The sequence below is a fragment of the Chrysemys picta genome, chromosome 20 (genome assembly GCF_011386835.1).
Source record: "Chrysemys picta bellii isolate R12L10 chromosome 20, ASM1138683v2, whole genome shotgun sequence".
NCBI lineage: Eukaryota > Metazoa > Chordata > Testudines > Emydidae > Chrysemys > Chrysemys picta.
The window spans coordinates 1,951,927-2,021,279 of NC_088810.1; the positions used below are offsets into that span (position 1 = coordinate 1,951,927).

Sequence of the window (69,353 nt, forward strand, 5' to 3'; positions counted from 1 at the left end):
GAACAGTAATAACTCACCAGGACCTGGTTTTATTCACCCAAGAGGTCTGAAGGAACTCAAATGTCAAATTGCGGATATACTACTAACTGTCATCTGTAACCTATCATTTAAATCAGCTTCTGTACCAGATGACAGGAGGATCGCTAATGTGATGCCAATTTTTAAAAAAGACCCGAGAGGTGATCCTGGTAATTACAGGCTGGTACGCCTGACTTCAGTACCGGGCAAATTGATTGAAACTATAATAATGAACAGAATGGTCAGACACATGAATTAACATGATTTGTTGGGGAGAAAGTAAATAAGGAAGTGCTATTTACTTTTCATAACACCAGAACTAGTATCCACCAAATAAAATTAACAGGCAGCAGGTTTAAAACAAACAAAAGGAAGAATTTTGTCCAATCCAAATTGCCATTGCTTCTTGTCTTGTCCTCAGAGATTAACGAGAACAATTTTTCATTCTCCTCCTTGTAATATAGAATCATAGAATCTCAGGGTTGGAAGGGACCTCAGGAGGTATCTAGTCCAACCCCCTACTCAAAGCAGAACCTAATCCCCAACTAAATCATCCCAGCCAGGGCTTTGTCAAGCCAGCCCTTAAAAACCTCTAAGGAAGGAGATTCCACCACCTCCCTAAGTAACCCATTCCAGTGCTTCACCACCCTCCTAGTGAAAAAGTTTTTCCTAATATCCAACCTAGATCTCCCCCACTGCAACTTGAGACCATTACTCCTTGTTCTGTCATCTGCTACCACTGAGAACAGTCTAGATCCAACGATGTTTTATGTACTTGAAAACTATTATCATGTCCCACCTTGGTCTTCTCTTCTCCACACTAAACAAACCCATTGTAATAGGTTTGGTCACAGAGATCCCCTTGGGACTGTCACCTGACGTGCTGAAATTACCTGTTTTCCCTGCCAGCTTGGGACTTCAGAAACCTGCCTTGTTGAGCCAGACACACTAGCCTGCTGCAACACATACCCAGGGTCTGAATCACATCCCCAGAGCTGAAGACTTAACTGAAAACAGCTCTGCAGGTTACCTGTGTCCAGCACCCAAACACCCAGCTCCCAATGGGATCCAAACCCCAAATAAATCCGTTTTACTCTGTATAAAGCTTATACAGGGTGTGGCAAAGCATATACAGGGTAAATTCATGAATTGTCTGCCCTCTATAACACTGATAGAGAGATACGCACAGCTGTTTGCTCCCCCAGGTATTAATCTCTTACTCTGGGTTTATTAATAAACAAAAGTGATTTTATTAAGCATAAAAAGTAGGATTTAAGTGGCTTCAAGTAATAACAGACAGAACAAAGTAAGTCACCAAGGAAAATAAAGCAAAAACACGCAAGTCTAAGCCTAATACATTAAGAAACTGATTACAGGTAATATCTCACCCTCAGGGATGTTCTAATAAGCTTCTTTCACAGACTAGACTCCTTCCTCGTTTGGACCTAATCCTTTCCCCTGGTACAGTCCTTGTTAGTTCCAGCAAACATCTCTGGTAGTAAGAAGGGGTTTTCTCATGACTGGAAGCCCCCTTTGTCCTGCTTCACTCCCTTTTAGAGCTTTGGCACAAGGCGGGAATCTTTTGTCTCTCTGGTCCCCACCCCTCCTTCTAAATGGAAAAGTACCAGGTTTAAGATGGATTTCAGTATCAGGTGACATGGTCACACCTCACTGTAAGACCTCTAGTCTCCATTCCCCATGGGCTGGCCCACACGTACACAGGAAGGCTTTTAAGTAGCTCGGGCCATTTACAACTGGTGCATCCTTAATGGTCTCCACTTAATATGTTTACATCAGTGATACACGTTTATATCTTATTCTCCCAACTCCAGATATAGAAATAATACATGAAAACAAATACGATGAACACACTTAGTAGATTACAAACTGTCTAATGACACCACACAAGGGGCATTTAGCATAAAGCATATTCCAGTTATATCATATTCATAAGCATACTTCCATAAAGCTTATGGAGTGCAACATCACACCCACGTTTTTTAATCTTACCTCATAGTTCATGTTTTCTAGACCTTTAATCATTTTTGTTGCTCTCCTCTGGACTTCCTCCAATTTGTCCACATCTTTCCTGAAATGTGGCACCCAGAACTGGATACAACATTCCAGTTGTGGCTTAATCGGCGAATACAGCCCAAAATGATGTTTGCTTTTTTTGGAACAGCGTTACACTGTTGACTCACACTTAGCTTGTGACCCACTATGACCCCCTGATCCCTTTCCGCAGTTCTCCTTCCTAGGCCGTCATTTCCCATTCTGTATGTGTGCAACTGATTGCTCCTTCCTAAGTGCAGTACTTTGCATTTATCCTTATTGAATTTCATCCTATTTCCTTCAGACCATTTCTCCAGTCTGTCCAGATCATTTTGGATTTTAATCCTATCCTCCAAAGCACTTGCCACCCCTCCCAGCTTGGTATCATCCACAAACTCTATCAGTGAACTCTCTATGCCATGATCTAAATCATTTATGAAGACAATGAACAGAGCCGGACCCAGAACTGATCCCTTCAGGACCCCACTCGTGATGCCCTTCCAGCCTGACTGTGAACCACTGATGACTACTTTCTGGGAACAATTTTCCAACCGGTTTTGCACCACTTTATAGTAGCTCCATCGAGGTTGTATTTTCCTAGTTTGTTTATGAAAAGGTCATGGGAGACAGTATCTAAAGCTTTACTAAAGTCAAGATTATACCACATCTACCGCATCCCTCCCTTCCACAAGGCTTGTTACCCTGTCAAGGAAAGCTATCGGGTTGCTTTGACATGATTTATTATTGACAAATCCATGTTGGCTGTTACTTAGCACCTTGTTATCTTCTAGGTGTTTGCAAACTGATTGCTTGATTATTTGTTCCGTTATCTTTCCGGTTACTGAAGTTAATTCGACTGGTCTGTAATTCCCCGGGCTGTCCTTATTTCACTTTTTATAGATGGGCGCTAGATTTGCCCTTTTCCAGTCTTCTGGAAGCTCTCCTGTCTTCCATGACTTTTCAAAGATAATTGCTAATGGCTCAGATATCTCCTCAGTCAGCTCCTGGAGTATTCTAGGATATATTTCATCAGGCCCTGCTGACTTGAAGACATTTAACTTGTCTATGCATTTTTTTAAGCTGTTCTTTCTCTATTTTAGCCTCTGATCCTGCCTCATTTTCACTGGTGTTCACTACATAAGATGTCTGATTGCTACTAAACTTTTGGTGAAAACTGAAACAATAAAATCATTTAGCACTTCTGCCATTTCCATTGTCCGTTATTGTCTTTCCCCCCTTCACTGAGTAATGCGCCTACCCTGTCCTTGGTTTTCACCTTCCTTCTAATGTATTTGTTAGAAAGTTTTCTTCTTACCCTTTCTGCCTCTAGCCAGTTTAATCTCGTTTTGTGCCTTGACCTTTCTAACTTTGTTCCGACATGCTTGTGTTGTGTGTTTATATTAATCCTTCATAATCTGACCTTCCACATTTTGTAGGACTCTTTTTTGAATTTCAGATCATTGAGGATCTCCTGGTTTGGACAGAGTGGTCTCTTGCCATCCTTCCTACGCAGTGGGATAGTTTGCTCCTGTGCCCTTAATAATGTCTCCTTGAAAAGCTGCCAACTGTCTTTAATACATGGATATAAATAATCCCCAGCTTTTCCACCACACTTTTCATCAGTGGATCTCCAACCACCCTCTTTCTTTAGATTCCTGGAGATCCTAACACCTGGATTCCATCTGAAAGCCCCTACCCACCTCAACAACCCCAGGGAGCAAAACTGGCCTGAAATACAACCAAGGCCGAAATGCTCTTCACTGCTCAGTTACTCTATAAATAAATTCCCCCAACTGGATGCGACGTCATGCGCTTGAGACCCATTTTGCTGCAATGCCCTTGACATGGGGCAAGGAAGAAAATGTGTCAGCATGAATGTTTACACAATTTAATGATAAGGAATTTAGTAACCTGTTCTGCGAATGGAAGGGGAGCTGTCCTAATGGAACCAACTCCATGGCCAACCTTAGTTCCCTTGGGATAGTTTCACTGGACCCCCCATTTGGTGTCAATCGGCCATTGCTCCATTATTGTCAATGGAACCAGTCCCCGGCTGCTATCAACTGGCCATTGTGTGATTTCCAGCACCCGATGAACTGGCTAAACCCCTCTAATGTGCAAACAGTCACACATCTACCCTTGTGACTAAACTGAATATCACCTCTTATCTCTGTTGCAGAACCAGCTGATTGTATGGAACAAGTTCTATAAAACACAAGCTGATAGGCTGAGAAAGGGTCAGTCTGAATTGTATTTAAAGACGTGAGGGTCGTGCAATATATTACATTTCAGGAAATCATTCACTGTTACTCCCTATGTATATATGAATCCGATTCTGTCTTTGGACTACATAGAGAGGAAGGGGCCGTGCTAGACAGGTTAGTGCATCTCTTCAATTTACAGAGAACTTGGAGGTGAACGGAAGGTAAGAGTTTTTAAGCTGTGTAAAATTATTGTTTGTAATCTTCCATGATCTGCTGCAAAGCTTGTAAAGGCTGGAGATATATTTCAAGTGCAAGCTCCCATTGTAAAACCCCACGATGATGCTAGAGCTGGGATAAAGAGGCTCAGTTTGTGCAAAGGAAAAGAAGCCTCACTCATGTGTGTGAGCGAAATAGGGAGATTTTCAAAGGCAAAACCAGCAGCTCGGGGTCCAGCGTCTGCTGAAACTCACTGGGAGTCGGGCCTCGAACTCCCTTCGGCTTCTTTGAACGTCCCAGGTTTAGGGAACAGAGAAGAACCAGTTGACATAATTAATTTGGACTGTCAAAAAGCCTTCGGCGAGCTCCCTCACCGTAGGGCAGTAACAGGGCTGGCCCACAACATTTTGGCATCTGAGGCGGGGAGCTCAAATGATGCCCCCATGTCCTGGATCATCTAGACTTAAGGAACTAAACTCAGCAGCAGCTGTTTCTTGTGCCTCCACCACACTCTTCTCTGATCTACACTTTTCTTCAGGGATGGGCATGGTTACATCCATTTGAGATGGAGATATGGATGCTGCAGTAGCTGCCAAGTCACCTGCCCTCTGACTAACTGGAAGATGAGGCATCTTCTCACCATTCACATCCTCACTGGGGCCGGAAGGCTCACCGTGAACATTTGTGTCTACGTATCTCAGGAGATATAGTCCCATGCAGGGCTCTACCCTGGAGTTCCACTCTGTGATTTCTAGGCATGAAAGAGCTGAGAGAAATGCCTGGTGTCAAGTATCGGGGGTAGCCGTGTATCCAGGAAAACAACAAGGAGTCCGGTGGCAGCTTAAAGACTAACAGATTCCGTGGGTAAAACGAAAGCTGTTGCCCAAATCAATCTGTTAGTCTTTAAGGTGCCACCGGACTCCTTGTAGTTTCTGAGAGAAATGTTTTCACCAAAACTTTTCTCCACCCAAAAACGCAGGTTTGGCGCAACTGAAACATTTCACGAATTTCTGTCAATTTCACCACATTGCTGCAGCAGCAAAAACAAATCCTAGAAAAAAAAATCCTGAAAAAATGGAAATATTTTCTCTTCACAATTCCAGAATTAAACGTTTTGATTTTTTCAACTCAATGTCATTTGAAAATTGACGGCAACATTTATCTTTAAACCATTTTAAGAATGTTTTTAAATGCCTGAAAATGAACCAAAACCATTTTTTGTTCGGCTTTTCAGTCGGATGAGAATTTTGGTTCAACCGAAAACGATTTTTATTTCCTGATCGTTTGGAACTGCCATTGAACCAAAAAATCGGTTATTTGTGCAGCTCTGATCCCTGGTGCTTTCCCCACCAAATCTCTGCTAGAATTCCCTTTCCATCCTCATTTTGGTCTTTACTGTCTCCTCCTCCCCCCTGGCAGAGCTCGCCGTGTCAGCCGTGAGAAGCTCCGTTCAGCTCCGAGCCCAGCCCCGTGAGCCTCCGAGCACCAGGATGGTTTCCTTCATCCTCTGCCTTCTCCCTGCTCTCCTAGCTACAACGAGTGCAGAAACTACCCCAGGTGAGTCATCCACTGCTGTGGCCATGTAACCCCCCCTGGACGGATCCCCAGTCAGGGGAACATCCAGGATGAGCAGGGATGGGGGATGAGCTCTGTGTGGGGTACAGGGCCCTGTCTACACTACGGCTGCTGTAGTAGCTTACCCGCAGCGCTGTAGCTGGGCCAGCAGAGACCTGTAGTGAAGACGCCGTCAGTCCCAATGGACGGGGTTTTTCCGTCCCTGTGGGAACTCCCCTCCCTGAGCCGGTAGCCAGGCCGAGGGAAGCATTCACCCATCGACCTGCATCTACTCCAGGGGTTAGATCGGCCGAGCTGCGGTGCTCCGGGTGTGGACTTTTCAACCCCCCTGAGCAGTGTATCTATATCACCCTAGTTAGTGTAGACCAGGCTGAGGGGCACCATTACCGGACACTGCCCTGAATTCTTATTTCCACAAGGCCCCGCGGCATTGCTTTGGCAGCACAAAGGGGACTGAATATAGGAGTAAATGACACTGCTAAGGGCCTGAGTGTAACCTGGAATCAGGGCTCTCCAACCGAGCAAACAGAGGCAGAATGAGATGCAATGGTTGGGAGTTGAATTTAGACCAATCCAAGGTGCAGCATGTGTGCAGGGCTTTGAAGGGCAGAGATTGTTCACATACAGGTCCCCAAGAGGTCTGTGCATGTCCATGTACTGTTAATGCCACTTGTATCAATGGTAATTTGGGGAACACGGGACAATGAACGTCCTTTTGTTTTTTGCCTGGCAATTTCCATCCTTCCCATCCCCCACAGACTGCGAACGGCTGGGCTGATCCAGAGGGATGGGTGCAAAGTTGGCTTTACCTTAAGCTCAAGGCCATGTAACCGGGATCTAAACCTGGAGGACCAGTCATCAGAGAGCCTTCCCAACGGGGAGCAATCCCCACAAGCCTAGGGGCCAAGACAGCTGGCTTCTGCACCCCAAACCCTTCTGTCACACCCTCTGCTGGCCGGCTGCAGGGCCGGCCCACAACATTTTTGTACCTGAGGTGGGGAGCTCAAATGACGCCTCCATGTCCCGTCGCTTGGGCCAAAACCTTGAAAGGTCTCAATTCTGCCTTCTTCCTGTTCTACTCCTTTCGTGGTACGGCTCTTCTACCTACGCCAATAAAGGAGAACTAACAACTTAAAATGCCTTGTTCAAAAATTTTAAGTAACACTTAACTTTCAAACGCCTGAACAGCAAATGTAACTTTTCTTGTCTGCATAGTAAACACTGGCATTTTTATCTGTTTGAATAATCAAAGTGGTGCTTTCCGTGCCTTCTTGGTTGCAAAGATTTGAACTGCTCCCTGCTGAAGGTCCACAGTCTGGGCCAGCTCGTGCTCTGTTGAGATGGTTGCAAGGCCGACCAGCCTCTCCTGTGTCATTGTGGAGCGCAGATGTGTTTTTATTAACTTCAGCTTGGAGAAGCTGCGTTCTCCACTGGCAACTGTTACAGGAAGTGTTAGAAGTATGTGCAGAGCAACAAAAGCATTTGGAAAGAGGGTGGTCATCTTATTTGTGCACTTATATTCCAGAACAGCCTTTGGAGTTGATCCTGCTGAAATGTATCTTGAAAGGGCTTTCAGTTCATCACCTAAATCACTCGCATCAATATTGCACATGTCATCATGTGTCAACACTGTCTCTGGGGCCCTGCATGAAACGTTCTTCAAATGACTGTATTGCACAATCCAACACCTGGTTAAAGAATTCAACTTTGAATTGTTGTTTGGGGTCTCTTATGGGTTTATCCCATGCCTCATAATCAAAATGTCTTCTTCGGTGACCCTTGAATTGGTGGGAAATAGCTTCAGTGTGACGTTCCTCTGTCAATTTCTGTGCATTCTTCAGAACATTTTGAAATCCCTCATCTAACCGGTAAGACTGTAGGTATGACTTTGCTTTGTCCAGTTGTTCCATTGCTCCAGATATATCAAGGTCAACATCTTGGAGTCTCTTGCTACAACATTTATTTCAAACAGTATGTCATGACACAACACTAAGCCACACAGAAGTTTGAAGTTATGTATGTTTGTGGTGATTCCATTTCCCTCTGCCACTGTTCTCCCATGAACAGTTCCTACCATAGCATTATCCTCCATAATGACAACTATGTCATCATCTATCTTCCCAATTTGGTGTTTGATCGGCTTTATCGCCTCCACCCGACTTTCCCATCGTGTGGCACTCAGTGGTTTCAGTGTCAGAGAGGATGTTCCCAGATGTTGCTTCAAAATTTGCCATGGATGAGTTGATGCCAAGAAAAATACATAGATGCTTTGAATTACATTAAAAGATTCAGCAGCCTCACTAGAAGCTGATGCTGCATCACTGACCACCAAGTTCAATGAATGAGACCTGCATGGGACAAAAAAACCTACAGGGTTTAACTCTCGGCTCCGTGTCTGCACTCCTCTGTTCTTTCCTCTCATGTTGGCACCATTATCGGAGGCCTGACCTCTCATGTTAGCTATCGCAATTCCGGTATCTTCCAGCTTTTTAAGTCATACTAGCTCCTGTAGTATCATCAATGTCAATAAATTCTAGAAAATGCTCTCTGACAGTCACCATTGCAAGGACATTTTTACTAGGTTCTGTTGTTGTTACGAAATGCACCATTAAAGTCATTTGTTCCTTATGGCTGATGTCAGGTGTGCAGTCCAGAATAGTATCTTGCTGACTTCAGATCTGCCACCATTTTCTGTTTGACTTTTGTTGCCAGTAACTGTCTGATCTCATTTTGAATTGTTTTTCCAAGGTAGTGGTGTGTGTACATTTCTTGGGTGATGACTCTCCTTAGATGCTCCTGGAGTACAGCATCAAACTCAGCCATCAGCTCCACAATTTTAAGGAAGTTTCCATTGTTTGGCACATACAGCTGATCTGAAGTGCCACGCAGTGCTAGGTTTTGGGTAGCAAGCATTCTCACAAGGGCACTGAGCCTTTTCAGAACATTTTGACAGTAAAGAGACTCTGATCCAATCTTCTCTTGATGCTGATCATCTATGGTGGCCTTTAACCTTAGTCTCATCTCAAGCTCTTTCCACCTATGGAATGCTCTCTGGTGATTTGCTGCCTTCTCATGAGCAGACAGAATACATATGTACCAGCAGCAGACACAATTTTCTACTCTCTGTGTCCTAGTGATGCGTCTGCCTCAGTTTGCCTCATTGTAAGGCTAGCCCTGGCCGGCTGGCAGCCCAGAGAGCCGGGCTGCACTCACATCAGTTTCTATGCAACCAAATAACTTTTGAACGCTGCGTTCCATTAACTCCAAAATGTCAGGGGATGTTCTAGACAGCACTGGGCAGAACCACATTGACTTTGGGGGAAATCAGAAAACAGGAAGAGGGAAATCGGGGACACACTGAACCCCTTGGCTTCTGGCCAGCCCAGCCACACTTCCAACCACCTCTGTAACTGTGTGTACGTCAAAGAACCGGTTGATGGGACCATTGACATCTTCCTGCCCATCAACCCCGCCCAGCCCAGCACTGCCCAGCGTCCCCATGGAGCGCAACATGTTACACCCTGAGCAGCTGATCTCCCAGACAGAAAGAAGGATGATGCTGTAGGGGGAGGGTGAATTGGGGGCACATAGAGCCCCTGACATGGAGGGAGAATGGGGGTCTTGGTATGGGGGATGGGGAAATGGGGGGCATGAGGTGGGGGGTGAAGGGGGTTGCACGGTATTCCTGAAATAGAAGGGGGTGGGAGGGGTACACAAGGAGTTTGGGAGGGCCATGGGGGGCTGCCAGGAGCCCCAGGCCATGCAATGGACTCAGCCAATACAGGCTGCAAAACGAGCGACTCTCCAGTACTGTGAATACCTGCACAACCGGAGCCACATTTGGGGTGGGCGGAGTTTATTTTGTGGGCAGACATTGGGAAAAGCATCATCCCCTTCACCCGTCCCCAGTCTGACCCCCGGATACCGTTGGCTCAGGAGCTGAAACTGTGCAATTGCTTAGTGTCCAGGAGGAAATCGGGTCCGTTAACCCCTCGGCTTGTTTGGAGCAGAGGGGGAAGACTGGGGCTAAGGGACGTGTCAGAGTGACACTGTCACACCCCAGTAAGAAGGAAACACTTGTTCTTCTTTCTCCAGGTCACACCCTGACATGTAACACGTGCTTTGGCCAAACGAAGAACTGCAGTTTCAATCCAGGAACCTGCCAAGCCAACAAGGCTACTGGTGGCTGCCTCTCCGTGGCAGAAGATAGTACACTGGGTAGGTGACATTGCCGTCAACCCAAGCACATCCTACCCTGCAGTCTGTCACCATCCACATCGCTAAGGCCAACCCCAAACAGTCCATCGACAAAGCACATTCACCCGGCACAGAACACTCAGTCTGGGCTCAACACGGCCTTTATTCAGGCAACGTTACGGTGTCTTACGTAGCGACTGGAAGACTCGGCGGTTCCAAATCCTGGCCCCATTGGAGTCAGTTGTAAATCTCCCATTGACTTCAGTGGGGTCAGGATTTCACCCTTTGAGCTTTTTCCCCGCAATGGACGGCTGCGCTGCGACAAGCGAAGCTGCTTTGGGTGGAAATGCCCGTTCTGAATCGTGTTAAAAAAGGAAATTGGTGCTGAGATCCCTTGGACACTGCCGGGCTCCCAATGTCCTGTCTGAAGCTGTTAGTCGCCTGCTCAGGGCTGGAGCTCTGCCTTACACGGTTCTTCCCTTGCTTGGGATGCAAATTCAAGATAGTTTCTGCCATTTGCCATTTGACTTAAAGAGATTCCAAACCGTCTCCATGTTCAACTCCCTGAGGTTCTCACGCCAGCGGATCTCGCTAGTTCCCTTCATTTCGCAACGTTTGGAATCGAAAATCTGAGTTACAGACCTGGCTTTGTTCATCCTCCCACTGAATTACAGAGAGTAAATGGCTCCTTCCATTCACCTTGTAAGAAGGATGCAAAGCACAACATCAGCTTTAACGTGGTCTGTCTTTATCTAATCTATCTATCTATCTATCTATCTATCCATCTATCCCCATCCACCTCATCTATCTATCTATCTATCTATCTATCTATCTATCTATCTATCTATCCCCATCCACCCCTTCCCCTATCTATCTATCTATCTATCTATCTATCTATCCCCATCTGCCCCATCTATCTATCTATCTATCTATCTATCTATCTATCTATCTATCTATCTATCTATCTATCTATCTATCCCCATACACCCCATCATCTATCCCCATACACCCCCTCTATCTATCTATCTATCTATCTATCTATCTATCTATCTATCTATCTATCTATCTATCTATCTATCTTTTCCCATATGTGCACACCTGCCCCTCACCACAGTTAGGAAATTTTCCCAGCACAGTCACAAAATGGTTTATTAAAGCTTCCACCCACTCAGGGTACGGCTTCACTGCAGAGTTCACGTGGGCTGTGACCCAAGGTTTAGCCCTAACCCGCCCCCTCACTGCTCCCTACTATCCACACACAAAACCCTTTAACCTCAGGCTGGCTGATGCAATTTGGGGTGTAGTTTAGATCCAGGTTCCTCTTTAATTTCTTGAATTGTGGGCCCCCTAACTAGATACAGGATCCCAGCAGCGTCGCCCCAGGGCCAAATATGGAGGGAAAATAACCTCCCTGCTGTTACTCGAGGTTCCCCTCCCAGCCTCTCATTTTCTTTTTCTGTCTTTAACAAAGATGGGACAAAGACAACGTACTTCTACAAACAGTGTCTGAGTAGCTATAAGAGTGACATCGAAGTCCCCATCTCCTTCACTGTTGGGAATGGCAAGTATGTGAGGATCAACACCACACGATGCAACACAGATAACTGTAACTCGGCTGTACCTGCAGGTAAGTTATGAGTGTGTTTTTACCGTCCCTCTTTAATGGCTTGTCGACATGAACAGTTCAGACGGCGCTGAGCTGGGCTGTGAATCCAGCTCTCCGTGTGCCCCCTGCCGATGCCCGTGACCCTTCGGGCGCTTTGGAAGGGCACTAGCTCAAAGCACATTAACAAACGGTTCACGCACGTCAGCAGGGTGCACGTGGCCAGCAGATCCTTACACCCCGGCCCCCTTGCCACAGTCGAATGGTTCATGTGGACAAGCCCCGGCACAAGTGTATTATTTCCCATTTCTCCCCTTTACTGCCCCCAACGTCCATTCACTCGAATGTCATTTCTGTCTCCACTGAAATGCCTGTCACTGGCGGGTCTCCAAACCAGGGGGTGGAACAGTCGGCCCATGTGAAATCAGACGGGCGAGGGCTGCATGCGAGAGAGGGGGCAGCAGCCAGGATGGGCTCAAATCTAAATCTCCCTGAACCTGTCAGGCTCCACCTTCAAACTCGCCGGGGTCTGGAACTAATCGGATGCGGCGTTCAAGGACAGTCGTGTCACAGACAGACAGAGAAATGCCATGGGGCTGGGGGTGGGGCCTTCACCTGCTCAGGCAATGCAGGGCACATCCACCAGATTGAACGAGGTTTAACCCACCCTGTGACCGTCTCTCTCTCTCTCGGTTCTCAGTGCCCACGGGGAGCACCACCGAGAACGGGCTGCAGTGCCCAACCTGCTTCGCTCTGAACTTCACTGTCTGCAACAGCGCAATCACCCCTTGTACCGGGGACGAGACCTATTGCATCGATTTCTCTGGGCTTCTATACCAAGGTAAATGCTGCCAGCTGGCCGCAGTGCGGGAGCTACCCCAGGAATCTCACACCCCAGGAACACCCCCGAGAGTGGTGAAAACTAGTCTGTGGTGGGCCCTTGGGCGGGTGGGGGCCACCAAGAGGGGTTTTTGGCCAGAGGGGAGAGAGGAACTTGGAAGTTTTCCCTTCCTCACCTCCTCCTTTCCTTTCCTTTCCTTTCCTTTCCTTTCCCCCCTCCTTCAGTGATGCCGCCCTGCTCCTGGAGTTATGACAGCACGGTCTCTTACCATGGGAAGGGATGTTATGTCGATGATGCAGAGCTGGGAGAGAACCCAGGAGTCCTGGGTCCCAGCCCTACTGCTCTAACCACTAGACCCCACCCCCTGTATGTTTAAGGTGGAGCTAAGCTATTGCTCAGTGCGGAAGTTCCTGTTCTCAGTGTGTGTCCAGGACTCCCAGCGCTTTGGGGTGTTTATAAAATAACTGAACCGAGCGGTCGGGGCTGCTGGGCACGGTGAAAGCCAGGCGTGTTCCCCAGGGGAGCCGGGTGCTGGGGAAGGAGCTGCCCCCAGCGATCAGCTGGGTCCCAAACTCCAGCTTCAATTTCTTGTGGAGCTGCAGAAAGGGGCGCGGGGGGGAGGCAAGAGGGGAACAGACACCCGCCCTGCCGTGGCCGGTTACAGCGAGAGCAGGGAGAGCACCGGGCGGGTGGGAACGGGAGGCAGAGGTGGGAACCGCTGGATGGTGGAGACAGAAGTTATGGGGGCAGAGAAGGAACCAGAGCTGCCTGGTTGATTAACAGGCTGATTTCCTCCATCAGATTCATCTCGTTCACCATTTCAAGCAACAGGCTGCGCTACTGCGTCTGCTCAGGCCATTAAACCTGGAACCACCCTGGCTATGGCACTCTACACATTTGACTTTTTTTGGGGGAAATCTGTTCCAGCACAGAAAATACCCACCAGCCCCCCTCCCACAACCGCTGCCTCTCTAGAAACAACCACCACCACCCCCAGCACAACCACCACCACCCCCAGCACAACCACCACCACCACCCTCTCAACAACCACCACCACTCTCGCTACAACCAACACCGCCATCAAAACAACCACCGCCGCCACCCCCAACACAACCACCCCCCCCAAAAGAACTACCACAAACAAAACAACCACCATCCACAAAACAATGCCCACCTCTACAACCACCACCACCACCACCACCAAACCCACTACCTCACCCAAAACAACCACCTCATCCAAACCCGCCCGCCCCGCCCATGCAACCCACAGTGGAGCCAGCCCGGCTCTGGGGAAATTCTCCTTTGCCCTCTACCTGCCTGGCCTGACTGGGCTGCTGCTGGTGAAGCTGCTCTCCTGACCCCGCCCGGCACGGCCCACGCAGCTCCTGGTGCCTGTGAATAAAGGCCTGAAGTCTCAGCTACCCCTCTCCGTGCTGCTGGGGCGATGCAAAGGGGCTGCTGCATAGCCAAGAGTCTGCCCAGCGTATGGGTGTGCGTCTGTCCCGGTACCTCGCGGCTGGCTGGAATCTCTCTGTGCTTTAGCAAATTCACCGAATAAATCAGGATCCAAAATAAAAGCCCCCAGTGTGTTGTGTTGTGTTGTGTTTGCGTTGCCTGTTGCTGAGCCCATCCGCATGAGACTGGGGCGCTGTCAGATGCATTAGGCATATACGAATTTGCTTGGCTTTGTGTGTGTGTGTGTGCGTGTGCGTGTGCGTATAAATATAAAATCTGCAATAAAAATCTACATCCCAAGCACACCATGGATGTTGCCCACTCAAGCACTGAGAAGTTAGGAAATGCCAGAACACACGGTGCCAGTACGAGCTTAATTCAATCCCCCGGCGCGTTTGCAGTGTGCTACAGCCTTTGATTCCACGATCACACACTGTGCGTTTCCACCGCAGCCCTGCCACGGTCAATACGTTTTTTCCTTCTCATTGGGGCATTACCCCAGGCCGTATTTCCCACCCGCCGTTCCTAGCCCATGCTTCTCGGAATGACTAATGACACCTCCTGGGCCTCTCTGTGGCGTTCTCACCACGGGCTCTGAGGGCCTCACAGACATTCATCACTTGGTCTGTGCAACAGCCCGGTGGGACCCGGGAAACTGAGGCACGGCGGGGCTCCACACAGGGAGTCCGGACACACATCTCCCCGTGCACATGGCCACACTGCTATCCACACGCGAGCATAAGAACATAGGAATGGCCATACTGGGTCAGACCAAAGGTCCATCTAGCCCAGTATCCTGTCATCTGACATTGGCCAATGCCAGATGCCCCAGAGGGAATGAACAGAACAGGGAATCATTAAGTGATCCCTCCCCTGTCGCCCATTCCCAGCTTCTGGCAAACAGAGGCTAGGGACACCATCCCTGCCCAGCCTGGCTCATAGCCATTGATGGACCTATTCTCCACGAACTTATCTAGTTCTTGTTTGAACCCTGTTATAGTCTTGGCCTTCACAACATCCTCTGGCAAAGAGTTCCACAGGTTGACTGTGTGTTGTGTGAAGAAATACTTCCTTTTGTTTGTTTTAAACTGGCTGCTTATTAATTTCATTTGGTGACCCCCAGTTCTTGTGTTATGGGAAGGAGTAAACAACACTTCCTCATTCACTTTCTCCACACCCTTCAACATTTTATAGACCTCTATCATATCCCCTCTTAGCCTTCTCTTTTCCAAGCTGAAAAGTCCCAGTCTTATTCATCTCTCCTCATATGGAAACTGTTCCATCCCCCTCATCATTTTTGTTGCTCTTCTCTGTACCTTTTCCAATTCCAATACATCTTTTTTGAGATGGGGCGACCACATCTGCACACAGTATTCCAGATGTGGGCGTATCATAGATTTATATGGGGTAACATGGTATTTTCTGTCTTATTATCTATCCCTTTCCTAATGATTCCCAACATTCTGTTCACTTTTTTTGACGGCCGCTGCACGTTGAGTGGATGTTTTCAGAGAACTATCCACAATGACTCCAAAATCTCATTTTTGAGTGGTAACAGGTAATTTAGGCCCCATCATTTTGTATGTATAGTTGGGATTATGTTTTCCAATGTGCATTACTTTGTATTTATCAACATTGAATTTCATCTGCCATTTTGTTACCCAGTTACCCAGTTTTGTGAGATCCCTTTGTAACACTTCGCAGTTAGCTTTGGACTTAACTCTCGAGTAGTTTTGTATCATCTGCAAATTTTGCCACCTCACTGTTTACGCCTTTTTCCAGATCATTTATGAATATGTTGAACAGGACTGGGCCCAGTACAGACAGACCCCTGGGGGACACCACTATTTATCTCTCTCCATTCTGAAAATTGACCATTTATTCCTACCCTTTGCTTCCTATTTTGTAACCAGTTACTGACCCATGAGAGGACCTTTTCTTTTATTCCATGACAGCTCACTTTGCTTAAGAGCCTTTGGTGAGGGACCTTGTCAAAGGCTTTCTGAAAATCGAAGTACACTAGATCCACTGGATCCCCCTTGTCCACATGCTTGTTGACCCCCTCAAAGTATTCTAGGAGATTGGTGAGGCGTGATTTCTCTTTACAAAAACCATGTTGACTCTTTCCCAACAAATGATGTTCATCTATGTGTCTGACAATTCTGTTCATTATTATAGCTTCAAAGAGTTTGCCCAGTACTGAAGTCAGGCTAGCCTGGGTCCCTTTCCCTGAGCTGGGCTGGACCCCTCCCAGCTGCAGCGTGGCCACATCCTAAATGGTTAACAGTGGCAGACTAGTGGCCCTCCCACAGCAGGGCCAGAGCAGGGGGGCAGCCGCTGGGAAGGTGGAGGGAACCCTTGGGGAAAAGTCCTTGGGCAGCAGTCTACCTGGGCTGCCAGAGGGAGAGGATGAATGGGAGTCGCAGTGCAGTTGTTGATTTCAACCCTTGTCTCTGTTCAAGCAACTGGGCTCCTCTCTGTGGATATTTAATCTCCCAAGGCACATTTCCTAAATGCTGCTGTCATTAGACATTCCCCAGGCTGGGGTTCACCCCCACCCCAGAGGTGGCTGCATTTCAGTGCTATCCTAGCCTGGAGGGATCTGAGGTTCCTTGGCATGTAAGAGAGAAATAAATGCACTAGGGTAGTACCTAGATATCAGGGACGTGTTGTGCCAAGCACTTCCCAGACTCTAACAAGATTGGGGCCCCCGTTGTGCCAGGCGCTGCACAGACATGTTGACACAGTCCTGCTCTGAAGATCTTTCGAGATAGACAGTGGAGGTGTATGGGGATAGATAAGTAGTACAAGGGTGACAACATCAATCAAATATTGAACCCACCTCTTTTACCCTCAGGCTCCACCCACTTGTCACCGTAAGACTCATCCCCTGGGGTACTACTTCTGGGGTGAAGATGGACACATGACCAGAAGGAAGGGGTGGCATGTGACCCCTCTAAGAACTCCTCCCACCACCCTGTACCAATTTCAACCTCATAGGACCTCCCTGAGAGCAGATTCGACCAATCAGGGCAGATTCTGGGATGAGGTGACCATCCCAAAAAGCGGTCTGTGTGACCCCTCTAAGAACTCCTCCCACCACCTTGTACCAAGTGAGGTGGGGTTTTGCCCCATAGGACCTCCCTGAGAGCAGATTTGACCATTCAGGGCAGGTTCTGGGGTGGAGTGACCCACCCAAAAAGAGGGCTGTGTGACCCCTCTAAGAACTCCTCCCACCACCCTCTACCAAGGGGGTTTCAGCCCCCCTTAGAGCATCCCAGAAGGGAAACATGTACTAATCAGGAGAGGTGTAATGCGAGGGTCTAGGCTGGAACCCCCCTCACCCCGATCTCTGGAGTTTGACAGTGATTGCAAGTATATCTTAACAGCAATAAACAGTCTCTCTAAATAAGCCTGGGCCTTAGGCCTCAAAGATAAAATGGGCAGTGAAGTACCATGGCCTGTAAAGCTGTTTTCAGTGAAGGTTGCCAGCCTCATAAATTACAGACAGATCAGAGAAAAAAAATTCTAAATAAAACTTTAAGCAGATTGCTAAAGTGGTATGATGTGGGGGTTGTGGAGCGATTTAACAGAACTTTACAAACTTGGAGGTGGAGAAATTTTGCAAACCACAACCCCATTGGCTACCTCGACGTGTTGTAAAGAATGACAACCGGAGCTTTCACAGAACTCTACGTACCAGACCCGCTGATGTCAACCCCTCACATTCTCTGAAGATATGGAAAACGGTTTTCGGAGACAATTTTAAAATAAAACCAGATGTTGACCCTTTTAAAAAAGGCGACCACGTGAGACCATCTAAAACTGAAAGAGCTTTTGAAAAAGGTTTGCGGGGGACTTTTCCATTCCCCTTATTCTTGTGTTTTCAACGACAGACGAGATTCTAGAGAACAAGGCTGCAAAGTCGGTGAGGCACCGATACAAAACCACCACCTACCAGTTGAATCTGAGCCTTGCATTAATATAACTAATCCCCAGGTTTTCCATCGCACTGTTCATCAGCCGATCTCCGACCACTCTCTCTCTTTAGACTCCTGGCGATCCTAACACCTGGCTTCTCTCTGGAAGCCCCCTACCCATCTCGACAACCTCCAGGAGCAAAACTGGCCTGAAATAAAACCAAGGCCGAAATGCTCTTCTCCACTCAGTTATCCTATAACTAAATTCCCCCAGCCGGGTGCAACGTCATGTGCGTGAGACACAGTTTGCCGCAATGCCCTTGACATGGGGCGGGGAAGAAAATGTGTCACCAATGAATATTTACACAATTTAATGAGAAGTACTTTAGCAACCTATACTGGGAGTGGGAGGGGAGCTGTTGTAATGGGGCCAACTCCATAGCCAACTTTAGTTACCTTGGAAGTTTCACTGGACCCCCCATCTGGTGTGAATCGGCCGTCGCTCCATTAGAGTTAATGGAACCAGATCCCGGACTGGTGTCAATTGGCCCTAGCCCCATTGGAGTCAGTGGGGCCTGATCCTCATTTGCTGTGAATTTGCCGTCGCTCTATGATCTACCCCATCCCATGATCTGGTTAAACACCTCTAATGCGCAAACAGCCACACCTCTACCCTTGCGACTGAGCTGAATATCACCTCTTATCTCTGTTGCACGAACCAGCGGACTTTATGAGACAAATTTTATAAAACACAAGCTGATGGGTTGAGAAAGAGTCGGTCTGAATTGTCCTTAAAGAGGGAGTGGCCAGGCATGAGGATCGTATAACATGTTACATTTCAGTCAATCATTACTCCCAATGTATATATGATTCCAATCCTATTTTTGGCCTATATAGAGAGGAAAGGGGCCGTGCTAGACGGGTTAGTGCATCTCTTCAATTTACAGAGAACTTGGCGGTGAACGGAACCATTGTGTGGCTGAAGGTAAGAGTTTTTAATGCCGTGTTATATTATCCTTTGCAATCTTCCACGATCTGCTGCGAAATGCGTAAAGGCTGGAGCTATATTGTGAATGGTGAAACCCCATGATGATGACAGAGCAGGGATAAGAGGCTCCGTTTGTGCAAAGGAAAAGACGCCCCACTCATGGAATGGGGTGTGAACGAAATAGGGAGATTTTCAAAGGCAAAACCAGCAGCGCGGGGGCCAGCATCAGCTGAAACTCCATGGGAGTCGGGCCTCGCACTCTCTTCAGCTGCTTTGAACATCCCAGGTTTAGGGAGCAGAGAAGAACCAGTCGACGTACTTGATTTGGACTTTCAAAAAGCCTTCAGCAAACTCGCCGTAGGGCAGTAGGGAATCGAAACAGCCCTGGGGCGGGAGGCAAGGGAGTGTCATGGAGCAGAAACAGGACAACAGCCAGAGAACAGAGGAGTCTGCAGCCTTGTTGTAGCTGTGTGGGTCCCAGGATATTAGAGAGACAAGGTAGGTGAGGGAATAGCTTTTATTGGACCAGCTTCTGCTAGGGAGAGACACAAGCTCTCGAGCTCCGCTGACCCGCAGAAGAGCTCTGTGTCACTCGGAAGCTCATCTGTTCCCACACCTTCTGTCTCTAGAAAACAGAGCGGGAATTCATGGGAATTTTGTGTGATGGCAAAAGCTTAAAAGTGGAGGCCTCCAAACTCTATCCTAGATCCAGCGTTCAAGTTACTCAAATGATCTGCAAGGGGGGTGAGCGAGGAGGTGGTGAAATCTGCAGAGGAGGCAACTTACTGAGGTTCGTCGGGAACTTCAGAGAGATCTAACGGAGCTGGGTCGATGGGCAACACGATGGCAGATGAAGTTGTTTTGATCCATGCAAAGTAACGCACATGGGGAGGTCGGAGGTTTGTAGCACGCCTAGACCTGACAGGTTCTAACTGAACCGGGCTGATCCAGGGAAGGGACCAGAGCGTCCCCGTAGGAAGATCAATGGACACCTCAGCTCGCTGTGCAGCTGCAGAAGAGAGAAGCGAAGAAGCCGTTGGGCTGCCCAAGGGGGTGGAGATAATGTGGAAAACACTGTAGTGCCCCTCTGCAGACCAGCAGGACGCTCTGACCCTGGCGCCCCACAGGCAGCGCCGGTCGCCCCATGTCAGAAGGGACGGTGCAGACCTGGAGCCAATACAGACGAGAGAGTGGAAACCTGGGCCAGCCTAGAGCCCTGCAGCGGGACTGGGATCCCACGGGACCCGCAGGACCTCCTGCCATAATAAAAGTACGGGTAAAAGAGCGGGTAAAAGTACTTTGTTGCGGGCAGGACTGGGTGGGCAAAGAAAGCAGAGTGCGGTAATATGTGGGAAAACACAGGGCAGCAGCTTGTCATCAATAGAGTTTCAGCAATATAAAGCAAGTTGGTTTTTACCCTTAAATTTAACCAGAGGATAGAAAGAGATTCGGTGTCTGCTATAACTGCAGCTAAACTACTTTTTACATGGTTTAAGTAAGATTTGTTTCATGCTTTTAATGGTAAGAATTATGTCTGTCTTCCATTTATATGTATAATATATTAACCAGACTGTTTCGTTTAAAAGTAGCCCGAGGGACTCTGTGGGATTTGCAGGATCTAAGGTCTTTGCGGATGGGAGTGAAATAAAAATGCAAGGAACAGTTCAGGAGCAGGTGGGAGTGGGATTCTGCCCCAGAACTCCCACTCTGTTATCTCTGGGCATGTCTGTGGCGTGAGAGCATTGGGAGAAATTTTTCGACCAAAATGTTTCTCCAGTGAAAAATGCAGGTTCAGGGAGACTGAAACATTTTGCAAATTTGTGTCAATTTCGCCGCCCTGTTTCAGCTGAAAAAAATATCCTAGAAAAAAAAAATCTTGACAAAATGGAAACGTTTGGTCTGGGTATTTCCAGAATTAGACATGCTGATTTTTTTTCAACTCAAAATGTCTTTTCATTTAAAAAATGTTGGCAACATTTCTATTTAAGCCAATGTTAAAATCTTTCTAAATGCTTGAAAATGAACCAAAATCATTTTTGTTCGGCTTTTCAGTTGGACAAGAAATTGGGCCAACTCAAAACAATCCCCGTCCCGCTCCCCGATCTTTTAGAACTGCCAGTGAACCAAAGATCTGTTATTTGTGCAGTGCTGTGGCCTGGTGCTCAACCCTGCCCCAAATCTTGGCTGGAATTCCCTTTCCCTCCTCATTTCGGTCTTGACTCTCTCCTCCTCCCCCCTGGCAGAGCTCGCTGTGTCAGCCGTGAGAAGCTCCGTTCAGCTCCGAGCCCAGCCCCGTGCGCCTCCCAGCACCATGATGGTTTCCTTCATCCTCTGCCTTCTCCCTGCTCTCCTAGCTACAACGAGTGCACAAGGTGAGTCATCCGCTGCTGTGGCCATGTAACCCCCCCTGGACTTGGATCCTTTATACCCCACAGATCCCCAGTCAGGGGAACATCCAGCATGTGCCGGGGGTGGGGGCGGGATTAGTTCTGTGTATTGTATAAGGCACAATCTACACTACAACTACTGTAGCCACTTAGCCAGAGCGCTGGAGCTGGGCCGGCAGAGCCCCGGAGTGAAGGCGTCGCCTGTCCCAATGGATGGGGCTTTTCCATCGTTCTAGGAACTCCCCTCCCTGAGCCAGTAGCCAGGCCGAGGGAAGCATTCACCCATCAGCCCAGCTGCGTCTACTCCAGGGGTTGGGTTGAACTCACGGTGTGGTTCCCCTTCCTCCCAGGCGCCGCAGTTATATCAACTTAATTGTATAGTGTAGACCAGGCCTGATGGACACCATTACTGGACACTGCCCTGAATTCTTACATCTATTAAAGCCCCTCGGCACTGCTTTTGCAAAATAAAAGGGACTAAATATAGGAGTAAATTACACTATGGGGATTGAGGATAACCTGGAATAAGGCCTAAAATTTCTGATCGCACCAGGCTCTCCAACCGAGCAAACAGAGGCAGAATGAGGTCTCATGGCTGGGAGTTGAATTTAGACCAATCCAAGGTGGAATTAATTCTGTCAGCAGCTTCTCAAGATGCAGGGCAGCTTCTCCATCCCTTGGACACTGTCTGTGGAGATTGGACGCCCTTCTAAAATATCGGCTGTAGCTCGACCATCAGATATGGGCTGGATGGCAGAATGGCTGGGCCAGGTTCTCTGGCTTGGACGAGGCAGGAGCTCAGACTAGATCAGCATCAGAGCCTGAAAAGCTTAGATTCTCTAAAAGAAAAGTTGTGAAGCTGCTGCACTTACACAGCTTGTGTGCAGGGCGCTGTACAGAAGGACTGAAGGGCAGAGATTGTTCACTTACATGTCCCGAAGAGGTCCCCAGCATGTCCATGCAACCAAATAACTTTTGAATGCTGCGTTCCATTAACTCCAGAACTTATGGGGATGTTCTAGACATCACTGGGCAGAACCCTATTGATTTGGGGGGAAATCAGAAAGTGGAAAGAGGGAAATCGGGGACACACAGAGCCATTGGCGTCGGGCCAGTCCAGCCACACTTTCAACCATCTCTGTGATTGTGTATGTCGAAGAGCCAGTTGGTGGTGCCATTGACACCTTCCAGCCCATCAACCCCGCCCAGCCCAGCGTCCCCGTGGAGCGTAACATGTTACGCCCTGAGTGGCTGATCTCCCAGATAGAAACAAGGATGATGGTGGGGGGAGGGGGGGAATGGGCGACACACAGTGCCCCTGGCATGGGGGGAGAAGGGGGAGACCCTGGTACGCAGGAGGGGAAATGGGGGGGGGGAAGACAGAGCCCCTGGCATTGGAGTGAATCAGGGACCCTGGTATGGGGGGGGGAATAGGGAATGGGGGGCACACAGAGCCCCTGGCATGAGGTGGGGGGGGGCTACATGGCATCCCTGAAATTCAGCAGGGTGGGAGGGACGCGCAAGGAGTTTGTGAGGATAATGGGGGGCTGCAACGAGCCCCGGGCCGTGCAATGGACTCAGCCAATGCAGGCTGCAAAGCGAGCGACTCTCCAGTACTGTGAATACCTGCACAACCGGAGCCACATCTGGGGTGGGTGGGGGTGGGCGGAGCTTATTTTATGGGTGAAGCTTGGGGAAAGCACCGTCCCTTTGACCCGTCCCCAATTAGTCCCCACCGGGTACCACTGCCCAGAGTCTGAAATTGTGCAATTGCTGAGTGTCCAGGAGGAAATCTGTTAACCCCTCGGCTCGTTTGGAGAAGATGGTGCTGGTGTGGGAGGGGCACTATATGTGAGAGGCAGCGTAGAGTCAAATGAAGTAAAAATCTTAAATGAACCAAACTGTCCCGTAGAATCTCCATGCATTGTAATTCCATGCTCGGATAATAAGAATATAGCAGTATGGATATATAACTGACCACCTGGCCAGGATGGTGATAGTGACTGTGAAATGCTCAGGGAGATTAGAGAGGCTATAAAAATAAAAAACTGAATTATAATGGGGGATTTCAACTATCCCCATAATGACTGGGTACATATCACCTCAGGACGGGATGCAGAGATAAAGTTTGACACCTTAAATGACTGGTCTTGGAGCAGCTGGTCCTGGAACCCACCAGAGAAGAGGCAATTCTTGATTTAGTCCTAAGTGGACCGTACGGTAATAGTGACCATAATATAATTAAATTTAACATCTCTGTGGCGGGGGAAACACTACAGCGGCCCAACACTGTAGCATTTAATTTCAGAAAGGGGAACTACTCAGAAACGAGGAAGTTAGTTAAACAGAAATGAAAAGGTCCAGCGCCAAACATGAAATCTCTGCAAGCTGCGTGGGAACTTTTTAGGGACACCACAACAGAGACTCAACTTAAATTTTAATACAAATTAAAAAACATAGTAAGAGAACCAAAAATAGAGCCACCGTGGCTAAAAGAAGCCGCGAGAGGCAAAAGGCATCCTTTAGAAAGTGGAAGTTAAATCCTACTGAGGAAATAGAAAGGAGCATAAACTCTGGCAAGTGAAATGTAAAAATATAATTAGTAAGGCCAAAAAAGAATTTGAAGAACAGCTAGCCACAGACTCCAAAAGTAACAGCAGAAGCAGGAAGCTGCTAAACAACCAGTGGGGCCACTGGGTGATCGAGATGCTAAAGGAGCAGTCAAGGACGATAAGGCCATTGCAGAGAAACTCAATGAATTCTTTGCATTGGTCTTCACAGCTCAGGATGTGAGGGAGATTCCCAAACCTGAGCCATTCTTTTCAGGTAACAAATCTCACGAACTGTCCCAGATTGAGGTGTCATTAGAGGAGGTTTTGGAACAAATTGAAAAACTAAACAGTAATAAGTCACCAGGACCAGATGGGATTCACCCAAGAGGTCTGAAGGAACTCAAATGTCAAATTGCGGATATGCTACTAACTGTCATCTGTAACCTATCATTTAAATCAGGTTCTGTACCAGATGACAGGAGGATCGCTAATGTGACGCCAATTTTTAAAAAGCAACAGAGGGTCCTGTGGCACCTTTAAGACTAACAGAAGTATTGGAGCATAAGTTTTCGTGGGTAAGAACCTCACTTCTTCAGATGCAAGAAGAAGAAGTGATGTTCTTACCCACGAAAGCTTATGCTCCCAATACTTCTGTTAGTCTTAAAGGTGCCACAGGACCCTCTGTTGCTTTTTACAGATTCAGACTAACATGGTTACCCCTCTGATACAATTTTTAAAAAAGACTCAAGAGGTGATCCCGGTAATTACAGGCCAGTAAGCCTGACTTCAGTATCTGGCAAACTGGTTGAAACAATAATAATGAACAGAATGGTCAGACACATAGATGAGCATGATTTGTTGGGGAAGAGTCAACATGTTTTTTTGTAAAGGGAAATCACGCCTCGCCCATCTACTAAAATTCTTTGAGGGGGGTCAACAAGCACGTGGACATGGGGGATCCAGTGGATAGAGTGTATTTAGATTTTCAGAAAGCCTTTGACAAGGTCTCTCCCCAAAGGCCCTTAAGCAAAGTGAGCTGTCATGGGATAAGAGGGAAGGTTCTCTCATGGGTCGGTAACTGGTTAAAAGATAGGAAACAAAGGGTAGGTATAAATGGTCAGTTTTCAGAATGGAGAGAGGTAAATAGTGGTGTCCCCCAGGGGTCTGTACTGGGCCCAGTCCTATTCAACATATTCATAAACGATCTGGAAAAAGGGGTAAACAATGAAGTGGCAAAATTTGTAGATCATACAAAATTACTCATGATACTTAAGTCTAAATCAGACTGCGAAGAGCTACAAAAGGATCTCTCAAAACTGGGTGACTGGGTATCAAAATGGCAGATGAAATTCAGTGTTGATAAATGCAAAGTAATGCACATTGGAAAACATAATCCCAACTCTACATATAAAACGATGGGGTCTAAATTAGCTGTTACCACTCAAGAAAGAGATCTTGGAGTCACTGTGGATAGTTCTCTGAAAACATCCACTCGATGTGCAGCGGCAATTAAAAAAGCAAACAGAATGTTGGGAATCATCAGGAAAGGGATAGATAATGAGACAGAAAATATCATATTGCCTCAGTATAAATCCATGCTATGCCCACATCTTGAATACTGCATCGCCCCATCTCAAAAAAGGTATATTGGAATTGGAAAAGGTACAGAAAAGGGCTACAAAAATGATTAGGGGTATAGGACAGGTTCCGTATGAGGAAAGAATAATAAGACAGAATTTTCAGCTTGGAAAAAAGATGACTAAGTGGGGATAATGGCATATTGGGCTCTATTAGTAGGAGAATTGCTAGCAGATAGAGGGAAGTGATTAGTCCCGTTGATTCGGCACTGGTGAATCCATATCTGGAGTATTACATCCAGTTTGGGGCCCCCCACTACAGAAGGGATGTGGACAAATTGGAGAGAGTCCAGAGGAGGGCAACGAAAATGATCAGGTGGCTGGGACACATGATTTACGAGGAGAGGCCGAGGGAACTGGGATGGTTTAGTCTGCAGAAGAGAAGAACGAGGAGGGGATTTGATAGCTGCTTTCAACTATCTGAAGGGGGGTTCCATAGAGGATGGAGCTCGGCTGTTCTCAGTGGTACCAGATGACAGAACAAGGAGCAATGGTCTCAAGTTGCAGTGGGGGAGGTTTAGGTTGGATATTAGGAAACACTATTTCACTAGGAGGGTGGTAAAGCACTGGAATGGGTTACTTAGGGAGGTGGTGGAATCTCCTTCCTTAGAGGTTTTTAAGGCCCGGCTTGACAAAGTTTAGTTGGTGTTGGTTCTGCTTTGAGAAGGGGGTTGGACTAGATGACCTCCTGAGGTCTCTTCCAACACTAATCTTCTATGATTCTATGATATGATAGTGGTCTATAAAATCATGAGTGGTGTGGAGAAAGTAAATAAGGAAGTGTTATTGACTCCTTCTCATAACACAAGAACTAGGGGGTCACCAAATTAAATTAATAGGCAGCAGGTTTAAAACAAACAAAGGAAGTATTTCTTCACACAACGCGTAGTCAACCTGTGGAACTCTTTGCCAGAGGACGTTGTACAGGACAAGACTATAACAGGGTTCAAAAAAGAACTAGATAAGTTCATGGAGGATAGGTCCATCAATGGGTAATAGCCAGGACAGGCAGGGATGGTGTCTCAGCTCTGTTTGCCAGGAGTTGGGAATGGATGACAGGGGATGGATCACTTGATTACCTGTTCTGTTCATTCCCTCTGGGACACCTGGCATTGGCCACTGTCAGTAGACAGGATACTGGGCTAGATGGACCTTTGGTCTGACCCAGTCTGACCGTTCTTATGAAGACATGTCAGAGGTGACACTGTCACACCCCAGTAAGAAGGAAACACTTGTTCTTCTTTCTCCAGGTCAGACCCTGACATGTAACACGTGCTTTGGCCAAACGGAGACCTGCAATTTTGCTCCAGGAACCTGCCAAGACAACAAGGCTACTGGTGGCTGCCTCTCCGTGGCAGAAGATATTACACTGGGTAGGTGACATTGCCGTCAACCCAAGCACATCCTACCCTGCAGTCTGTCACCATCCTCATCGCTAAGGCCAATTCCAAACAGTCCATCAACAAAGCACATTCACCCGGCACAGAACACTCAGTCTGTGCTCGACGCTTCCTTTATTCAGGCAACGTTACGGTGTCTTACGTAGCGACTGGAAGACATGGCGGTTCAAAATCCTCGCCCCAAATTGCAAGTCTCCCATTCACTTTAGTGGGGCCAGGATTCCACTAAGTTTTCATCTCCACAATGGACGGCTGCGCTTCCACAAGCGAAGCTGCTTTGGGTGGAAATGCATGTTCTGAAATGTGTTAAAACCAGGAGATTGGCGCTGAGATCCCTTGTAGACTGTCGGCTTGCTCCCAGGGTCCTGTCCGAAGCCGTTATTCTCCTGCTCAGGGCTGGAGCCCTGCCTTACAAATTATTCCCCTTGCTTGGGATGCAAATTCAAGGTAGTTTTTGCCCACTTGACTTAAAGAGATTCCAAACCCTCTCCGCATTCAACTCCCGGAGGTCTTCAGGCCGGCGGATTTCACTGGTTCCCTTAACGTCTCAACATTTGTCCTTTTTAAATGAAAATCTGAGTTACAGACCCGGTTTTGTTCATCCTTCCATTGAATTACAGAGAGTTAAGGGCTCCTTCCATTTACCCTGTAAGAAGGATGCAAAGCACAGCATCGGCTTTAACGTGGTCTGTCTTTATCTATCTAATCTCCAGACACCCATCTCTCTCTCTCTCTCTCTCTCTCTCTCTCTCTGATCACACTCAGGAAATTTTCCCAGCACAGTCACACATGCATTTATTCAAACTTCCACCCACTCAGGGTACGGCTTCACTGCAGAGTTAACATGGGCTGTGACCCGAGGTTTAGCCCTAACCCCCGCACCTCCCCCTACTATTCACCCACAAAACCCTTTAACCTCAGGCTAGCTGATGCAATTTGGGGTGGAGTTTATACCCGGGTTCCTCTTTAACTTCTTGAATTGTGGGCCCCAAACTGGACACCGGATCCCAGCAACTGTTGCCCCAGGGCCAATCATGGAGGTAAAATAACCTCACTGCTGTTACTTGAGATTTCCCTCTGAGTCTCTCATTTTCTATTTTGGTTTTCTTAACAAAGATGGGACAAGGATGCCGTTCTTCTACAAAGAATGTCTAAGTAACTATAAAAGTGACATCAAAGTCCCCATCTCTTTCACTGTTGGGAATGGCAAGTATTTCAGGATCAACACCACACAATGCAACGGCACAGATAACTGTAACTCGGCGGTACTTGGAGGTAAGTTATGGGTCTGTTTTTACCGTCCCTGTTTCATGGCTTGTCCACAGGAACAGTTAGACAGAGCTGAGCTGGGGTGTGACTCTAGCTCTCCACGTGCCCCCTGCTGATGCACGTGAACAGCTCGTTAGAGCACCCTGAAATTGGACTAGCATAAATCACAGTAATGAACGGTTCACGTGCATCTGCAGGGGGCATGTGGACAGCTAGGCCATGGCAGGCTGGTGCAGGGTCCATTCACACCCCAGCGGATCCTTAGATTCCCCCGCCCCTTGCTACAGTCGAATGGTTCATGTGGACAAGCCCCTGGCACAACTGTATTTGTTCCCATTTCTCCCCTTACTGCCCCCAACGTCCATTTACTCGAGTCGGGGTCCATGTGAAACCAGACGGGCGAGGGCTGCATGCGAGAGGGGGGGTAGCAGCCGGGATAGGCTCAAATCTAAACCACCCTGAACCTGTCGGGGTCCAACATCAAACTCGCCGGGGTCTGGAACTGATCAGATGCGGCGTTCAGATAGTTGTGTCACAGACAGACGGAGAAATGCCGTCGGGTGGGGGGTGGGGCCTTCATGTGCTCGGGCAATGCACGGCAGTGGGCACATCCCACAGGTTGAATGAGGTTTAACCCACCCTGTGACCGTCTCTCTCTCTCTCTCTCTGCCCCCCTGTCGGTTCTCAGTGCCCACGGGGAGCACCACCAAGAACGGGCTGCAGTGCCCAACCTGCTTCGCTCTGAACTTTGCTCTTTGCAACACCTCAGTCACCCCTTGTACCGGGGACGAGACCTATTGCATGGATTTCACTGGGTACCTAATGAACGGTAAATGTTGCAAGCTGGCCGCAGTACCGGAGCTACCCCGGGAATCTCACAACCCAGGAACTCCCCCGAGACTGGTGAAAACTAGTCTGTGCTGGGCCCTTGGGCGGGTGGGGGCAGCAAGGGGGGGTTTTGGCCAGGGAGAAGGAGAGAGGAATTTGGAAGTTTTCCCTTCCTCACCAGTTCCCCCATCTCAGTGATGCTGCCCTGCTCCTGGAGTTATGACAACGTGTCTCTTGCCATAGGAAGGGTTGTTATGTCGATGATGCGGAGCTGGGAGAGAACCCAGGAGTCTTGGCTCCCAGCCCCACTGCTCTAACCACTAGACTCCACTCCCTGTATGTTTAAGGTGGAGCTAAGCTATTGCTCAGTGCGGATGCTCCTGTTCTCAGTGTGTGTCCAGGACTCCCAGCGCTTTGGGGTGTTTATACAATAACTGAACCGAGCGGTTGGGGCTGCCGGGGACGGTGAGAGCCGGGCGTGTTCCCCGGGGGGGCCGGGCGCTGGGGAAGGAGCCGCCCCCGGCGATCAGCTGGTTCCAAACTCCAGCTTCAGTGTCTTGTGGAGCTGCAGAAAGGGGCGGGGGGAGATGAGAGGGGACCAGACACCCGCCCTGCCGTGGCCGGTTACAGCGAGAGCAGGGAGAGCACCGGGCGGGTGGGAACGGGAGGCAGAGGTGGGAACCGCTGGATGATGGAGACAGAGGTTCTGGGGGCAGAGAAGGAACCAGAGCTGCCCCCGCCGAATAACAGGCTGATTTCCTCCCTCAGATTCAGCTATTTCACCATTTGTTGGAAAAGGCTGCGCTACTGCATCCACAAAAGAGATTAAACGTGCAACCAGCCTGATTTCCGCAGCCTACAAATACGTCTTTTTATGGGGGACCTCTGTTCCGGCGGAGAAAATCCCCATCAACCCCCCTTCCACAACCGCCACCCCCGCTAATACCACCACCACCTCTACCCCTATAAATATCACCCTCCCCACAACAACCCGCAGTGGGGCCAGCCCGGCTCTGGGGAAATTCTCCTTTGCCCTCTACCTGCCTGGCCTGACTGGGCTGCTGCTGGTGAAGCTGCTCTCCTGACCCCGCCCGGCACGGCCCACGCAGCACCTGGTGCCTGTGAATAAAGGCCTGAAGTCCCAGCTACCCCTCTCCGTGCTGCTGGGGCGATGCAAAGGGGCTGCTGCATAGCCAAGGGTCTGCCCAGCGTATGGGTGTGCGTCTGTCCCGGTACCTCGCGGCTGGCTGGAATCTCTCTGTGCATTAGCAAATTCACCGAATAAATCAGGATACGAAATAAAAGCCCCCGGTGTGGTGTTGTGTTCGGGTTGCCCGTTGCTGAGCCTGACCGCATGAGACTGGGGCGCTGTCAGATGTATTAGCCACAGAAGAATTTGCGTGTGTGTGTGTGTGTGGGGGGGGGGGGGGGGGCACACAGAAGTACTGGGAAGTTAGGACATGCCAGAACACATGGTGCTGGACTCACACACCTCCTGGGTGTGGGGTTCTGTCCCATCTAGTCGCACTGAGACCACGTAGGCCTTGGCTACACTGGCGCTGTACAGCAATGCAACGTGCTACGCTCAGGGGTGTGAAAACGCCTCCCCCAGAGCAGCGAGTGCAGCGCTATAAAGCGCCACTAATCAGAGCCTGCAGCGCTGCACGCCCCTCCCCTCGGAGAGGTGGAGCACAGAGGGCTCTCGCGGCGCCGCACGCTCCTCCCCTCGGAGAGGTGGGGCACAGAGAGCTCTCGCGGCGCCGCACGCCGCTCCCCTCGGAGAGGTGGAGCACAGAGAGCTCTCGCGGCGCCGCGCGCCCCTCCCCTCGGAGAGGTGGAGCACAGAGAGCTCTCGCGGCGCCGCGCGCCCCTCCCCTCGGAGAGGTGGAGCACAGAGAGCTCTCGCGGCGCCGCGCGCCCCTCCCCTCGGAGAGGTGGAGCACAGAGAGCTCTCGCGGCGCCGCGCGCCCCTCCCCTCGGAGAGGTGGAGCACAGAGAGCTCTCGCGGCGCCGCGCGCCCCTCCCCTCGGAGAGGTGGAGCACAGAGAGCTCTCGCGGCGCCGCGCGCCCCTCCCCTCGGAGAGGCGGAGCACAGAGAGCTCTCGCGGCGCCGCGCGCCGCTCCCCTCGGAGAGGCGGAGCACAGAGAGCTCTCGCGGCGCCGCGCGCCCCTCCCCTCGGAGAGGCGGAGCACAGAGAGCTCTCGCGGCGCCGCGCGCCCCTCCCCTCGGAGAGGCGGAGCACAGAGAGCTCTCGCGGCGCCGCGCGCCCCTCCCCTCGGAGAGGCGGAGCACAGAGAGCTCTCGCGGCGCCGCGCGCCCCTCCCCTCGGAGAGGCGGAGCACAGAGAGCTCTCGCGGCGCCGCGCGCCCCTCCCCTCGGAGAGGCGGAGCACAGAGAGCTCTCGCGGCGCCGCGCGCCCCTCCCCTCGGAGAGGCGGAGCACAGAGAGCTCTCGCGGCGCCGCGCGCCCCTCCCCTCGGAGAGGCGGAGCACAGAGAGCTCTCGCGGCGCCGCGCGCCCCTCCCCTCGGAGAGGCGGAGCACAGAGAGCTCTCGCGGCGCCGCGCGCCCCTCCCCTCGGAGAGGCGGAGCACAGAGAGCTCTCGCGGCGCCGCGCGCCCCTCCCCTCGGAGAGGCGGAGCACAGAGAGCTCTCGCGGCGCCGCGCGCCCCTCCCCTCGGAGAGGCGGAGCACAGAGAGCTCTCGCGGCGCCGCGCGCCCCTCCCCTCGGAGAGGCGGAGCACAGAGGGCTCTCGCGGCGCCGCGCGCTCCTCCCCTCGGAGAGGCGGAGCACAGAGGGCTCTCGCGGCGCCGCGCGCCCCTCCCCTCGGAGAGGCGGAGCACAGAGGGCTCTCGCGGCGCCGCGCGCTCCTCCCCTCGGAGAGGCGGAGCACAGAGGGCTCTCGCGGCGCCGCGCGCCCCTCCCCTCGGAGAGGCGGAGCACAGAGAGCTCTCGCGGCGCCGCGCGCCCCTCCCCTCGGAGAGGCGGAGCACAGAGAGCTCTCGCGGCGCCGCGCGCCCCTCCCCTCGGAGAGGCGGAGCACAGAGAGCTCTCGCGGCGCCGCGCGCCCCTCCCCTCGGAGAGGCGGAGCACAGAGAGCTCTCGCGGCGCCGCGCGCCCCTCCCCTCGGAGAGGAGGAGCACAGAGAGCTCTCGCGGCGCCGCGCGCCCCTCCCCTCGGAGAGGCGGAGCACAGAGAACTCTCGCGGCGCCGCGCGCCGCTCCCCTCGGAGAGGTGGAGCACAGAGAGCTCTCGCGGCGCCGCGCGCCGCTCCCCTCGGAGAGGTGGAGCACAGAGAGCTCTCGCGGCGCCGCGCGCCGCTCCCCTCGGAGAGGTGGAGCACAGAGAGCTCTCGCGGCGCCGCGCGCCGCTCCCCTCGGAGAGGTGGAGCACAGAGAGCTCTCGCGGCGCCGCGCGCCCCTCCCCTCGGAGAGGTGGAGCACAGAGAGCTCTCGCGGCGCCGCGCGCCCCTCCCCTCGGAGAGGTGGAGCACAGAGAGCTCTCGCGGCGCCGCGCGCACCTCCCCTCGGAGAGGTGGAGCACAGAGAGCTCTCGCGGCGCCGCGCGCCCCTCCCCTCGGAGAGGTGGAGTACAGAGAGCTCTCGCAGCGCCGGCGGCGCGACTACACGCGCTGTGAAGTCCCGAGTGTAGTCAAGGTCGGAGATCAATGGATCTGCTCTACAGCCTTCGCTAGCAGCCAGTTGGCTTTCGGCTCATGCACTAAGCTGGGGTTGTCGGCCTTACCCCAGTACAACCTTAATCCAATCCCCGGCGCGTCTGCATTGTGCTGCAGCCTTTGATTCCACGATCACACACTGTGCGTTCCCCACCGCAGCCCTGCCACGGTCAATACGTCTTTTCCTTCTCGTTGGGGCATTACCACAGCCGTATTTCCCACCCGCCGTTCCTAGCCCGCGCTGCCCTGAATGATTAATGACACCTCCTGCGCCTCTCTGTGGAGTTCTCGCCCCGGGATCTGAGGGCATCACAAATATTCATGACTTGGTCTGTGCAACAGCTTGGTGGGACCTGGGAAACTGAGGCACAGCGGGGCTCCACACAGGGAACATCTCCCCATGCACGTGGCCACACTGCTATCCACAGCTCAAGCATAGCTAGCGCGGGTCCCTTTCCCCGAGCTGGGCCGGACCCTTCCCAGGTGCAGTGTGGATATACTCCAAAGGGTTGACACGTCCTCCCTGTTTCCTCTTTGGGGCGAGAAAAGGCTGCAGGGCCAGAGCGGGGCAGCTGTTGGGAATGGGGGAGGGACCTCTGGGGACAGAGTCCTTGGGCACAGCCTAGCTGGGCTGCCAGAGGCAGAGAGTGAGTGGGAGTCGCAGTGCAGTTGCTGATTTCCAACATTGTCTCTGTTAAAGCAACCGGGCCCCCCTCGGAGGATATTTAATCTCCCAGGGTCATAGGTGGCAGGTTTGTATCATTTTTGGTGGTGCCCAAAATGGTGGTGCCCCCCCCGCTCCCGCCCTGTAAGCCGATATATATATTTTATTGAATAGTGTAAACGTGGACTGGAAGCCGTAAGCATTTAAGTGCAATGTTTCGCTTTATTGCACAATATCACGATCAGAAAAATCCACTGTTGATTATTAGTGGTCCTACAAATCAAGACTTTGTTGCTGGGATAAAATGAAGCTACAACGCATCGGTGCCACAAGATTACAAGGGTCAATTAAAAGTGGAAAGTCAGAAGCAGCACTTGCTTGTTTCAATATACAGTATTATATTTTGTTGCACCTGTTGTGATGAAGTGGGAATGTTCTTAATGTTTTCTCTGAATACTGTGTGGGTGCCTCAGTTTCCCCTGCAAGGTGCCAACTGAAGGTGTTGGGGACAAAGATCAGGTGGCCTTCTTGTCCGGAAGAGACACAAAGGCCAGAGGAGGGAGTGTCAGTTTGGAGCTGGCTCAGGAAATAGGGAGAGGACCAGAACTTGGGTCTGGGCTCCCCACCCCCCAAGATGGACCTGACTGAGGGGTCCTGTTTTCTGTACCTACAAGCTCTGTTTTAGACTGTGTGCCTGTCGTCTAATAAACCTTCTGGTTTCCCGGCTGGCTGAGAGTCACGTCTGACTGCAGAGTTGGGGTGCAGGGACCTCTGGCTGCCCCAGGACCCAGCCTGGGCGGACTCGCTGCGGGAAGCGCACGGTGTGGAAGGGCATGCTGAATGCTCCGAGGTCAGACCCAGGAAGGTGTAAGCTTCTTACTCTGGAGACAGTATGCTCAGAGAGAGGAGGCTCCCCCAGAGTCCTGACTGGCTTTGTATGGAGTGGTTCCAGAGCATCCCAGCATCCCCTTCCACACCGTGCGCTTCCCGGAAGTCCGCACAGGCACTAACACTCCCTCCTCTGCCTTTGTCTCTTTTCCAGGCCACCTGATCTCTTTGTTCTCCAACACCTTCAGTTGGCACCTTGCAGGAGAGCGGCCCAGGCCATTAGTTGTCCGGAGACAGGGTGTTGGCCATTCTCTGTGCAGACAGCATCATGCTGGCTCTCTCGGGCTCTACAACAATCACACCCCCTTATCCCACCATCTAGATCCTTAAGAAATGCATAGGGGAAACTGAGGCACCCACACAGTATTCAGAGAAAACATTAAGAACATTCCCATTTCGTAACACCTGTATACGACTAGTAATACGCTTTAAAGGGTGTAAAATAATCCAGTATTGTGCTAAACACAATGATACTCCAAACTGACCACCACCTTTAAGTTGTGTGTTTTTCCCCTCAGGTGAGGGCTCTGGGGTGGGGCTGGGGATGAGGGGTTCACAGTGCAGGAGGGTGCTCAGGGTTGGGGTGCTGGGGGCACAGGCTCTGGGGTGGGGCAGGGCTGGGGATGAGGAACTTGGGGTGCAGACAGGCTGCCCCAGGCTAGGGCCAGAGAGGACTCACCCCCCATTGGCAGAAGCAAGCTCCAGGGGAGGGACCCCTCCTCTTCCCCCGCAGCACAGTCACTCTGCACCACGGTCACTGCACATGCTCCTAGGGCCTCTCTCAGGTCCAGAAAGCTCACTCGCCCCCCCCTATGGTGGGTACCAGGGGGGGGTTGCCATCACGTGTGGCCTCCCCTGCTGCCGCCCCTCACCATAGCCTCACTGCCCCTTGCCCAGCGTGGGGCAGGAGCGGGGACTGCAGGGTGGTGGCTGTGGGGGGGGGGGGGGGGCAGGGTGTCACAAAATTCACCCAAGCCCCAGCTGCGCAGGTGTAGGAAGCCCCCCTCCCCAGTGGCATAGTCAGGTTCTAACATCAGGGGGAGCCAACACAGAAAAAAAGGTGCCCCCGACATACCAAATGACTAATCAGGTCGCAGGGTTCACAGTGTTCTAACAAGAGATTATGCTATTACCATTCTCCAGTCAACTTGCACACTACTCTTCTGAATTAGTGATAATTCACAGAGAGAGAAAGAAGAAAGCTGAATTTAGAGAACAATTATTAACCAGATTCCTGGTTATTCTCCAGCCCCTTTGCTCCAGTCCATAGCACAAAGCACCATAAACCCAGTAGAAACTGGCCGCCCCTACTCAGGGCCTGTTTCCTAAACGCTGCTGTCATGGGACATTCCCCAGGCTGGGGGTCACCCCCACCCCAGAGGTGGCTGCGTTTCAGTGCTATCCTAGCCTAGAGGGATCTGAGGTCCCTTGGCATGTGAGAGAGAAAGAAATGTACCAGGGTAGTACCTAGAGCTCAGGGACCCGTTGCGCCAGGCGCTGCACAGACATGTTTACACAGTCCTGCCCTGAAGAGGCTAGATAGATATAGATAGATAGAGGCCTTTGGGGATAGCTAGCTGTAGTAGGAAGAGAACCTGAGACCTAAGCCCTTGAAGAATCCGAGGCCTGGTATGAGGCAGGACCTGCTCACAGAATTGGGCAAGAACAGGGCTGGTATTGCAGAAATACACATTGCTAAGAAGTGCTAGGCACAGAGCACTCATGCAAACACATCCCGATATCAAATGATACCAGAATATCCCGATACCAAGGATGGTACAAAACCATTCCCCATGGATAACAGGGGCACACTGACCCCTCCTAAAAGATAAGGTCAGGATGACAGTACGTAACAGAGATGTTTTACTCAAACCAACATGTACAAGGTAATCAGTAATAACTAGCCACATCAGGAGACAGTAACTATGTCAGAGGGACAGTATGTAACTTCTTTGTATCGGGGCATGGGGATGTATCTCAGAGGGAGTATCTTTGTCTAGCCTAGGGAGGAACGGAAAGTCCAACCGTTCACTGAGCTGGTCCATTGTTACGGGCATACCTGTATTCGTGGTCTGGTAGAGTCTGCGGGATACTAATACCGTGCTTCGTCAACAATAAACCTGGCTGGGTGCCTTCGTCTCTGAACGGATCTTGTGGCCATTGGGCAGTTCGCTCGAGGTCTGCTGTGCCAGCTGTCTGCACAGGGCTAGGGCGGCACACAGAGGGAATACACACACACACACACCCCAAACTCTATGAGCATCCAACCACACATATGGGGACAGATCTCATAGAGCTGGAAGGGACCCTGAAAGGTCATTGAGTCCAGCCTTCACAAGCAGGACCAAGTACTGATTTTTGCCCCAGATTCCTAAGTGGCCCCCTCAAGGATTGAACTAATAACCCTGGATTTAGCAGGCCAATGCTCAAACCACTGAGCTATCCCTCCCCCCATAAGTAGTACAAACATTGAACCCGCCCTTTTCTTACTCCGGCCCCACCCACTTGTCACCATAAGACTCACCCCCTGGGCTATTACTTCAGGGGTCAAGATGGACACATGACCAAAGCAAGGGGTGGTATGTGACCCCTCTGAGAACTCCTCTACCAAGTGGGGTCAGTTTCAGCCCATAAGACCTCCCTGAGAGAAGATCTGACCAATGAGGGCAGGTTCTGGGGTGGGGTGACCATCCCAAAAGGGGTCTGTGTGACCTCTCTAAGAACTCCCCCCATTGTCCTCTACCAAGGGTGTTTCAGCCCCCCTTAGGGCATCCCATCAGGGAAACGTACAATTAGAATAGGCGTAGTGTGTGGGTCTAGGCTGGAACCCCCCCAGTCACTGGAGTTTGAGAGTGATTTTAAGTACATCTTAACAGCAACAGACATTCTGTCTAATTAAGCCTGGGCTTTAGGCCTAAAAGACAAGATGGGCAGTGAAGTATCCACGGCCTTTAAGGCTATTTTCAGCAAAGCTCACATGCCTCAAAAATGACAAACCGTTCGGGGGAAAGAATTTTTAAACAAACCTTCGAGCAGACTGTTAAAGCGGCATTAATGACGCTCCCCATTTTGCTACTAATGATGAAGTCAAAGCGGGGGTCATGGAGCTATTTAACAGAACTTTAAAATCTCGGCTGTGAAGATATTTTGCATCCCACCAAACCATTCGCTACCTCGACGTGTTCCCTGAGTTTATAAAGAGTGACAGCCAGAGCGTTCACAGAACTCTACGTACCAGACCCGCTGATGTCAAGCCCTCAAATTCTCTGAAGGTATGTGTAATGGGTCAGCCTCTCGCGAGCACCCTCTTTTCTCTGGCCGATATACCTGCAATCACAGTCTTTCATGGGGCGGCACCCACCTCTCGTGGCTGGTCCCCTTTCTCTCGGTTAGGTGTGACCTGATTTTCTTTTTCAGTCTTACATTAGGGTAGCAGCTGCCTCTTGCAAGCACCCCCCGGCTGCTGGTTCTCTCGGCTGGTCTTCGGCAGCTCAGTCTCCGGCCGAGTCGCTCACGCTGTCCCCACTTCCGGGGTATACAGTCCCGAGTTCTTATCACGGCCCTGGTATGGGGCTGCAGCTTAAATGCTTCTCCCCCGCGGCACTGCCTTCTTCAGCCACCCAGCCGGGGTCCATCTCGGTACTCGCAGCGGGTGTCCTTTTCAGCAGCCCTCCCTGGGCTCAGTCTGCAACCAGACCAGCAGGGCCCATCTCAGTTCCCTCCTCAGGTCTGGCCAGGTCCTGGGCATAGTCCCTTGGGCTCAGTCTGCCCGCACTGAGCTTTTCATGGTCCTGCTGCTCGTCCAGCCAGCCAGGCACCCGGTCCTCCCTCATCAAGTCTCACTCAGCCACTGAAGGCTCTGCTCTGCGGCTTGCCTTTTATCTGGCTCTTCTGGCGCCTTATTGGTCACTTCATCAGCCCCTCTGATTGGCCGCTCCTTTGCAACCACTCTAGGCTGCCTGGAGGACTTCTCGCTGCTCTATTCTGGGGCAGGGTGATACAGGACAGCGAGGCCTCCAGCGGGGGCCTCCAGACCTAGTCCACCCTGCCACAGTATGGAAAACAGTTTACAGAGACAGTTTTAAACCCGGTTGTTGCCCCTTTTAGAAAAGGCGACCGGAAGAGCTTTTGAAAAAGGTTTGTGGGGGACTTTTCCATTCCCCTGTTACACTGTGTCCCCGTCCAAGAAAGGAACAACCAGTTTGTCACCATCCCCTATGATAAACCGCATTACCTGACTGTCAGTAAACACCACATCCACGCAATCCCCCCAAAATAAAAACAGACCAGAACAGACTTTGCTATGGTGACCCTAATAAATTATGGGGACCCCACCATCTACAGCAACTATGATAAAGCCCAGGCTGGATACGTCCTTCCTGGATATCATGGGGTCCCGGTGATGTACGGGGCGGGTGTGGGTGGAATATTCTGTAGCCTCTTTCGAAACGCTGTACTGCTTTTGAGGAGGGGGCTAGAGATTATTAAATCCCCCGTAAAAACTGCTGCTCAGAACATAGCTAGCGACATGGTAGGCTACGTCTCCTGCGATGTTCTGGAGAAGGTGGGGAGTCCAGCTGTGCAGGAGGGATCGGGGCTGACGTACATTAAAGGAGGAAGAGAGAGGGAAATGTGTCATACTTGTGATGCACAGGTCCCCCGAAACCCTTTAAAAGAAGGGCTTTGATGCGCAGGGCCGGCCGTAAGCGAAAGTCCAAGAGGAAGCCTGGGTGAAAGAGGAGACGCCCTCCACCTGCTAAAAGAGAGAAATTGTAATCAACATGGCTTCTGTTTACTGCGGGTCTGAAGAGTGCCCCAAATCCGGACTAGACTTGTTCCAAATAGCCCCTACGCAGACCAGCATCGAGAAAAGCATCTACGTTGAGGTGTCGCCTCTAGCAGCCGTTACGGAGGCTGCCCCATGGACGTTTTTATAGCAGGGAATGGCATCGATTATATTAAACAGCCCGCTCTGTAGCTTTGTTGTGAGATTGTGAAAGGAGACGGAACCGAACTCACCAGGGGGGCTGAGGTGGGCCTGGTGAATTACCCCATGGAGTCTATTTTCAGGCAGTTGGATGTCACTCTGGGAGGCTGCCAGAGGGTGTTGTGAAGGCCAATACTATAACGGGGTTCAAAAGGGAGCTAGATAGATTCATGGAGGATAGGTCCATCAGTGGCTATTCGCCAGGATGGACAGGGCTGGTGTCCCTAGCCTCTGTTTGCCAGCAGCTGGGAATGGGCGACAGGGGATGGATCACTTGATGATTCCCTGTTCTGTTCATTCCCTCTGGGGCCCCTGCCATTGGCCACTGTCGACAGACCCAGTAGGGCCGTTCTTATAAGCAAAAGCAACAACTGTTACCGTCACAGGGTCTTTATAGAATCGGTGCTCAATTACAGCCACCACACCCTCGCCACACAATTTTCCGCCGGCCTGTTTTCTAAAGACAATCCCGGACAACATGGAGCAGCAGGGCTGGGTGGCAAGAACGGAGGGTTTGTGAGGTGGGTAAAGACCCCTGCTCTGTCGGCTGCAGCTATCACTGTGTGTTTTCCTTACATCGCCATAGCAAGGGCTTATCTTTGACCAGATTTTAAAATGGTGTTCAGCGACTTAGAGCAAAGTGACCAGAGGGTGATTTTAGAGGTGCTGGCCGGGGCTCGACCCTCTCTGGGGCGGTGGGGAGCCACACCGGCTCACTGCACACTGCTGAGGTGTGGGGAATTAGTCCGGCCGCGGGAGTCTTTCCGGGCGGCCCTTGCGGTAACCGGAATAAGCACCGTAAGCCCAGGCCCTGGGTCAATACGGGACAATACGGAGTCGGGGGGGGGCAGGGCCCCGTGGAGTGTCCTCTTTTTTAAAACCTTAAATATGGTAACCCTACCATATTGCCCCGCCCTGACCCGGGAGGGGAAGCGCCTGGCCGGGGGTGCAGGGTCTGGAGGTCTGGGGGCTGCCCGGCAAACCGTGAAGCCGGTAGCGCTCGGGCAGCTCGGCTCTTCAGCTACACAGAGCTGAGGTGTCTGGGGGAGCGGCAGGCCTGGCAACTCCTCTGGGTAGTGAGCGCAGGGCAGGCCTGGCCAGTCCTGGCCTGCACCTTGGGTCGCGGTGGTTTCCCAGTTGCGGGCTAGGCTGGAGACGTCTGGCCTCTCCGGCAGCTGGGGCCCTACTGAGCTCTGGGGGTGAGCCTTTATATTTTCGGGTCACCACCTGACCCTCTGAGGGGCGGGCTCAGAGCTCCCTAGCTCCGCCCACTCTGGCCTCCAGATGGGCTCGTCCCACTCCGGGACGGCGGGAAGCCACACCGCCTCACTACCGTGACGAATTTCGTAAAATCTCAAGTGAATCTAGGCTCACTCAAAATGCGTTTCAACAAGCCCAGACGCTGTCTCTTGAAATGACTTTCAGAGCCATGTTTCTGAATAAAGCACCCCAGGTGAGGGAGCGGGGAAGGGCGAGTTTTTTTTTTTTACAATGACCAATTCAGAGAAAGTATACACAGATATTTTATTTTTTTTTTTGGAAAAGCATAGAAGTGTTTTTTAAAGCAAAACATTACCATTTCTAAAACTACTTTCTTAAAGCATGAAAAACATTAGACACTGAGCCATTTGGGTCTTTTAGCCAATTTTTGCCTTTTAAGAGGCAAAAAAAAAACGGGGGAGGGGATAGTGGTGTTTTTTGATCACACTGGTGTCGGTGGTCGAGGCCTGCAGGCATTCCCAAAGATCTCTGCTGGCCGCGTTGTCTGTGATGGAAGATGGGACATTCAGCTCTGCCATGGCGTTCATAAACACATCATCAATAATAATAAATCATTAAACCGACAGATACATGTTTAATGCGAAATGTTGAACGTCTTCTTCGGTCAGCAAATGACAAAATCTTGCTAAGAAAAAACACTAAAAGTTAGAGCGTGTTTTGGGAAATACAATGTTGTTGTAAAATAAAATGCCAGTTGAAAATAACTGTGTGAAGTGTGGTTTTTATGAAGTTCAAGGAATGTGCGGGTTGTCAAAAGGGAAGTAGGTTGCCCCCGTAGTATACCTGCAGTTCGGTTACCGTTTGTCAAAAACAACAAGAGGTATATGAGCGGCCAGTTCCTCTAACAAAGGCCCACCCACCTCACCAAGCCCTGGCGCTTGTGCACGAGGGATATAGGCTGTTGGGGCATCTGGACCATTGCAAAGCAGCCCCAGAACCCCTCATAAATCAAACCGTCTCCCGCTTCGGCTGGACCTTTTCATTCCTCCCCCCACCCAAGGCCCTCTGCATTAGGACTTACTCATGATTCCTTTGATTTCAACAATGTCTCGGGTTTCTTGTCTACCGGTTCATGTTATTTAATGCTGTACAGCATCTCGGGTTACTCTTTGCATAAAAGTGTTTTATAAAAACAAAACAGAAAAATATTCTCTAGGGGCTTAGACAAGATAATGATCAACACAAGTGTAATTGTTGCTTTGCAGGTCCTGCTACAAAGTATCTTTAAGTTGTTTTTGTTAATATTTCTGATAGGTCGTAGGATGGGGGAGATAATACCTCAGAAAGTGGGAAGTGCTTCCGAATGACAAACGCTTGCCCGTGTTAACACGCAACAAACACGGAATGGCTGCCTACAAAACTGTTTCACTAAAAGAGTTATCAACATTCCCCCTAAAACTCAGGACTGCTTTCTTACCCCCAGGGCCTGAGCTCTGTGGCTTTTTTAAAAATGTGTTTGTCCTCAGTTTAGATTTAAAAAAAAACATTAAAAAAGAAGAAAGTGTGTGTGTGCGCACGGGGGGAGCGGGGGCAGACTTCTCATCTCTGGTAATAAACAACTAACTTTTTTTACATAAGCTAATTTTTCTTGTGTTTTTTGTATAAATCCAAACTTTAAAAAACAAGCTTGTTTATTTTTTTGTTACTTTTGTTTTTTTATTAAAACACATCTGTAAACTCCCCTCAATTGCCAGTTTTCATATTCTTACCCAGTTGCAGTTTTGGTACTTTAAAAACACTATTTTTAAAAGGGTAGGCTAGTGTCTTAAGCCTTTTTAGTTCACTAAACTTCTACAAAACATCCCTAAGTGTGGCCTTGTTTCGTTACAGCTCAGTCAATACTGATTTTTCATGTTCAACTTTTAGAAAAACAAACATGATGCTTCAAATAGGCCTCACTGCATACAGAATATCCTATAAAACGGTCATGTTATGTTACATCTGGGTCAATGCTGTATTTTCATGTTCAATGTTAAAAACCCGTTATATAATGAAACACTGCATGTTTGGCAAGTGTTAAAAGTGTGGGGGGAAAGTCGAGGGGTGTTCTTCAGACAGGCTATCTCTGGGCTTCATACAGTCACAAAGCCACGGTTTTTGTCTTTTACAATCAGTAAATGGAATAAAATACTTGTTATAACTTTCACAAAGTGTCTTTCGATGCAATCTCACCATTGGTTAAAACTTTAACAGAGTTTAAAAAGTTAGGAAAGAAGTCTCTGTAAAAAAACAAGCAAACTGAAGGGGTGACCCTAGAGCCTTGCGAAGGCAGACTATAGTGCATGGAGCACTGGCTAGCCGAATTGGTCGTATCGGTTTTTAACATGTAGAAAAAGCCACAGTGGTTTTCACTCTGGGGTGTTTCTGCATGCTCATTTCTTTTTAATTGAAACACACCTGTAAAATGTTAAATAAAGGGCTCTGTCTTCATTTAGGTTTGTCTTCTAAGTGTTTATTCCTTTACAAAACTTAATATAACTTTCACTTGTATGTGTTAAAAAGTGGGGGGAGAAGCAGCCTTCTTATCTCTGATCCATTGACTCACACAGGCTGTTTTTGCTAACAGTGGCTTTGCTGCAAAAGCACACTGCTTCAAATTGTCCTCACTAAAAGATGACCGATGTTAGTCTAAAACATAGGGGGAAACTTTTAAAAACTGTTTGTTACTACGGGCTTATGGATTTAACCTTTATTAAAGCACCTATGTAAAAGGGCTACATGGCAGGAAAGATGCTTGGGGGAGGGGGTCTGTTTTTTTAGATACGAATAAGGCAGTTAAAGGGGAGGGGTAGTGAGGGGCGGGGAGGGAGATGGCTCTTGTATACAAATCTTGGGACTATAGGATTGGTTCAGCAAAATGTATTCTATGATGCAGGTGTACAACAGCATCTGATTGGTCCGATCCAAAGGCAGAGATAACTAACCTGAGGGGTTGTGAGTCTTGGGAGCTCCCTCCTTCCCCAGGAACAGCTGCAAGGGTAAGATCTCTCTCTCTCTGACTCAGCCACGGCCTGTCTATTTTTGCCCTTTGCAAAGGGGTTTCGTTTCCCTTTTCTTGCCCTGTTCTCTCTTTTAACTTCTCTTTATATGTTTCGCTTTTATTTCACTCTTTTTAAATGCTCTTTTCTTAACCTACCCTTATATTTCATATTTTAACTGTTTCTTTATTAACCAACTGTTATATTTTTTACCATGTGCTTACTAAACAGTCTCTGCTTTATAAAAATCCCTTTTTTGCCATGTGTGTTTTTTGTGTGTCAATTTCCTAGAATCATAGAAGATCAAGGTTGGAAGAGACCTCAGAGGATCATCTAGTCCAACCCCCTGCTCAAAGAAGGACCAACACCAACCAAATCATCCCAGCCAGGGCTTTGTCAAGCCGGGCCTTAAAAACCTCTAAGGATGGAGATTCCACCACCTCCCTAGGTAACCCATTCCAGTGCTTCACCACCCTCCTAGTGAAATAGCGTTTCCTAATATAGAATCATAGAATATCAGAGTTGGAAGGGACCTCAAGAGGTCATCTAGTCCAACCCCCTGCTCAAAGCAGGACCAATTCCCAGCTAAATCATCCCAGCCAGGGCTTTGTCAAGCCGGGCCTTAAAAACCTCCAAGGAAGGAGACTCCACCACCTCCCTAGGTAACGCATTCCAGTGTTTCACCACCCTCCTAGTGAAATAGTTTTTCCTGATATCCAGCCTAGACTTCCCCCACTGCAACTTGAGACCATTACTCCTTGTTCTGTCATCTGCTACCACTGAGAACAGTCTAGATCCATCCTCTTTGGAACCCCCTTTCAGGTAGTTGAAGGCTGCTATCAAATCCCCCCTCACTCTTCTCTTCCGCAGACTAAACAAGCCCAGTTCCCTCAGCCTCTCCTCATAAGTCATGTGCTCCAGCCCCCTAATCATTTTCATTGCCCTCAGCTGGACTCTTTCCAATTTGTCCACATCCCTTCTGATGCAATACTCCAGATGTGGCCTCACCAATGCCGAATCGACGGGAATGATCACGTCCCTCGATCTGCTGGCAATGCTCCTACTAATACAGCCCAATATGCCATTGGCCTTCTTGGCAACAAGGGCACACTGCTGACTCATATCAATATTTCGCTGCATTTCTTCAGTACAAAAGAAATACTAGACAAAGTATCCTGAAAAAAAGGAAACATTATGTCTGGGCATTTCCAGAATTAAATGCTTTGTTTTTTTTTCAACTCAAAGTGTCCTTTTGTTTCAAAACTGACAGCAATTTTTATTTTAAACTAATTTTAAAATTATATTAAATGCTTGAAAATTAAACAAAACCATTTTCTGTTTGGCTTTTTCAGTTGGACAAGAAATTGGGCCAACTCAAAACAATTCCCCCCCCCCCCCCAATCTATTAGAACTGCCAGTGACCCAAAGATCTGTTATTTGTGCATCTCTGTTGCCTGGTGCTCCACCCTGCCCTGAATCTCGGCTGGAATTCCCTTTCCTTCCTCATTTCGGTCTTGACTCTCTCCTCTTCCCCTCTGGCAGAGTTCACTGTGTCAGCCGTGAGAAGCTCCATTCAGCTCCGAGCCCAGCCCCGTGGGCCTCCCAGCACCAGGATGGTTTCCTTCATCCTCTGCCTTTTCCCTGCTCTCCTAGCTACGAGTGCACAAGGTGAGTCATCCGCTGCTGTGGCCATGTAACCCCCCTGGGCTTGGACCCTTTATACCCCACAGATCCTCAGTCAGGGGAACATCCAGCATGTGCAGGGAGGGGGGATTAGCTCTGTGTGGGGTACAGAGCCTTGTCTACACTATGGTTACTGTAGCCACTTAGCCACATTGCTGTGGGCTATCTGGGCCGGCAGAGCCCCATAGTGAAGGTGTCGCCTGTCCCAATGGACGGGGTTTTCCATCCTTCTAGGAACTCACCTCCCCGAGCGATGGTAGTTGAGCCCAGGGAAGCATTCACTCGTCGACCTGCACCTACTCCAGGGGTTAGACTGGTCTAGCTGTGGTGCTCAGGGTGTGGATTTTCACACCCACCCCCCACCCTGAGCGCCACAGCCATATCACCCTAGCTGTTTAGTGTAGACCAGGCCTGAGGGACACCGTTACTGGATACTGCCCTGAATTCTTATTTCCACGAATGCCCCTCTGCACTGCTTTGGCAGCAGAAAGGGGACTAAATATAGGAGTAAATGACACTGCTAAGGGCCTGAGTGTAACCTGGAATCGCACCTACAATTTCCGGTAGCAGAGGGCTCGCCAACCTAGGAAACAAAGACACAATGAGATCCAATGGCTGAGAGTTGAATTTAAACTAATCCAAAGTGGAATAAACCCTGGCAAAGCTTCTCAAGATGGGGGTGGGGGTGGGCGGATTTGGGGAACAAGGGGCAATGAACGTCCTTTTGTTCTATTTTTTTCCTGGCAATTTCCATCCTTCCCATCCCCCACAGACTGCGAACGGCTGGGCTGATCCAGAGGGCTGTGTGCTAAGTTGGCTTCACCTTAAGCCATCTTTATGTCCCAGAGGCTCGGGGCCATGTAAACAGGCTATAAAACGGAGGCACCTGTCCATCAGAGACCCTTCCCAAGGGGGATCAATCCCCACGTGGCTATGGGCAAGACAGCTGGCTTCTGCACCCCAAACCTTTCTGTCAGACCCCTCCGCTGGCCGGCTGCCAGCCCAGAGAGCCTGGCTGCACTCACCTCAATGGAACTTCTCTGCTTCTGTGCAACATGCTAACGTCTGAATCCTGCATCCGACCAATTCCAATAATCAGGCATCACTGGGCAGAACCCTATTGATTTTGGGGAAAATGAGAGAACTGGAAGAGGGAAATCAGAGACACACAGAGCCATTGGGTCTGGCCAACCCAGCCACACTTTCAGCCCCCTCTGTAATTGTGTGTAGATCACAGAGTCGGTTGGTGGTGACAATGACACCTTCCAGCGCATCAACCCAGCCAGCCCAGCGTCCCCATGGAGCTTAACATGTTACTCCCTGAGCAGCTGATCTCCCAGACAGAAAGACGGGTGATGGTGGGGGGAAGAATGGGGGGTACACAGCAGCTGTGGCACGGTGGGGGGAGAATGGGGGACACTGGTATGGGGGATGGGGGCACACAGAGCCCCTGGCATAAGGTAGGATGGGGGGCGGGGAGCTAGCCAGGCATCCCTGCAATGGAAGGGGATGGGTGAGGCATGCGAGGAGTTTGTGAGGGCCACAAGGAGCCCCGGGCGGCTGTAGTGGACTCAGCCAACACACGCTGCAAAGCGAGCGACTCTCCAGTACTGTGAATACCTGCACAACGGGAGCCACATCTGGGGTGGGCAGAGTTTATTCTGTGGGCGGAGCTTGTGAAGAGCCCCATCTCTTTCACCCATCCCCAGTCTGATCCTCTGGGTACCACTGGCCCAGGGGCTGAAAGTGTGTAATGGCTGAGTGTCGCTGAGGAAATTGGGTCCGTTAACCCCACGGCTTGTTTGGAGCAGAGGGGGAAGATTGGGGCTAAGGGAGGGGACACTGTTACGCCACAGTAAGAAGGAAACACTTGTTCTTGTTTTTTCTCCAGCGGCGACCCTGACATGCAAAACCTGCATTGGTTCAGCAGACGCCTGCCGTACTGCTCAAGGGACCTGCAGCGTAGACAAGGCTACAGGTAGCTGCTATTCGGTGGCAGAAGAAATTACACTGGGTAGGTGACACTGCTGTCAATCCGGGCACATCCTACTCTGCAGTCTGTCACCAGCCTCACCGCTAAGGCCAACCCCAAACAGTCCATCGACAAAGCACGGTCACCCGGCGTTGCAAATCTCCCTTTGACTTCAGGGGGGCCAGGATTTCAACCCTTGTGCTTTATTTATTTTTATTCACGGAGTTTCCTTCTCCACAACAGACGTCAAAAAGCAAAGTGAAAATGGCCGTTCTGAATCATGTTAAAAACTGGAAATTGGCACTGAGATCCCTTGTACACTGTCACCTTCCTCCCGATGTCCTGTCTCAGCTGTTCGTCTCCTGCTCAGGGCTGGAGCTCTGCCTTACACATTTTTTCCCCTTGCTTGGGATGCAAATTCAAGATGTTTTTTGCCCTTTTGACTTAAAAAGATTCCAAACCGTCTCCATGTTCAACTCCCTGAGGTCCTCGCACTAGCGGATTTCACTAGTTCCCTTCATTTCGCAACGTTTGCCCTTTGAAATCGAAAACCTCAGTTACAGACCTGGTATTGTTCATCCTCCCATTGAATTAAAGAGATTTAAGATTCCTTCCATTTACCCTGCAAGAAGGATGCATAGCACAGCTTTAACGTAGTCTGTCATTACCTATCTATCTATCTATCCCCATACACCCCCCGCCCCCATACACGCATCTCTCCCTCTCTCTCTCTTTCTCCTGCCCCACCCTCCCCTCTCTGACCACACTCAGGAAATTTTCCCAGCACAGTGAAACATGGGTTGATTAAAATTTCCACCCACTCAAGATACGGCTTCACTGCAAAGTTATTGTGGGCTGTGACCCGGGGTTTAGCCCTAGTTCCCCCACCATCCCCTACTACCCACACACAAACCCCTTTAACCTCCACCACTTGACTGAGGAGCCCGTCAGTACATGTTTGTTCCCCGGGTAGGTTCTGGCAGACGGGGATCACGTCACCCCCAAACCATCTCTGTGTTCAGCTCCACGGATCGAGCTCCTGGCGTCTCTCATGCTAAGGCAGATTTTCTAACCCTTTAATCGTCCCCACGGCTCTTCTCTGACCCCTGACTACGGGGGAGGGATAGCTCAGTGGTTTGAGCATTGGCCTGCTAAACCCAGGGTTGTGAGTTCAATCCTTGAGGGGGGCCATTTAGGGATCTGGGACAAAAATCTGTCTGGGGATTGGTCCTGCTTTGAGCAGGGGGTTGGACTAGATGACCACCTGAGGTCCCCTCCAACCCTGATATTCTATTCTACGGTGACCAGATGTCCCGATTTTATAGGGACAGTCCCGATATTTGGGGCTTTTTCTTATATAGGCTCCTATTCCCCCCCCCCCAACTTCTGTCCTGATTTTTCACATTTGCTGTCTGGTCACCCTACCACTGACCAACCTCCTTCCTGAATGGTGGGGCAGCGTTGCCCCAGGGCCAGACATGGAGGTATAATCGCCTCCCTGCTCCTCCTCGAGGTTCCCCTCCCAGCCTCTCAGTTCTGTTCTTTGTTTTCTTTCTTTACAACAGGTGGGGGAAAGATCACTGGCTTCTCCAGTGGCTGTTTAGATGACTATAATATTGTCATAAAAGGCCCCATCACTGTCACTGTTGCGAATGACACATATCTGCGGATCAACACCTCCTGGTGCAACACAGACAATAACTGTAACTCGGCCGTACCGGAAGGTAGGTTATGGATCTCTTTTACTGGCCCCATTTAAGGGCTTGTTCATCCAAACAATTAGACAGCGGTGAGCTGGGGTGTTTGTCACCATGCCTCGGTGGGTCACAACGGAGAGTACCAAATTCAGGACAGGCTGCTGGGGAAAAGGGCAGACACACCCCAAAACTGGTGGTTATTCTTCCAGGAGAAATACCAAACCAGCAACCAAAGTAAACTTCTGTTTCACCACACCACTCCTTAGGCCCTCCAGTCCTTGTATCACCACCAAAACCACTAGAGCAGGGGTGGCAACCTATGGCACGTGTGCCGAAGGCGGCACGTGAGCTGATTTTCAGTGGCACTCACACTGCCCGGGTCCTGGCCCCTGGTCCAGGGGGCTCTGCATTTTAATATAATTTTAAATGAAGCTTCTTAAACATTTTAAAACCTTATTTACTTTACATACAACACTAGTTTAGTTATATATTATAGACTTAGAGAAAGAGACCTTCTAAAAACATTAAAATGATGAGTGGCACGCGAAACCTTAAAACAAAGTGAATAAATGAAGACTCGGCACATCACTTCTGAAAGGTTGCCGACCCCTGCACTAGATGAGTGGTTATTTAAAACCAATTTTCTCAAACAAAAGGGTTCTTCTGATCCCAAAGGGCCAGCCACATACCCAGGTCAATATACAAGTCAGATCTTACACAATAGTCATGCTGGTGCCAATCCTTTAGTATCTAAAATCTAAAGTAGGGCTGTCAAGTGATTACAAAATTAATTGCAATTAATCACACTGTTAAACAAAATAATAGAATGTCATTTATTTAAAATTTTTGGATGTTTTCTACATTTTCAAATGTATTTATTTCAATAATAACACAGAATACAAAGTGTACAGTGCTCAATTTATATTTATTTTTGATTACAAGTATTTGCACTGTAAAAATACCAAAAGAAATATTATTTTTCAATTCACCTAATACAAGTACTGTAGTGCAATCTCTTTATCATGAAAGTTGAAATTACAAATGTAGAATTATGTACAAAAACACCTGCTTTAAAAAACAAAACAATATAAAACTTTAGCGCCTACAAGTCCACTCAGTCCTATTTCTTGTTCAGCCAATCACTCAGACACACAAGTTTGTTTACATTTGCAGGAGATAATGCTGCCTGCTTCTTGTTCACAATGTGACCTGAAAGTGAGAACAGGCGTTCGCATGGCACTGTTGTAGCCAGCATCGCAAGATATTTACGTGCCGGATGCGCTAAAGATTCATATACCTCTTCATGCTTCAATCACCATTCCAGAGGACACGTGTCCATGCAGATGACATGTTCTGCTCGATAATGGTCCAAAGCAGAGTGGACCAACACATGTTCATTTTCATTATCTGAGTCAGATGCCACCAGCAGAAGGTTGATTTTCTTTATTGGTGGTTCAGTTACTGTAGTTTCCTCATCAGAGTGTTGCTCTTTTAAGACTTCTGAAAGCATGCGCAACACCTCGTCCCTCTCAGATTTTGGAAGGCACTTCAGATTCTTAAACCTTGGGTTGAGTGCTGTAGCTATCCTTAGAAATCTCACACTGGTACCTTTTCTGTTTTTTGTGAAATCTGCACTGAAAGTGTTCTTGAAATGAACAACATGTGCTGAGTCATCATCCGAGACTGCTATAACATGAAATATATGGCAGAATGTAGATAAAACAGAACAGGGGACATACAATTCTCTCCCAAGGAGTTCAGTGACAAATTTAATTAACACGTTATTTTAACAAGTGTCATCAGCATGGAAGCATGTCCTCTGGAATGGTGGCTGAAGCATGAAGGGCCATACAAATATTTAGCATATCTGGCAAGTAAATACCTTGCAATGCCAGCTACAAAAGTGCCATGTGAACGCCTGTTCTCACTTTCTGGTGACATTGTAAACAAGAAGCGGGCAGCATTATCTCCCGTAAACATAAAGAAACTTGTTTGTCTGAGTGACTGGCCTAACAAGAAGTAGGACTGAGTGGACTTGTAGGCTCTGAAGTTTTACATTGTTTTGTTTTGAGTGCAGTTATGTAACAAAAAAAATTTCAACATTTGTGAGTTTCACTTTCACGATAAAGAGATTGCACCACAGTACTTGTATGCCGGAACTTTTTAAAATTGAGAAATAACTCCCCCTTTGTCTGTCTGTTGTTCTCTCAGCTGAGAGATAGAGCAGCAAGGTATGCTGTAAGCTTGGGACAGGTATAAAAATCATCAGCATCATACCTAGAAACTACTCCTTTGAAACCCCAGATATGTAAGTAGGTCAGGAATGTCTAGTTAGACGCGATCAGATTTAATTCTTCAGTTTGGGCTTGTGGATTCCTCTGTGCTAACCCCAGGTGCTGTTGGTTTGGTTTGTTTGCTTATAACCTTTAAGCTGGACCCCAAGAAAGTCATTTTTGGTGTTTAATCTCTAACAGCCTGAGTTTTCAGATGTTTTCATTCTTTTTTCAATAAAATTTACCCTATTTAAGAACACGATTAGATTTCTGTCTTAGGAGGTAAAGAGGCTGTGCATATGTTAATCAGCTGATACAACAGCTTCCCTTCCCTTTTCTTTTGTTTTCTTTCTCGGCTGCCCCGAGGGAGGGGTGGAAAAGCCGAGGGACGTCAGAAAAAATTGGATTGGCAAAAGGCAGTTTTCACTTGGGTAGTGGCAGCCTTACCAGCCTGGAACGGCCAGTATTAATTTTTGGAGTCCCTGTGGGCCCCACCTTCTGCACTCAACGTGCCAGAGTGGGGAATCAGCCTTGACAAGTGTAGATAGTGTCTTCCATTGTGAGCTCCGTGTTCTTTGATGGGCCATTCATCTTGAATAGTTCCTTCACAATGTGCTGGCTAAACACCTTGTTGGTGTTTCCACAGGAGCAAACATTTGAAATACAGGTACATAGTTAAAACAATGAGGAGTCCTTGTGGCAGCTTAGAGACTAACACATTTATTTGGGAATACGCTTTTGTGGGCTAGAACTCACTTCATCAGACGTATGGAGTGGAAAATACAGTAGGTAGGTATAAATATACAGCACATGAAAAGATGGAAGTTGCCTTACCAAGTGGGGGGTCAGTGCTAACGAGGCCAATTCAATCAGGGTGGATGTGGCCCATTCCCAACAGTTGACAAGAAGGTGTGAACAACGAGGAGTCCTTGCGGCATCTTAGAAGGTGTGAGTATCAACAGAGGGAAAATTACTTTTTGTAGTGACCCATCCACTCCCAGCCTTTATTCAGGCCTAATTTGATGGTGTCAAGTTTGCAAATTAATTCCAGTTCTGCAGTTTCTCATTGGGGTCTGGTTTTGAAGTTTTTTGAAGACTTTTAAGTCTGTTATTGAGTGTCCAGGGAGACTGAAGTGTTCTTCTACTGGTTTTTGAATGTTACAATTCTTGATGTCTGATTTGTGTCCATTAATTCTTTTGCGTAGAGACTGTCCGGTTTGGCCAATGTACATGGCAGAGGGGCATTGCTGGCACATGATGGCATATATCACATTGGTAGATGTGCAGGTGAACGAGTCCCTGACAGTGTTGCTGATGTGGTTAGGTCCTATAATGGTGTCCCTTGAATAGATATGCAGACTGAGTTGGCACTGGGGTTTATTGCAGGGTTTGGTTCCTGGGTTAGTGTTTCTGTGGTGTGGTGTGTAGTTGCTGCTGAGTATTTGCTTCACGCTGGGGAGCTGTCTGTAAGCGAGGACTGGCCTGTCTCCCAAGGTCTGTGAGAGTGATGAATTGTTTTCCAGCTTGGCTTAACAGTGAAATCGTCGGTGAGCTTAAACACAAAAAGGAAGCTTACAAGAAGTGGAAACTTGGACAGATGACTAGGGAGGAATATAAAATATTGTTTGAGCATGCAGGGGTGTAATCAGGAAGGCCAAAGCACAATTGGAGTTGCAGCTAGCAAGGGATGTGAAGGGTAACAAGAAGGGTTTCTATAGGTAGGTTAGCAACAAGAAGGGGCTCAGGGAAAGTGTGGGCCCCTTACTGAATTGGGGAGGCAACCTAGTGAGAGATGATGTGGAAAAAGCTGAAGTACTCAATGCTTTTTCTGCCTTGGTCTTCACAGACAAGGTCAGCTCCCAGACTGCTGCACTGGGCAGCACAGTATGGGGAGGAGGTGAACAGCCCTCAGTGGTGAAAGAACAAGTTAAGGACTATTTAGAAAAGCTGGACATGCACAAGTCCATGAGTCCAGATGTAATGCATCCGAGGGAGCTGAGGGAGTTGGCTGATGTGATTGCAGAGCCATTGGCCATTAATCTTTGAAAACTCATGGCGATCGGGGGAGGTCCCGGATGATTGGAAAAAGGAAAATATAGTGCCCATCTTTAAAAAAGGGAAGAAAGAAAACCTGGGGAACTACAGACCGGTCAGCCTCACCTCACTCCCTGGAAAAATCATGGAGCAGGTCCTCAAGGAATCCATTTTGAAGCACTTGGAGGAGAGGAAGGTGATTAGGAACAGTCAACATGGATTCACCAAGGGCAAGTCATGCCTGACCAACCTGGTTGTCTTCTATCATGAGATAACTGGCTCCGAGAATATGGGGAAAGCAGTGGATATGATATATCTTGACTTTATCAAAGATTTTGATACGGTCTCCCACAGTATTCTTGCCAGCAAGTTAAAGAAGTATGGATTGGATGAATGGACTATAAGGTGGATAGAAAGCTGGCTAGATCGTTGGGGCTGAATGGGTAGTAATAAACAGCTCCATGTCTAGTTGGCAGCTGGTATCAAGTGGAGTGCCCCAGGGGTCGGTCCTGGGGCCGGTTTTGTTTAACATCTTCATTAATGATCTGGATGATGGGATGGTTTGCACCCTCAGCAAGTTCTCAGATGACACTAAGCCTGGGGGAGAGGTGGATAGGGTCCAGAGTGACCTAGACAAATTGGAAGATTGGGCCAAAAGAAATCTGATGAGGTTCAACAAGGACAAGTGCAGAGTCTTGCACTTAGGATGGAAGAATCCCATGCACTGATATAGGCTGGGGACCAACTGGCTAAGTGGCAGTTCTGCAGAAAAGGACGTGGAGATTACAGTGATGGCAGATGACAGAACAAGGAGTGATGGTTTCAAGTTGCAGTGGGGGAGGTCTAGGTTGGATATTAGGAAACACTATTTCACTAGGAGGGTGGTGAAGCACTGGAATGGGTTACCCAGGGAGGTGATGGAATCTCCTTCCTTGGAGGTTTTTAAGGCCCGGCTTGACAAAGCCCTGGCTGGGATGATTTAGTTGGGGATTGGTCCTGCTTTGAGCAGGGGGTTGGACTAGATACCTCCTGAGGTCTCTTCCAACCCATATCTTCTATGATTCTATGATGGCTGGAAACCGGGTTCGGAGCCCTAGGGCTGTTCATCGCTGGCCAGTCTATTCCCATGGGCTCTTGTGCGAAAAATTCAAAACTGCCTGTTTGGCCATTTCCCAAAACAATTTGATTTCCTGTCGCTTTCAGCTTTTGAATTAGTGAACAATCACAACTTAGTGATCGCCGGCGTCACAGAGCCGTGGGAGGAGAACACATACGGCTGGGATATCGGCTCTGAGGGGCACAGCTTGCTCCGGGCGGGCAGGGACAAAGGGAGGAGGGGTTGCCTTGGATAGCAAAGGTGTCTGCACCTGCTCTGAGGCTGAGATGCGAATAGGAGACAGACTCATTGAAAATCTCTGGGTAGGGATAAAAGGGGAAAAACCAAGGGGGACCCATGGTCTGGTTGGCTACAGACCAGCAAACTAGGAAGAAGAGGTGAGTGAGGCTTTTTTAAACATCTAACAAAATCATGCAAAGCCCAGGACGTGGTGGAGATGGGGGACTTCAGCCACCCAGAGATTGGCTGGGAAAATAACACAGCCAGGCAGGTTGTCTAACAGGTTCATAGAATTCATTGGGGAAAACATTTTTTATTGCAATCTTCCCTTCCTTGCCATGGATTCAGGGCACCCACCATGCCCCCCTTCCCTCATTCCCCCCCCCCCCGTATCAGGTCTGTGTATATGCCTCATTTTCCCCTATTTCCCCCCCCCCGCCACTATCCTCCTTTCTGTCTGGGAGATCGGTCATTGCAGATGTCACCGTGTTACGCCCCCGGGGACGCTGGGCAGAGCGGAGATGGGGTGTCAGTGGGGCCATCGACCAGGGGTTTGATCTGAGACAATTGCAGAGGTGGCTGGGATGATCAGATGTCAGGGTGTGTGTGTGCGTGGGTGGGTGGGGGAGGGGATCCAATTTCTCTCAAAGACGGCAGGCTTCTGGCCCTGGGTGCCTAGAAAATGCCCAGAAATTCTGGAACCGATCGGCTGCCAGGTTCAGAGTTTGCCGTGTGACAGACGGATGCCGTCGGGCAGGGTAGGGACCTTTAAACGCTCGGGCAATGCTGGGCAGCGGGTGCACCGTACGGTTTGACCGAGGTTTAACCCACCCGATAATCATGTCTCTCTCTTTCGGTTCTCAGTGCCCAAGGGGAGCACCACCTTGAACGGGCTGCAGTGCCCCACCTGCTTTGCTCTGAGCGCCGATCCCTGTGACAGCCACATCGCCCCTTGTACAGGGGACGAGACCTATTGCATCGATTTCGCTGGGACAGCACGGAGAGGTAAATTCCGCCAGCTGGCCGCGGTGCAGGAGCTGCCCCGGGGAATCTCATGGCTGATGAAACCTAGGGCCAGTCTACACTAGAAGTGCTACAGCGGTGCCATTGTACCGCATCTGGTGAAGACGCTCTGTGCTGACGGGTGAGAGCTCTGCTGTCGGCACAATAAAACCACCTCCGCGAGCGGCAGTGGGGATGTCAGCGGGAAGTGCGCACCAGCACTTAGAATGGCGTAACTTACATCGCTGAAGGAAGTGGCTTCTTCACACCCCTGAGCGACATACTGACCCAAGCTGTAGTGTAGACAGACCCCTAGAGGCTCCCAGACCCATGGGCTGTGCTGAGCCCTTGGGCGGGTGGGAGCCGCCAAGAGGGATTTTGGCCGGAGGGAAGGAGCGAGGAATTTGGAAGTTTTTCCTTCCAGACCAGCTCCTCCCTCTCAGTGATGCCGCCCTGCTCCTGGAGTTATGACAATGCGTCTCTTGCCATAGGAAGGGTTGTTATGTCAATGATGCAGAGCTTAGGAGAGAACCCAGGAGTCCTGGCTCCCAGTCCCGCTGCTCTAACCACTAGACTCCACTCCCTGTATAAAGAAGAACAGGAGTACTTGTGGCACCTTAGAGACTAACAAATTTATTAGAGCATAAGCTTTCGTGGACTACAGCCCACTTCTTCGGATGCATATAGAGTGGAACATATATTGAGGAGATATATATACACACATACAGAGAGCATAAACAGGTGGGAGTTGTCTTACCAACTCTGAGAGGCCAATTAATTAAGAGAAAAAAAACTTTTGAAGTGATAATCAAGATAGCCCAGTACAGACAGGTTGATAAGAAGTGTGAGAATACTTACAAGGGGAGATAGATTCAATGTTTGTAATGGCTCAGCCATTCCCAGTCCTTATTCAATCCTGAGTTGATTGTGTCTAGTTTGTATATCAATTCCAGCTCAGCAGTCTCTCGTTGGAGTCTGTTTTTGAAGTTTTTCTGTTGTAATATAGCCACCCGCAGGTCTGTCACTGAATGACCAGACAGGTTAAAGTGTTCTCCCACTGGTTTTTGAGTATTTTGATTCCTGATGTCAGATTTGTGTCCATTAATTCTTTTGCGTAGAGACTGTCCGGTTTGGCCAATGTACATGGTAGAGGGGCATTGCTGGCACATGATGGCATATATCACATTGGTAGATGTGCAGGTGAACGAGCCCCTGATGGTATGGCTGATGTGATTAGGTCCTATGATGATGTCACTTGAATAGATATGTGGACAGAGTTGGCATCGGGCTTTGTTACAAGGATAGGTTCCTGGGTTAGTGGTTTTGTTCAGTGATGTGTGGTTGCTGGTGAGTGTTTGCTTTAGGTTGGGGAGCTAAGCTATTGCTCAGTGCGGAAGCTCCTGTTCTCAGTGTGTGTCCAGGACTCCCAGCGCTTTGGGGTGTTTATAAAATAACTAAACTGAACCTGGTCGGGCTGCCGGGGATGGTGAAAGCTGCACCTGGGCCATTCACTTTTCACCCTGGGCCTGGCCCCCTTCTCTTCCTCTTCTCCCTGAGATCCTGCGCCCCAGCCAGGCTGGAAACTGGAGCCCGGTCCAAGGAGCCTGAGCAGCTGTGGGGTGCTGTGCACCCTCTATCTGCCCTGGGCAGGGGACCCAGAGGGCAGGGACTCGGGCCGGGGGCTGCTCTCAGTCCCCCCACCCTGGGCAGGTGGAGAGGCCCAGGGTCCCCAGCCCTACAAGGGCTTCCAGCTTGGTTGGGGGGCAGAGCCTCGAGGGGAAGAGGAGGGGTAGGGGCAGGACCACAGAGGAGGCAGGGCCTCATGGCCCCCCACTTTTAGGAAGTCTCTGTCAACCCTGGCCTGGGAATGTTCCCCGGGGGTGCCGAGCGCTGGGGAAGGAGCCGCCCCCGGGGATCAGCTGGTTCCAAACTCCAGCTTCAGTGTCTTGTGGAGCTGCAGAAAGGGGCACGGGGGAGATGAGAGGGGACCAGACGCCCGCCCTGCCGTGGCCGGTTACAGCGAGAGCAGGGAGAGCACTGGGCAGGTGGGAACGGGAGGCAGAGGTGGGAACCGCTGGATGGTGGAGACAGAGGTTCTGGGAGCAGAGAAGGAACCAGAGCTGCCCCCGCCGAATAACAGGCTGATTTTCTCCATCAGGTTCAGAGAGATCACCATTTGCTGCAAAAGGCTGTGCTACTGCGTCCACAAAAGAGATTAAAGTTGGAATCACACTGTTTTCTGCCCTCTCCATGTTCACATTCACAAAGGTGATCTCCAAACCTGCGGAGAAAACACCCACCAGTGGGGCCAGCCCGGCTCTGGGGAAATTCTCCTTTGCCCTCTACCTGCCTGGCCTGACTGGGCTGCTGCTGGTGAAACTGCTCTCCTGAGCCCCTGCCCTGCACGGCCCACGCAGCCCCTGATTCCTGCCCATTGCAGCCTGAGCTATGAATCGTACTTTAAATTCTATTGATTGCTTATGAAGTCCCAGTGATCACTGGGAGGTCTGACAGGTTCTGGGCCCTAGATCCGTCCCAGTGTTATTAAAATTGCTGTTCAGTTGGGGACCCCGATGGGGCCTGTCGCAGCCCTCGCACTGGAGGAAACTTCTGTGTTTGTAATCGTTGATCAACACATTTAGCAGAGTCCCAAACGCTCCAGCCCAGCCCGGGGGACAGCGGTAATACAGAATGTCCATCTGAACCGCCCCATACTCGCACTGCCCCTTGCAGAACAACCGGAAATGTTAGTCATTGTCTTCCTCCTCACCATCACCTTCCTCATCATTACCAATGGCCATGATCCGGGCACCCCTCAAACGCTACATCTCACTCGCCTCCTGCCCACAGGCTGTGGTGCAATTTTTATAATATGTTACACAGATGCCATTGTGCCTAATGCCTATTCAGTAGGGGCTTCTCCCCTCCTCTTTATCTATATCTCCTCACCCTACCGATGTCGGGGTCCCTTCTCCGGTAGGTTAGGATGTTACTGTTGGTGTTACTAGGCATCACCCTAGGTAACTCGGGAGGGTGGAAGGCCACAAAGTGTCAATGAAGCCTTCCTGCACTGGGCCTATATGAACCAAACTTCTTCCATGTTTAAACTCTAATCAACCTCAAAAGCCAGGTACAATTGGAATATGTAAGCAACCAGTTATCTGTGTGCAACCCCCTGCTCACACCGGTATCAAGCGGTAATAATGAGGCCTGCATGTTTCTGGCTGAAGGGAAAAAGGACAAGATAACGATTTAAAGAAGTTACTAACAAGCTAGCCTTACAGCTGCCAAGAATGACTTAACTGCTTAAATGTAATTGTTATTTGCTTAGTAACTGTTACCAGGGAAGGAAGGGGTAGAGGGGGAGGAAGGGAGGGGAAGGGGAGGGTGAGGCTTAACTGCAAAATGTATAAAAGAAGAAAAACTGTTTTTGTTGGTGTACTTGATTGGAGACGTGCCTGTCTCCTAGCACCGCTTTGGGATCCCAAATAAACTTTGTTTGCTTCTCCACCCCTGGTGTGTTTATTGACGCGAAGCACACCGGGCAACGAACCCCGCTGTTGCTGTCCTTGGGCCTCTGTGCCGGCAACATTACTGATCTCAACTTATTATCAGATACGTCAATTCCTTGCCGTGGCCGGCTTGTGGTCAGACATCTGCAGAAGTTCCCATCCTACAATATCCCAAAGTCGGTGTTAGCTCATGTCCCGCTGGCTGGCTGGTGTCGCTATGGACAAACCGCCCCTTTCAACACTCTGTTCCCAATCCCCCAAAACTTAGGGGCGAGCTGTGATAAATAAAGTCGGGGGGAGGGGGGAGAAGGTGTAGCTCCCTTTGATGGACACCCAGCCAGCCAGTTAGCTGTAAAATCCCTCTTGGTACCTGGTCTTTACTTACTTTACCTAAAGGGTTAAAAAGTCCCCCAAGTAAAGAAAAGAAAGTGGGCACCTGACCAGAAGAGCCAATGGGAAGGTCGAACTTTTTAAAATGGGGAAAGAAACTTTCCCTTTGTCTGTTGTTCTCTCTGGGCTGCAGGGACAGGCAGCCCTGCTATCAGCAGCAATACTGTGTAAGGGTTGAACCAGGTATGAAAAATTATTTTCCATTCCTAGCAGGACTCATTGGGACAGGGAATGTCCAGGTTGACACGATCAGGTTATTTCTTTATTTTGGCTTGTGGACTCCTCTGTGCTAACCCCAGATGCTTTTGTTTGCTTGTCACCTTTAAGCTGAACCCCCAAGAAGCTATTTTGGGTCCTTGATTTTTGGAATCGCTCTTTTAAAGAGTAGCAAAACCCTAAGTTCCAGATGTATTTTCTTCCTTTTTGTTTTGAATAAAATTTACCTTTTTAAAGACCAGGACTGGATATTTGGTGTTGTAACAGTTTTGTGCACATGCTGTTTGATTAGCTGGTGGCAATCGCTAATTTCCTGTGTTTTCTGTCTCAACTCTTCCCCGGAGGGGGGTGAAAGGGTTGAGGGTGCCCCACAGGGAGGAATTCCCAAGTGCTCCTTCCTGGGTCCTGGTTTTTTTTGCATTTGGGGGGTGGCAGCGTTTACCAAGCCGAGGTCAGAGAAAAGCTGTAATCTGGGGAGTTTAGTACCAGCTTGGAGTGGCCAGTATTGATTTTTAGAGTCCTTGCGGGCCCCACTTTCTGCACTCAGAGTGCCAGGTTGGGGATTCAGCCCTGACACAAGCGTTGGGCCATTTATCTGTGCCAAAGTTCACGGCTTATTCTAACCGCTGCAGCCCGCGTCTTACAGGAGACAGGCCTGGGGGTTCCTTGTGCTACTGCTGAATGAAATGAATGCAAATGCTGGCTCGAGGAGCGGCAGAATAAAGGCCTGAATTCCCAGTTGCCCATCCCCCGGAGATCCTTGGTGCTGCTGGGGCGATGCAGAGGGACTGGTGCATAACCAAGAGTCTCCAAAATGAAGGGTGTGTGTCTGTCCCGGTACCTCACGGCTGGCTGGAATCTCTCTGTGTAGTAGCAAATTCATCGAATAAATCCGGATCCTAAATAAACACCTCCAGTGTGCTGTTGTTTTAGGGTGCCCGTTGCTGAGCCTGTCCGCATGAGACTGGGGTGCTGTCAGATGCATTAGCCACTGTGACAAAGTTCCTCCTCTATCTTGGTGGGTCCTGTGCTTATTGGTGGATTTTCTTGCCTCAGAGATTCACCATGTGGGTTGGGGAACAGCCCAGAGACCTTCCCCTCTGGAAGAACCCACAGTCCAGGTCAATTGGGAGGTTTGGGGGGAACCCGGGCCCGCCCTCTACTCCAGGTTCCAGCCCAGGGCCCTGTGGATTGCAGCTGTCTATAGTGCCTCCTGTAACAGCTGCATGACAGCTACAACTCCCTGGGCTACTTCCCCATGGCCTCCTCCAAACACCTTCCTTATTCTCACCACAGGACCTTCCTCCTGGTGTCTGATAACGCTTGTGCTCCTCAGTCCTCCAGCAGCACACCCTCTCACTCTCAGGTCCTTGCACCTCTCACTCCCAGCTCCTCACACTCGCACCACAAACTGAAGTGAGCTCCTTTTAAAACCCAGGTGCCCTGATTAGCCTGCCTTAATTGATTCTAGCAGCTTCCTAATTGGCTCCAGGTGTCCTAATTAGCCTGCCTGCCTTAACTGGTTCTAGCAGGTTCCTGATTACTCTAGTGCAGCCCCTGCTCTGGTCACTCAGGGAAAAGAAAACTACCCATCCAGTGACCAGTATATTTGCCCTCTACCAGACTCCTGCACCCCACTGGTCTGGGTCTGTCACACCACATGAACATGTGCTTGGCTTTCTGTTTGTGTGTGTGTGTGTGTGTATAGACATAATACTTGAATTAAAAATCTACATCCCAAGCACACCATGGAGGTTGCCCACTCAAGCACTGAGAAGTTAGGAAATGCCAGAACACACGTTGCCAGTGCGAGCTTAATTCAATCCCCCGGCCCGTTTGCAGTGTGCTACAGTCTTTAATTACATGATCACACACTGTATTTTCTCTACAGCAGCTCTGCCTCAGTCAATACGTCTCTTCCTTCTTGCTGGGGGGCGGTGGTGGTGGTAGGGGAACATCCCAGGCCATATTTTCCCACCTACTGTTTCAAGCCTGCACTGTGTTGAATGATTAATGATACCCCCTGGGCCTCTCCAGAGTTCTCGCCATGGTATCTGAGGGCATCACAAACATTCATGACTTGGTCTCAGCAACAGCCCTGTGGGACCTGGGAAACTGAGGCACGGTCACTAGGCGTCCTCACACTCAACCCCCCAGCTCATGTCCAAGTCCGGGTGTGATTCTCACACTAAGCAGGCCCCCGCCTCCCTCCCCCTGATACAGCAGAGGCGCTCTGAGGCCGTGTCTATGTAAGCGGGGGATGGTCCTGCTCTTGTGGGGAACGTTCCTGGTTTCTGCACTGCCCCGGTGCTATCGGACAGTGACAGGATCTGAGTCCTCGCTCCAACTCCCTTCACCCAGAGGCCGGCTGCCCCCGAGGGCTCCTCTTCCTCCCTCCCATGCGGCAGAGTCCTTGTAACCCCCACAAGGCTGGGCCCAGGATCCGTGGGGGGGCTGCACCCCCAGTCTCATCGTGGTCACTTGAGCTCGACCCTGACTCCCCATCGGCGTGGCTGGTCTGCACTGCCCCAGCCCCCGACTCCCCCTCCTCTGCCCCAACCCAGCTCACGCTGCTGCTCTCCCCTTAGCTCTGCCCTGACTCAGCCAGTCCCAGCTCAGAGGGAGGTTGGGACCCAGACCGCTCACTCCCTCATTGGCCTGCTGCCCTGTCAATCAGCCTGACCTGGAGTGTTGCCTTCTCCCCATTGGCCCTGGAGCTTGTCAGTCTCAGGGTCCTGATTTCTCTTCGAGCTTCCCCTTTCTTGTGGTATCAAGAGAGGGGAACCCCCCCCCGCCCCACACGCACACACTCATTTCAGTGAGGGGCCAGCAGCCCCCGGCACTAGCACCCCTAGTTTTGTGAGGCTCCGCCCATGTGTACGCTGCCCCCCACCCAAAGGAGCATTCACCCCACGGCAAGCGCCAGGCCTGGGGGCCAAGGCCCAGCCCAGTAAAGGGCTCTGCACTGCCCTGTGAAATGGGCCTGGGGACCCCCGAGGCTGAATTCCCATTTCCCATCACAGGGGGGAGAAGCGGGGGGATGGAGGGGTGTTCTCAGCCCCCTTTGTTCTCCCTATGCTGTAAGCTCTGCCCAGCACCCATGGAGGTTAGAGCAGCACCAGGGCTATTGTTATTTCTACTCTGCCCACTATGGGTGCTTGAAGCCGGGGGTCTGCTAATTAGATGCCAGCGGCTCTGCACATACACCCGTCTCCCCCTTTGCCAGTTTTTCGAGCGCCCTCCCGCCAGTCCGTTGGAAGTTGCATGGATTTCACTGGGTTTCTATACAGAAGTAAATGTTGCCAGCTGGGGCAGTGCGGGAGCTACCCCGGGAATCTCACACCCCAGGGACTCCCCCAGAGAGCTGGTGAAACCTAGAGTCTGTGCTGGTGGGGGCGGCCAAGAAGGGTTTTTGGCCGGAGGGAAGGAGAGAGGAATTGGGAAGTTTTCCCTTCCAGACCAGCTCCCCCCTCTCAGTGATGCCGCCCTGGAGGTATGAGAGAACTGATGCGTTTTGCAGCACTTTTGTTCAAAATGAAGCAGGGTGCCCAGTACAGACATTGTCTTTCCGTACTCCAGCATAACCAGTCTCTTGGGCAGGTCTCACCATTTGGAAGAGTTTTTGTCAGCCGACGAGTAGGGAAAGCAGGATTATCAGCGTCTCGGGGAACGTTACTGGGAATTTCAAAACAACTGATTTGAAGAAAAGACTGCATCTGGGCAGCATCGCTCTTGTCAATAATTCCGATGTCCGTCACAGTCAAACCTGGAGTACTCATGAACTGCTCTTGCTGCGTAAGATCTACATCTTCCTGTTGCCATTGAGTTTCTTGATTATACCCAGGAGCTTCTGCTGCATCTGTTACTGTTGGCACATCGCCTTCTTGACCTCTGTCCTCATGTTCAGGTATTGGCATTGCAATATCACCTGTTGCAGTTGCGGAGTTTTCTGTAGCATTGTTTGTTGGGTAGGGCGTGTTTTCCAGTGGTTTGCAAAATGAAGTTATTGGCTTTGAGCTCTTACCTGCTGCTTCACTCAGTTGTTTTCGCCGTCTCTTGCTTGCACCACTTTCAAATCTCCTCTTCACACTGATCTGTCTGGTCAGTAAGTAGCTTATCTACACTTGAAATCTTCTCCTGTAAACGTACACAGATGCTGAAAGGACTGAAAACGAAGGAATACGAATTAAGAACACAAAAGGAAACAGTCAGACAGGTTATTATCCTTATCGCTGAATCAAAACTCAAGCATGCAAGGTGTAATATAACAGGCTGAGCTGAAGACAAAGGGGTGAAATATAGATAGTAAACACAGACACGGATAGAGACAGAGGGATAATGTCCAAAAATTTCTTGATCAACCCTAGTGTTGGTGGTCAAGGGCTTCAGAGAATATACACATACATTTTTTTTTGAAAAGTACGGAAATGTTTTATTTAAAGCACAACATTACCATTTTAAAAATTCCTTTTTTAAACATTATACATGGAGCTATTCGGGTCTCTCCTTAGACTCCTGGAGATCCTAACCCTGGCTTCTCTCTGGAAGCCCCCTACCCATCTCTACAACCTTAGGGAGAAAAACTGGCCTGAAATACAACCAAGGCCAAAGCGCTCTTCTCCACTCAGTTATTCTATAGCTAACTTCCCCCATCTGGGTGCGACCTCATGCGTGTGAGACCCAATTTGACGCAATGCCCTTGACATGGGGTGGATAAGAAAATCTGTCACCAATGAATATTTAACGAAACGATAAGTCAACGAAAAGGAATTTAACAACCTGTTCTGGGAGTGGGAGGGGAGCTGTCGTAATGGAGCCAACTCCATGGCCATCCTTAGTTTCCTTGGGATAGTTTCACTGGACCCCCCATTTGGTGTCAATCGGCCATTGCTCCATTAGAGTTAATGGAACCAGATCCCGGACTGGTGCCAATTGGCCCTAGCCCCATTGGAGTCTGTGGGGCCTGATCCTCATTTGCTGTGAATTTGCCGTCGCTCTATGATCTACCCCATCCCCTGATCTGGCTAAACCCCTCTAATGTGCAAACAGCCGCACCTCTACCCTTGCGACTGAGCTGAGTATCACCTCTATAAAGTTCTATAAAACACAATGGGTTGAGAAAGGGTCAATCTGAACTGTACTTAAAGAGGGAGTGCCCAGGAGTGAGGGTCGTATAACACGTTACCTTTCAGGAAATCATTCACTGTTACTCCCAATGTATATATGAATCTGATCCTGCCTTTGGACTATATAGAGAGGAAAGGGGCCGTGCTAGACAGGTTAGTGCGTCTCTTCGGTTTTACAGAGAACTCGGAGGTTAACTGAACTAATTGTGTGGCTGAAGGTAAGAGTTTTTAATGCCGTGTTAATTTATTCTTTGTAATCTTTCGTGATCTGCTGCAAAACATGTAAATGAGCGGTTCTCAACCTTTCCAGATGACTGTACCCCTTTCCAGAGTCTGATTTGTCTTGTGTATCCCCAAGTTTCACTGCACTTAAAAACTATTTGCTTACAAAATCAGGCATAAAAATACAAAAGCATCACAGCACATCATTACTGAAAAATTGCTGACTTTCTCACTTCTATTGGGATATAAATATTGCACTTACATTCAGTACAGTCTATAGAGCAGTATAAACAAGTCATTGGCTAGTGCTTTTTATGTCGCCTGTTGTAAAACTAGGCAAATATCTAGATGAGTTGATGTACCCGAAGGCCTTTGTGTACCCCCGGGGGTACACGTACCCCTGGCTGAGAACCACCGGCATAAAGGCTGGAGATATATTTCAAGTGCAAGCTCCCATTGTCAAACCCCACGACGATGATAGAGCAGGGATAAAGCGGCTCAGTTTGTGCAAAGGAAAAGACGCCCCACTCGTGGAATGGTGTGTGAATGAAATAGGGAGATTTTCAAAGGCAAAACTGGCAGTGAGGGGAGCCAGCATCTGCTGAAACTCACTGGGAGTCGGGCCTCGGACTCCCTTCGGCTGCTTTGAACATCGCAGGTTTAGGGAGCAGAGAAGAACTGGTTGACTTACTTGATTTTGACTTTCCAAAAGCCTTCAGTAAACTCCCTCACCATAGGGCAGTAGGGAATCGAAGCAGCCCTGGGGCGGGAGGCAAGGGAGTGTCATGGAGAAACAGGACAATAGGCAGAGAACAGAGGAGTTTGCAGCCTTGTTGTAGCCGTGTGGGTCCCAGGATATTAGAGAGACAAGGTGGGTGAGGGAATAGCTTTTATTGGACCAGCTTCTGCTGGGGAGAGACACAAGCTCTCAAGCTCCGCTGACCCGCAGAAGAGCTCTGTGTCGCTCGGAAGCTCGTCTCTTCCCCCACCTTGTGTCTCTAGAAAACAGAGCGGGAATTTTGTGTGATGGCAAAAGCTTAAAAGTGGAGGCCTCCAAGCTCTATCCTAGACCCAGCTTTCAAGTTACTCAAATGATCTGCAAGGGGGGTGAGCGAGGAGGTGGTGAAATCTGCAGAGGAGGCAACTTACTGAGGTTCGTCGGGAACTTCAGCGAGATCGAATGGAGCTGGGTCAATGGGCAACGTGATGGTAGATGAAGTTGAGTCTTGATCAATGCAAAGTAACGCGATTGGAAGGACTGGAGAGGGGTTTGTAGCACGCCTAGACCTGACAGGTTCTAACTGAACCGGGCTGATCCAGGGAAGGGACCAGAGCGTCCCCGTAGGAAGATCAATGGACACCTCAGCTCGCTGTGCAGCTGCAGAAGAGAGAAGCGAAGAAGCCGTTGGGCTGCCCAAGGGGGTGGAGATAATGTGGAAAACACTGTAGTGCCCCTCTGCAGATGAGCAGGGTGCTCTGACCCTGGCGCCCCACAGGCAGCGCCGGTCGCCCCATGTCAGAAGGGACGGTGCAGACCTGGAGCCAATACGGACGAGAGAGTGGAAACCTGGGCCAGGCTAGAGCCCTGCAGCGGGACTGGGATCCCACGGGACCCGCAGGACCTCCTGCCATAATAACGGAAGTGGGTAAAAGTATTTTTTTGCGGGGGGGATTGGGTGGGCAAAGAAAGCCGACTGCAGTAATATGCGGGAAAACACGTGACAGCAGCTTGTCATCAATAGAATTTCAACAACATAAAGCAAGTTGTTTTTTTAAAAATAAAGGTTTTTACCCTTAAATTTAAGCGAGGGCTAGAAAGAGGTTTGATGTATTATAACAGGAGTTAAAGTATTTTGTATGTGGTTTAAACAAGATTTGTTTTATACTTTTAGTAGAAACAATTGTGTCTGACTTCTCTTTATATACATAGTATATCAACCAAACTTTTTTTCATTTTTTTTAAGAAGCATGAGGGAATTTGTCTCTCTTGTGAGATTTGTAGGATCTAAGGTTTTTGCGGGTGTGAAAGGAATAAAAATGCAAGAAACAATGCGGGAGTGGCTGGGAGTGGGATTAAAAAAATAGTCCCACGCCAGGCTCCTCTCTGGAGCTCCCGCTCTGTTGTTACTGGGCATGGGGGAGCTGAGAGAAATTTTTTGACCACAACTTTTCTCCACCAAAAAATGCAGGTTTGGGGTGACTGAAACATTTCATGAATTTGCCTCAAATTTGCCGTATTGCTTCAGCAGAAAAAAAAATCCTAGGAAAAACATCTTTAAAAAAATTGAAATGTTTTGTCTTGACATTTCCAGAATTAGACATTTTGATTTTTTTCCACTCAAAGTGTCTTTTCATCTCAAAAGTGACGGCAACATTTATTTTTAAACCAATTTAAAATGTTTTTAAATGCTTGAAAATTAACCAAAACCATTTTTTGTTTGGCTTTTCAGTTGGATGAGAAATTGGGCCAACCCAAAATGATTTCTTTCCCGATCTTTTGGAACTGCCAGTGAAGCACAAAATTGGTTATTTGTGCAGCTCTGATCCCTGGTGCTTTCCCCGCTGAATCTCGGCTGGAATTCCCTTTCCCTCCTCACTTCGGTCTTGACTCTCTCCTCCTTCCCCCCTCCCCCCCTGGCAGTGCTCGCTGTGTCAGCCGTGAGAAGCTCCGTTCAGCTCCGAGCCCAGCCCCGTGGGCCTCCCAGCACCAGGATGGTTTCCTTCATCCTCTGTCTTCTCCCTGCTCTTCTAGCTACAACGAGTGCACAAGGTGAGTCATCCGCTGCTGTGGCCATGTAACCCCCCTGGGCTTGGACCCTTTACACCTCACAGATCCCCAGTCAGGGGAATATCCAGCATGTGCAGGGAGGGGGATGAGCTCTGTGTGGGGTACAGGGCCCTGTCTACACTACGGCTACTGTAGTGGCTTACCCACAGTACTGTAGCTGGGCCGGCAGAGCCCCATAGAGAAGACGCCGCCTGTCCCAGTGGAAACATCCCTCTAGGAACTCATCTCCCCGAGCGATGGTAGCCAACCCCAGGGAAGCATTCGCCTGTCGACCTGCATCTACTCCAGGGGTTGGGTTGGCCTCGCTGTGGTGCTCAGGGTGTGGATTCCCTCCGAGCGCCGTAGCTATATCACCCTGGTTAGTGTAGACCAGGCCTGAGGGACACCGTTACCGGATACTGCCCTGAATTCTTATTTCCACAAAGGCCCCTCGGCACTGCTTTGGCAGCAGAAAGGGGACTCAATATAGGAGTAAATGACACTGCTAAGGGCCTGAGTGTAACCTGGAATCAGGCCTACAATTTCCGGTAGCAGAGGGCTCGCCAACCGAGGAAACAGAGGCAGAATGAGATCCAATGGCTGGGAGTTGAATTTAGACCAGTCCATGGTGGAATTAATCCTGGCACCAGCTTCTCAAGAGGCAGGGTGGATTCTCCATCCCTTGGTCTCTGTACATTGAGGTTGGACGTCCTTCTAAAATATTGGCTGTAGCTCGACCATCAGATATGGGCTGGATGGCAAAATAGCTGGGTGAGGTTCTCTGGGTTGGGCTATGCAGGAGCTCAGACTAGATCAGCATCAAAGCCTGAAAATCTAGGCCTCTCTGAAAGAAAAGGTGAGAAGCTGCTGTACTTACACAGCTTGTGTGCAGGGCGCTGTACATAAGGACTGAAGGGCAGAGATTGTTCACTTTCAGGTCCCCAAGAGGTCCCCAGCATGTCCATGTGCTATGGTTAATGCCACTTGTATCAATGGTAATTTGGAGCACAATGGAAAATGAACGTCCTTTTGTTCTTCTTAACAAAGTTTTTTGCTTGGGAATTTCCATCCTTCCCATTCACCACAGAGAGGGAATGGGAGACACACAGAGCCCCTGGCATGGGGCAAGAACGGGGGACCCTGGCATGAGGGATGGGGAATGGGGGCACACACAGCTTCTGACATGAGGTAGGGGGTGGTGGGGCTTGCATGACGTCCTTGCAATAGGACAGGTAGGAGGGCACCCAAGGAGTCTGTGAGGACCATGGGGAGCTGCCAGAGCCCTGGGCCGTGCAATGGACTCAGACAATGCAGGCAGCGAAGCGAGCGACTCTCCAGTACTGTGAATACCTGCACAACGGGAGCCACATCTGGGGTGGGCGGAGCTTATTTTGTGGGTGGAGCTTGGGAAAAGCACCATCCCCTTCACCCGTCCCCAGTCTGACCCCCCGGGTACTCCTGGCCCAGGGGCTGAAATTGTGCAATTGCTGAGTGTCCAGGAGGAAAT

At 49.8% G+C, this 69,353-nt stretch overlaps 2 protein-coding genes across 3 annotated transcripts; both read left to right on the forward strand.

Annotated features, from left to right (window-relative positions):
- The first annotated feature begins 5,889 nt into the window (after positions 1-5,889).
- Positions 5,890-30,514, forward strand: LOC101937982 (integumentary mucin C.1-like). Of its 2 annotated transcripts, XM_024112677.3 has the most exons (6): positions 18,957-19,066; positions 21,313-21,441; positions 26,896-27,018; positions 28,162-28,320; positions 29,003-29,143; positions 29,911-30,514. In XM_024112677.3, the coding sequence occupies exons 2-6, from the start codon at positions 21,381-21,383 to the stop codon at positions 30,225-30,227; spliced, it is 801 nt and encodes a 266-aa protein (XP_023968445.2). In that variant the 5' UTR covers positions 18,957-19,066; positions 21,313-21,380; the 3' UTR covers positions 30,228-30,514. The 2 variants fall into 2 exon arrangements, with proteins under 2 accessions (XP_042713644.2, XP_023968445.2); XM_042857710.2 differs by lacking the exons at positions 18,957-19,066; positions 21,313-21,441; positions 26,896-27,018; ... (1 more) ...; positions 29,003-29,143; positions 29,911-30,514 and adding exons at positions 5,890-6,047; positions 10,161-10,283; positions 11,734-11,889; positions 12,566-12,706; positions 13,508-14,278.
- A 12,971-nt stretch (positions 30,515-43,485) lies between these two features.
- On the forward strand, positions 43,486-59,123 carry LOC101934664 (phospholipase A2 inhibitor and Ly6/PLAUR domain-containing protein-like). The gene is made up of 7 exons (XM_005312289.5): positions 43,486-43,616; positions 43,908-44,064; positions 45,159-45,284; positions 47,191-47,313; positions 48,837-48,995; positions 55,476-55,616; positions 57,772-59,123. Exons 3-7 carry the CDS (start codon positions 45,230-45,232, stop codon positions 58,002-58,004), a joined length of 711 nt encoding a protein of 236 aa, XP_005312346.2. The 5' UTR covers positions 43,486-43,616; positions 43,908-44,064; positions 45,159-45,229; the 3' UTR covers positions 58,005-59,123.
- The last annotated feature ends 10,230 nt before the right edge of the window (positions 59,124-69,353 follow it).

What these genes read in the sequence shown, in the direction of transcription:
- LOC101937982 (XM_042857710.2), top strand. Translation starts at nt 5,981, where the DNA reads ATGGTTTCCTTCATCCTCTGCCTTCTCCCTGCTCTCCTAGCTACAACG. An exon ending in GAGTGCAGAAACTACCCCAG is followed by an intron (nt 6,048 to 10,160) that starts GTGAGTCATCCA and finishes TTCTTTCTCCAG; the next exon opens with GTCACACCCTGACATGTAAC. An exon ending in GGCAGAAGATAGTACACTGG is followed by an intron (nt 10,284 to 11,733) that starts GTAGGTGACATT and finishes TCTTTAACAAAG; the next exon opens with ATGGGACAAAGACAACGTAC.
- LOC101934664 (XM_005312289.5), top strand. Translation starts at nt 45,230, where the DNA reads ATGGTTTCCTTCATCCTCTGCCTTTTCCCTGCTCTCCTAGCTACGAGT. An exon ending in GGCAGAAGAAATTACACTGG is followed by an intron (nt 47,314 to 48,836) that starts GTAGGTGACACT and finishes TCTTTACAACAG; the next exon opens with GTGGGGGAAAGATCACTGGC. An exon ending in TAACTCGGCCGTACCGGAAG is followed by an intron (nt 48,996 to 55,475) that starts GTAGGTTATGGA and finishes TTCGGTTCTCAG; the next exon opens with TGCCCAAGGGGAGCACCACC.